The 72,089-nt window shown below is 33.7% G+C and overlaps 2 protein-coding genes across 2 annotated transcripts; both read left to right on the forward strand.

Annotated features, from left to right (window-relative positions):
* The first annotated feature begins 22,809 nt into the window (after positions 1–22,809).
* On the forward strand, positions 22,810–23,741 carry LOC131181682 (protein ARABIDOPSIS THALIANA ANTHER 7-like). Its single transcript, XM_058150528.1, has 2 exons — positions 22,810–23,264; positions 23,345–23,741. The coding sequence occupies exons 1-2, from the start codon at positions 22,915–22,917 to the stop codon at positions 23,352–23,354; spliced, it is 360 nt and encodes a 119-aa protein (XP_058006511.1). The 5' UTR covers positions 22,810–22,914; the 3' UTR covers positions 23,355–23,741.
* Positions 23,742–27,288: 3,547 nt separating this feature from the next.
* Positions 27,289–28,011, forward strand: LOC131181683 (protein ARABIDOPSIS THALIANA ANTHER 7-like). Its single transcript, XM_058150529.1, has 2 exons — positions 27,289–27,726; positions 27,807–28,011. The coding sequence occupies exons 1-2, from the start codon at positions 27,377–27,379 to the stop codon at positions 27,814–27,816; spliced, it is 360 nt and encodes a 119-aa protein (XP_058006512.1). The 5' UTR covers positions 27,289–27,376; the 3' UTR covers positions 27,817–28,011.
* The last annotated feature ends 44,078 nt before the right edge of the window (positions 28,012–72,089 follow it).

Here is a 72,089-nt window from a genome sequence, read left to right on the forward strand (position 1 = left end):
TTGGCCATAACTTGAGCTACAAAACTCCAAATGGAGTGATTCAAAAAAGGAAATTCAACTAGACAAAATAAGGAACAACTTTCATGTTTACCATTTCTTCAAATTCCCACTGTAAAAATATCAAATGGAACAATAAAAATGAAGCACCAAATCTGAAAATTTTGTTCAATTAGCATTAAGCTTAGAAATGGTATTGGCAACCAATACCAACAAGTTTTAAATACAAAATGTGGTATGTTTGGGGTGTTAAAACCAATACACCTATTTTCTATCCAAAAATCAACATTTTTGTTGACCAATGAGGTGAATAGTGACACCAAAACCAAAAATTGGCAATTTTGCCAAAATGACCTAAGCTTTGAGAAAGTGACCAAAACTAACAAGTTTTAAATACAAAATGTGGTATGTTGGGAGTATTAAAACCAATGTACCTATTGTTTATGCAAAAGTCAACATTTTAGTTGACTAATGAAATGAATAGTGACATGAAACTTGAAATTTAAAAATTGTGAAACTTAAAAATGCAAAATGCCCTAGTAGGCCTAATGTGATTGGTTTGGATAGTTTGGCATGCCAATAGGGTATTGTTTTAGCAGTACTGCGAAAGGAAAGGCTTTATGCCTGTATTCATGGCTTTATGCCCGTATCCATGGCTTTTATGCCCGTATTCATGGCTTTTATGCCGATTATGTGATATCATGGCTTTTTAGCCATACTGACTGCATACATGGTTGACGTTCTGCGTCCCATGGTATGACGGCCCGAGGCACCGCGGTGTCCAGTGCCAACGACCCGTTATCCAGTCCAGTCGTCCAGTATAGGTTACTTGGGCATGGAAAAGTATAACTGTGATTGCACTGATTATTAAAGAAAATACAAAAATTAAGTATCAGGAATGATTACAAAAATACAAAGAAGCTCAAGATCATGAAGAAAATAATTAATGAAATGCATGAAGATGTTAATATCATAAAACATGATTAGCCTCGACTAAATAATAAGTTAGTAATTATTCATTTCTTATGAACACAATAGCAAGGAAATTATTATTTTTATTTGCATATTATATTTTCTTGTATTATTTGCACCACTAAGCTTTATGCTTAGCGCGTCGCTTTTGCAACGCGTAGGTACTGAAGATTTGGATAGGGGGCCCGGTAGACCACAGATTGGGTAAGGCCATTCACAGTTCTGCATAGTGTTCGTGTCACCTCACCATCCACAGTGCATTGGTAGGACACTAGGTCCCATTTTGTATTTTGAGATTTTTTGTAAATTTTGTAATTAAACTCTTATTTTATCATGTGTATTTGAAACAAATGTAATATAATTTTGTATTAATGTAAGTACTTGTAATTTGTGATTATAAATCACATGTGAGAATTTATTTATGATTTGAGTCTAATGATGATGTGAAATGAATGAAGGACAAATAGAGGAATTGTTAAGAAATTGTTGTAAATTGATGTGATGCAAATGGATCAAATGAGATGAATAATTGAGAAATGAATGGTTGAAAAATGTTGAGATTATAACAAATGGAGTTGAGATGATTGAATATGAATATAGGAAGTGTTTTTCACAGGTTCCGAAGAACGGTTTTCTCCATTTTTAGCCCGTACTCTGCCGGATTTTCTATAAAATTTTCGGAACCTCAAATAAATTATAATTTCGACAAAAGGCTTAAATAAATTATATTTCACAAGTTATATTAAAAAGGAAGAATAAAAATGAATTAAGATAAAATAGAGTGCTCGGCACACTGAGTGGCATAACTTGCTCGGCTACACTGTAGTCGGGTAAGGGGTGTCACATTTAGTGGTATCAGAGCGCGGTTTAGGCGTTTCTGGACCTAGATAGACTGCATATCATGCATTGCATTCATAAGAGTCGAGGTGACACTATTGCAGATCTGTATTTCCTGTTTATTTTAGGTTAAGGTATGGAATAAGAGAGTGAAGAGACAATCAGATAGCGAATGGAGATGAGAAGGAGACTATATTTAAGATGGAAAAGGATGAGTATAGAACTGTTTGAAGATAGGATTGAGACTAAGGAGAAAGTGAAGTATGATAACACGAAAAGGTAGAGAAGTAAGGAGGTAGCAGTTCGTCGACTGCTTATTTCAGGTAAATTTCGAGGACGAAATTTAAATTAGAGGGGAAGAGTTGTAACACCCTCCCGGTAACCACTCCGTACATCCTACTGTTCCGGTGACCAGTGTCGGTCCGGACAACTAGAATATCCGAAAAAATATTTAAACTAAAGTCAGGAACCATAATTAACTCAACTATTAATAAGAAAAATTTAGTAAAAATTTTAGAAATAAAATACAACTAAGTCAAATGAGCCGTTGCCCTAGCGAGGGGTAACCCAGAGGAAAGTTGCGGTTCTCGCAACGAGGAGCCCTAGACCCGGGGGAAAATTATAAAATAATTTTTGGGACTCCAGAGAAGGGTCATTGAGGTTCCTATGGCATTAGAATGCCAAGAAAATATTTAGAAAAATTTTTCAATCGGTACAGACAATTTTGACCCGTTAAGCCAAACGAAGGGCATTTCGGTCATTTCGCCTTTAGAGGTGATTTTTGGTCGACTTGTCCAGTTAAGTAAATAATTATTATGACTCAAAATATGAATAAATATTGCTAAAAATTAAATTGAAATGTGGTAGAAAAGAAAAGAAAAGAAAAATCAAAAATTAAGCAAATTATGACATATTATGATGTCACTCACTTACTTCCAACCAATCACAATTAAACAACCTATTAATTAATAAATAAAAAGAGATAAATATGGCCAAAAACAAAAGAAATCAGCAGCGCTTCTTCTCCTTAGAAAAACGTTTTACACCCCCTTCCCTCTTCCTCCATTGAATCTCAACCAAAGCTCCATTTTCACCCTTATTTCACCACAAAATCTCCTAAGTCCCTTCACTAAAAACTTGTCCCTACCTCTTGGGAAGTGTTTGGCAGCAAAGAAGAAGAAAGAAAGTGAAGATTGGGACTTGGAAAAATCTGCCTACAAGAGGTTAAAGTGAGGTTAGTGCACATATGTATTTAAAACTCCTTAATTCCATGTTAGAGATGTGTAATAGGTAAGAAATTGTGAAATAAATGAACTAAACTCATGTGTGTGAAGCCCATGGATTTCGGCTGCCCCTAAGGAAGGAACAAGATTGAGTGTTTGGATGGACTTGGAGTGCACTAGAGATTATGTTTAAAGTGTATGAACATAAGGATAATGAAGTAGTTGGTTAATTAAGGTAAATTGTGTAAATTTTGAATTTAAGCTAGGGTTTTGGGAGTGAAAATTTGATTTGGCTTATGGAATGATTAGTGGAAATTCTAATGGTCAATTAGTGACCATTTAAGGCAAGTAGATCATAATTTGAAGTGAGCTAATGCATGGTAAACTGAAATGGGAAGGCTGCCAAGAGACAGCAGAAATGAGGCTGTGAGTCCAGCATATTTGGACTGCCATATCCTTGGCTGTGCAGGTCCAATTGGTGTTTGGCCAATTGGACATGAAACTAGGCTTATAATGGCACATTTTTTCTGAAGAAACCATGCCCAAAAGACCAAAGCAAGAGGACCAAAACTTGGCCCCAATCCGGATACCCTGCAAACAGCCCCTGCAGAAATGACCAAATGAACAGTAACTGTTCATTTGGCCATAACTCACTGTAGATATGGTCAATTGATCTGAAATTTTTACAGCAACAAGATAATATATAGACAAACAACTTTCATGAAGGACACCAATCTAAATTATGCCATTAACCTAATCAAATCATTGAGCAAAGTGAAGTTTACTGTACTGAGATTTCCAGAATTTTCATTTGAGCAGTAATGTTTGGATGGCTATAACTCTCTCTAGAAAACTCGGATTTAGGCGATTCTTGAACCGATGAAAACCTAAGGCATAGTAGAACATTTCATATGAAGAAAGTTAGGCCAAATTATGAACTTAACTTGATCAAATTACTGACCAAAGTTGGACCAAAATCTGCCAAAACCCAAAAGTGCAGCATGAACAGTGCACGTGAACAGTAAACTTATTTTGGCCATAACTTGAGCTACAAAACTCCAAATGGAGTGATTCAAAAAAGGAAATTCAACTAGACAAAATAAGGAACAACTTTCATGTTTACCATTTCTTCAAATTCCCACTGTAAAAATATCAAATGGAACAATAAAGATGAAGCACCAAATCTGAAAATTTTGTTCAATTAGCATTAAGCTTAGAAATGGTATTGGCAACCAATACCAACAAGTTTTAAATACAAAATGTGGTATGTTTGGGGTGTTAAAACCAATACACCTATTTTCTATCCAAAAATCAATATTTTGTTGACCAATGAGGTGAATAGTGACACAAAACCAAAAATTGGCAATTTTGCCAAAATGACCTAAGCTTTGAGAAAGTGACCAAAACTAACAAGTTTTAAATACAAAATGTGGTATGTTGGGAGTATTAAAACCAATGTACCTATTGTTTATGCAAAAGTCAATATTTTAGTTGACTAATGAAATGAATAGTGACATGAAACTTGAAATTTAAAAATTGTGAAACTTAAAAATGCAAAATGCCCTAGTAGGCCTAATGTGATTGGTTTGGATAGTTTGGCATGCCAATAGGGTATTGTTTTAGCAGTACTGCGAAAGGAAAGGCTTTATGCCTGTATTCATGGCTTTATGCCCGTATCCATGGCTTTTATGCCCGTATTCATGGCTTTTATGCCGATTATGTGATATCATGGCTTTTTAGCCATACTGACTGCATACATGGTTGACGTTCTGCGTCCCATGGTATGACGGCTCGAGGCACCGCGGTGTCCAGTGCCAACGACCCGTTATCCAGTCCAGTCGTCCAGTATAGGTTACTTGGGCATGGAAAAGTATAACTGTGATTGCACTGATTATTAAAGAAAATACGAAAATTAAGTATCAGGAATGATTACAAAAATACAAAGAAGCTCAAGATCATGAAGAAAATAATTAATGAAATGCATGAAGATGTTAATATCATAAAACATGATTAGCCTCGACTAAATAATAAGTTAGTAATTATTCATTTCTTATGAACACAATAGCAAGGAAATTATTATTTTTATTTGCATATTATATTTTCTTGTATTATTTGCACCGCTAAGCTTTATGCTTAGCGCGTCGCTTTTGCAACGCGTAGGTACTGAAGATTTGGACAGGGGGCCCGGTAGACCACAGATTGGGTAAGGCCATTCACAGTTCTGCATAGTGTTCGTGTCACCTCACCATCCACAGTGCATTGGTAGGACACTAGGTCCCATTTTGTATTTTGAGATTTTTTGTAAATTTTGTAATTAAACTCTTATTTTATCATGTGTATTTGAAACAAATGTAATATAATTTTGTATTAATGTAAGTACTTATAATTTGTGATTATAAATCACATATGAGAATTTATTTATGATTTGAGTCTAATGATGATGTGAAATGAATGAAGGACAAATAGAGGAATTGTTAAGAAATTGTTGTAAATTGATGTGATGCAAATGGATCAAATGAGATGAATGATTGAGAAATGAATGGTTGAAAAATGTTGAGATTATAACAAATGGAGTTGAGATGATTGAATATGAATATAGGAAGTGTTTTTCACAGGTTCCGAAGAACGGTTTTCTCCATTTTTAGCCGGTACTCTGCCGGATTTTCTATAAAATTTTCGGAACCTCAAATAAATTATAATTTCGACAAAAGGCTTAAATAAATTATATTTCACAAGTTATATTAAAAAGGAAGAATAAAAATGAATTAAGATAAAATAGAGTGCTCGGCACACTGAGTGGCATAACTTGCTCGGCTACACTGTAGTCGGGTAAGGGGTGTCACAATTTAAATGTTAATTATGTTAGTGGAGCACTATGGATTATTTAAACTCATTAAGTGGATAGAATTTCCACTAACCAAGTCACCTTCTTCAACCTTTGAAACCCATTGCCGAATTCAAATTTCTCTCTCCAAACTTCCATAGCCAACTTTCATGCAAAGCTTAATCTCTCCCCTTTCATGCCATAAATCCAACAAGTCCCTTCATGAAAGTTTATCCTCACATCAAGAACAATCCTTGGGCAGCCATTAGGAGAGGAAATAGTGGAGTTGTCAAGGGCAGCAAGGGTCACACATATGAGGTAAGTGCAAAGAACCCCCACCCTTCCTTCTTTAAAGTTGATGAGCTTCATGAGGTGAGTTGAATTCTCTTGAAATTTAAGAGAAATGATAAGTCTACACTCCTTCTAATTTCTGGTAGCCTTGAGGAGAGCTAGGTTTAGATGGTTTTGAATGATCAAACTTGCTGAATGATGCTTGAGAGTGAATATAGACATGTATATAGGTTGAATTGTATGTATAATTGAAATTGAAAAATTATTAGGGTTTTAATGTTAAATTAGGGCTGTTTAATTATGATGAAATTTTGATGATGACTTGATGAAATTGAGACTATTTAATGAGTATTAGAAGTGCCATGTATGCTTATTTGGAGTTTGGAAGAAGGAGGATTGCCAAATTGGAAGTGCAAATTGTGTGCAGGTTGTGTGATTGATGAATGCAGTGTATAAATTAGGTTATAAGTGTAAAGTTGTGACTCCAATTGGTATGAGACCAATTGGAGGTGAAACTAGGCACAAAATGTGCCAACTTTCATTGAGAAAGCATACCAAAATTCTACTTGCAAGGTGACATAAAAAAATGACCAATTCGGATTAGGTGCAATTGAAACCTGAAAACTGACCAATTGGGTAGCAGTTAGTGTTTAGGCCATAACTCACTCAAAACATGTCCAATTGACCTGAAATTTTAACCATGAATAGTTAAGATCCATACCTACAAGTCTTATGAAGACACCAAAGCCCAGAAATGACCATAAGTAAGTCAAACAGCTTGCACAAGTTCGGGTCCAAAAACTGGCCGAACCAAAGTTGACCAAATTGACCTAAAATGACCAAATTTGATGCCATTTGACCAGCAACAGTAAAATGACCATAACTTGGTCTACATAACTCGGATTGACCTAAAATTTTGCCCCGCGTTCCATAAGACATAGATCTACAAGTTTGTAGTTTTGACCGAAACCCGAAATGTAACACCCCTAAGTTCGGTAGTGCGTTCTACTGCTCCGGTGACCAGTGCTGTCCGGACGGCTAGGAAGCCTAGGACTACACTTCAATATGGATGAGGAGACATAAATAATGAAATACAAGAAAAACAAAGGAAAAATCATAGCAAAGAAATGTAACCGAATAAGCGAGCCGAAAAACCTAGCGATGGGTGACCGCACCGGGAAGTCACGGCGTGGACCGTTATTGGCCCCTGGATCATGGGAACCACGAAAAAATTTTTAGGACATAAATAGACCCTTATTGAAGTATAAATCTCATTAGAAAGATTAAAGAAAAATTAAATAATTAGTACAAAGAAAAGTGAGAAATCGAAAAACAGACAAAACCGTGTCTAGAAAAATCGGAATGCCACGAGCAGGGCATTATGGTCATTTGACATCCCGAAGTGTCTTTTGACCTAAATGTCGATTAAAAATAAATAATATTACACTTAGAAAATGAAATGAAAAATTAATTTGGTGGTACATAAAGTAAATAGCCAAAAATGGAGTGAAAAATGTGTAAATAACACATTTAAGCATTATTATATAATTAAATGAGTAAGTGGACCACTAAAGGATTAAACTAAACATAAAATGTGGCTGATGTAAGTCCACTATACCCATCAGAATGTTCATCTTCCTCATTTCATAAACATTGCCGAATTGAAGAAAATGGGAACCACCATGGCCATTTTTCATGCAAGCTCATCTAACCACTCATTTCACTTCTAATCACTTGAGTTCCTTCATCAAAAATGGTCTACACATCACAAGGAAAATATGGATACCAAATTTGAGAAGTTTGGTGAAGGTTTAGCAAGTTACAATCAAAGGTAAGTTTACATTTTTGAGAATTCCTTTGCTAAACTTTATGTTCATGTTATGGGTGTTAGTTTTGTGAAGGAAATTTTAAAGTTTAAATAGTTATTGAGATAGCCATTTTTGGATAGCCATGGGGTCACGCATTTAATGATTTATTATGCATATAATTGATGAGAAATAATGTTGATCATGGTGATTTAATATCCTAGTGAATTATTTCACATATATATGGTGATTTATGCACTTGGATGGGAATTGGTAAATTGTAGGGCACTTTGATGTTGAAGGACAATTTTCGGCAGCTTGGGAACACTTGAGTAAATGTATGTATTCATGGAAGTGTAGGCAGAATATTTACCTAGAAGGATTGATGGATATGTATGTAGATTGATATTGTAAAGTGTATGTAAGATTTGTAATGGTTAGGTGTGTATGTAATGGTACTTAGAATTTGTAAATGTGAATTATATTTGGTGTGTTGAGGGTAATTGTAATCTGCCCAAAGTAATGTTAATGTAAAGTAGAATATGCTTTTGGTAATGTACCAAAACAGATTGGTAGGGAAGTGAACAAATTGCAAGGTAAATGTGTGTGATTGATGTGTGTTAAGCAAAGTAACCAAGGGCAGTGTACATTTTAGCTAATAAGTTTAAATGTGTAACCTCAATTGGTATGAGACCAATTGGAGGTGGAACTAGGCACAAAATGTGCCAACTTTCATTGAGAAAACATACCAAAATTCTGCTTGCAAGGTGACCTAAGAAAATGACCAATTCGGATTAGGTGCAATTAGGACCTGAAAAATGACCAATTGGGCAGCAGTGAGTGTTTAGGCCATAACTCACTCAAAACAGGTCCAATTGACCTGAAATTTTAACCATGAATAGTTAAGACCCATACCTACAAGTCTTATGAAGACACCAAAGCCTAGAAATGACCATAAGCAAGTCAAACAACTTGCACAAGTTCGGGTCCAAAAACTGGCCGAACCAAAGTTGACCAAATTGACCAAAAAATGACCTAATTTGATGCCATTTGACGAGCAATAGTGTAATGACCATAACATGGTCTACTTAACTCGGATTGACCTAAAATTTTGCACCGCGGTCCATAAGACCTAGATCTACAAGTTTGTAGTTTTGACCGAAGCCCGAAAACCGAGGAAACTAGGCCGTCCGGCTAGGTCAAACCAGTATCCCGGAATCTGACAAATTGCAATAAAATGCAAGGAAACGCAGTATACATAGAAACGAGTTTGGTAAAACGTACCAAACCTAAAACCCTATCGAATGTGACATATTAACGACACTAAAACCTAATTTACCTAAAAGCATAGCGAGGGTCGGTATATTAGGTGATTAAGTGAATAATTGAGTTGATTGCATTATTTACCAAACACCATCGATAGAGACGGTTTAAGTTAATCTTGAAACACTTCAAATTGTGTTTCTCGATTAACAAGGACTCAAAGCAAAGGAAGGAAACACCGAGTCGGACCGAGAGGGCGATCATCAGAGGTTTGTGCACAACGGCTATTTCTTTTGAAATTTTCAATTGAAATGAATTATGACTATTGTACATTATTGTTTTAAATTGTGTTTGTGCACAACAACTATTTCTTTTGAATTTTTCAATTGAAATAAATATTGACTATTTGTATGTTATTGTTTTAAATCGTGGAAATGTGTTTGATGGACACTTATTGATTGAAAAACATTGTGAATGGTTTGAAACTGTGAAAAATTGTTTGAATGATATTGATGGATACTTATTGATTGAAAAGCACTGTAAATGGTTTTTGTGGAAATTGAAGTGAATTTCGAATTGTGTTGCCATTTTGTGAATGAAATTATAACTTTGGAAATTTATTGGATTCTTCGGATCATTTGAATAAAATGTTTGGAATTGTTTTGATTCACAATTGGCATGACACTGTTACTATGTTCCTCCTCCATTAATGGGGTGAGTGTGATTATTCCTCCCTCTTTGACTTATCAGTCTGGGGTGAGTATGATTATGTTCCTCCCTCTTTGACTTGATCCCGAGGTGAGTGTGGATGAGTTCTCATTATATAGCTAGCTTCCTCCCTCATTGATTTCGATTATTGGGGTGAGTATGTCTTGTCGTGGTGTACAACACGGCATGTACGAAAAAAATTGTGTCATGGCTTAAATTGTGATATTGATTGGCAACACTGGATTCTTCAGTTATTTGATCGAATTGTGTTATTGATTTGCAAAACGATATTCTTCAGTTATTTGATCGAATTGTGTTATCGATTTGCAAAACGATATTCTTCAGTTATTTGATCGAATTGTGTTATCGATTTACAAAACGATATTATTCAGTTATTTGATCGAAATGTGTTATTGATTTACAAAACGATATTATTCAGTTATTTGATCGAATTGTGTTATTGATTTGCAAAACGATATTATTCAGTTATTTGATCAAATTGTGTCATTGATTGGAAAAACTGTGTTATTCAGTAATTTGATCAAATTGTGTATGAATTGGCAATATGGTATTCTTAAGCTATTTGACTAAATTGTGCTATTATGAATTTTGATAATTTGTGAATTGGAGTTTAAATTCCTTATGACATTCATTGTCTTGAATTTAACTATGGTTTTAAGTATCTACTATTGATATGATTTATGAATTGTGATTTAAAATTGTATTTGGTTAATGTTGTGCACCACTGAGACATTGTCTCAGCGATAGCTTTTTATTGCTGTCGCAGGTAGAGAGATAGACAGGGCAGCAGACTAGGCTGCTAGTACATCCAATGAGGATTACAGTATAACGAGTATACCAATATTTTGCATTTTATCTTGTAATGTATATTCCTTTGTATGTATATTTTGTTGTTGGTTTTGAGCATTGTAAATCCAAATTGTACATTTGACTTGTAAAATAATTATGAGTGGTTTTGGCTTGTACAAATTGTATTATATTTCTCATATCTCAATCTTTGAAAAACCACTGTGGATTTGACTTGATAAATTGTTGTGTTGAGAAATGTATTGGAGTTGAGATTTGGAAAATAATTGAAGTGCTTCTTACAGGTTTTCTGAAGAACTGTTTTATCCAAAACACAGATGGCATTCTGCCAAAATTTTTACAGAAATTCCAAATAATTCAAATGTGTTAGTTCTATCACTTCATATCAAAAAGGTTTTTAACACCTGTAAATAGTGCTCACCACTGTAAAAGAAGTAAGAAAAGTTTTTAAAATCCCTTGTAGTATATTTAATGGGTTATCAGTAGACGGAGTTGGTAATTCATTAGGTATACTACGGGATCATGTTATGCCTTACAAAGGGGTAGGGTGTGACACGAAAACCGAGGGAACTAGGTCGTCCGGCTAGGTCAAACTAGTATACCGGAATACAGCAATTTGCAATAAAATGCACTAAATAAGGAAATGAAATTGGTAACGAGTACCAACCCTAAAACACTATCGAATGTGACATATTAGTGACACTAAAACCTAAATTACCTAGAACACATCGAGGGTCGATATATTAGGTGATTAAGCAAATAATAGATTTCAGTGAACTACTTATCAAGCATTATCGATAGAGACAATTTAATTTAGTACTAAAACACTTTAAATTGTGTTTCTCAGTTTGTAAAGACTCAGGGAAAGGGAAGGAAACACTGAGTCCAGACCAGGAGACAGTCATCAGAGGTTTGTGCACAACTAGTTTTTAACTGATTTTGTTTTGAATATTTCATATGATTAAATGACATATTTTTCTTATGTATTATGTTTAACAAGCATTGGATTTAATTCAATGATTATTGAAATTGTTATAGTATGTATGAATTTAGCTTTGTGAAATGGTATTTCCACAAGTATTAAGCATTGTTATGGATTGAATAAATTATGTTTTGGAAAATTGTGCTAGAACATGTTTTGAATTGTGATGGTAATTTTCATGGAAAATGCAAATTTATGATTTGAATTGTGATGAGCATAAAAATTATTGGATATTGGAATTGAATTTGAATCGAATTATATTGTGATTTATGCTCACTAAAAGGATTGTGATATTATTTTATATCTCACTATAGATGCTTGACTAGGTTATTACCCGTCTCTCTCATTTGTTGAGAAGACAATGGAGTTAGTTGTGTTTTGATTACCATGGTACGTGCACAGGCTTAGATTTTTCTCTGATTTGAGGTTAGATCTAAGTTTTTTTATCATTATGGCCCTTGCGGAAGATTCATTATTGTGATGGTACTGTGCACGATGATTCGACCTCCCCGACCATAGGGAGTTAGAATCTGATTCGACCTCCCCGACCATAGGGAGTTAGAATCACATCGAAGATGGCCCTATCGGATTAGTCTTGCATAGTTAGTGAGATAAAGAATGATTTGTGAGATCTGACATGGTTTTGAGCTACAGCGTGGTTTTGAGATACAACATGGTTTTGAGATAAGGATTGATTTTTGAGATACATAATGATTTTGAGATCTGAGAATGACTTTTGAATGGTAAAGAATTGTGATTTCAATTATGGTTTATGTATAATTGATTTTGTTGGAATTACTTAAATGGTTAGTCATGATTTGATAAATTGAATTTTGTGATCAAAGTCATTTATACAAATGATTTACATTATTGGCAATGAATATTTTGAGTTTTGGAATTTGATGAGTATTCAGATTTCCAAATTATTACTGAAAATTTTGTCAATGTATATTGTACTATGTTTTAAATTATAGTTGTGTACCACTGAGTTCACCACTCAGCGATAGCTTTGTATGCTGTCGCAGGTAAGAAGAGCATAGAGCAGTGAGTAAGTTTCTTTGAAGACACTTTCAGACCATCTCGGGTATATTATAGGTATACCCATGTACATAGGTCTGATGTATGCATGTAATAATATGTATGTAAATTATTTGAGCAGTTGTAAATTAAAATTGTACATTGAAGTTGTAAAGTGAATTATGAGTTATTTTGACTTGTAAAATTTGTATTATATTTCTTTTATCTCATCCTTTGAAAATACTGAAAAATTGTTGTAGATTGAGTTGAGAAAAATATTGTGTTGATTTTTGTTGGAGTTGAGATTTGGAAAAATATTGAAGTGCTTTTTACAGGTTTTCTGAAGAACTGTTTTATCCAAAATACAGATGGCACTCTGCCAAAATTTTTACAAAAATTCCAAATAAGTCAAATGTGTTAGTTCTATCACTTCAGTTCACAAAAGTTTTTAACACCTGTAAATAGTGCTCACCACTGTGAAAGAAGTTAGAAAAGTTTTTAAAATCCCTTGTAGTGTATTTAATGGGTTATTAGTAGACGGAGTTGATAATTCATTAGGTATACTATGGGATCATGTCATGCCTTACAGAGGGGTAGGGTGTGACAGACTTCTGGTTGAATGAGATTGCATTCCTTGGACACATAGTGTCAGCTGATGGGATTAGAGTGGATCCCAAGAAAATAAAAGCAGTAATGGAATGGAAGCCTCCCAGGAATACAAGCGAGTCGAGAAGTTTCTTGGGGCTAGTGAGTATTACGGAGATTTGTGAAGGATTTTCCTTAATATTGCTCCAATGACCAAGATATTACACAAGAATGTCAGATTTGACTGGAATGACAAGTGTCAGACCAGGTTTGAGAAGTTGAAGGCAAAGTTGACAGAGGCACCGGTGTGCACTGACCGATGTCGAGAAAGGACTTTGTGGTCTACTGTGATGCCTCTCATAATGGGTTAGGGTGTGTATTGATGCAAGAGGGAAAGGTGGTCGCTTATGCTTCCAGACAGCTAAGGCCACATGAACAGAATTACCCTACCCATGATCTAGAGCTTGCAGCAATTATCTTTGCACTGAAGATATGGAGGCATTACTTGTATGGTGAAAAGTGCTACATTTACACAGATCACAAAAGTCTGAAATATTTGCCAACTCAGAAGGAGCTCAACCTTAGACAGAGGCGATGGATTGAGTTCCTGAAGGACTATGATTGTGTGATTGACTATCATCTTGGGAAGGCAAATGTTGTTGCTGATGCTTTGAGCAGAAAATCCATCATAGCTTTGAGATCATTGAATGCCCGTCTATCTTTGGTTCGAGATGGAGCTATTTTGGCTGAGTTGCAAGTGAGGCCAAGCCTGTTATAGCAGATTTTAGATGGGCAGAAGGTAGATGAGAAGCTAAAAGCTATTATGAGAAAAATCCTAGAAGGGAAAGAAACTGACTATGAAGTGAAAATAGATGGGTGTCTCTACTACAAAGGAAGAGTATGTGTACCAGATAATGGGGAATTGAAGGCTAGTATTCTGAAAGAGGCACACACTAGTGTATATGCTATGCACCCAGGAAGTACAAAGATGTATCATGATCTAAAGCTTCAGTATTGGTGGCCTGGTATGAAGAAAGACATAGCTGACTATGTGACTAAATGCTTGACATATGATCAAGTTAAGGCAGAATATCAAGTTCCATCGGGTTTGCTACAGCCTATACGCATACCTGAATGGAAATGGGATCGGGTCACCATGGATTTTGTAAGTGGTCTACCTCTCACCCAGAAGAAACATGATGCAGTATGGGTGATAGTTGATAGATTGACTAAGTCAGCACACTTTCTGCCAGTTAGGACTGACTACTCACTGGAAAAGTTAGCAGAATTGTATACCAGTGAGATAGTTAGACTGCATGGAATTCCACTTTCCATCATATCTGATCGAGACCCAAGGTTCACATCGAGATTTTGGAAGAAGTTGCATGAGTCCTTGGGTACACAACTCCACTTCAGCACAGCTTTCCATCCTCAGACGGATGGGCAATCCGAAAGAGTAATCCAGGTAAATAATTGAAACCAATGGAATTGATACAAATATTGAATTGAAATGATAAAAATAACATGAAATATATGTCAGGTCCTTGAGGATATGCTGAGGAGTTGTGTCATTGAGTTTGAGGGAAGTTGGGATAGATACCTCCCCGCGTAATTTGCATACAACAATAGCTACCAAGCTAGTATCCAAATGGCCCCGTATGAAGCACTGTATGGGAGAAAATGTAGAACTCCAGTGTGCTGGACTGAATTGGGCGAAGACAAACTAGTAGGGCCAGACCTGGTGAAACAGACTGAGAAAAAAGTAAAACTAATCAAAGCCAATCTGAAGGTTGCCTCAGACAGACAGAAATCTTATGCCGACCTGAAGAGAAAAGAAATAGAATACGTGGTTGACGATAAAGTGTTCCTCAAGGTGTCACCGTGGAAGAAGGTACTGAGGTTTGGAAGAAAAGGTAAGTTAAGCCCTAGGTTCATTGGCCCATATGAAATCATTGAACGTGTGGGTCCAGTGGCCTATAGGCTAGCTTTACCACCAGAGCTGGACAAGATCCACAATGTGTTCCACGTGTCTATGCTATGAAGGTACCGCTCAGATCCTTCACATGTCATCTCCAGGGAAGAAATTGAAATACAACCGGATTTGACATATGAAGAAGAACCTCTACGGATCCTGGCTCGTGAAGTAAAAGAATTGAGAAATAAGCAAATTCCACTAGTGAAAGTGCTTTGGAGGCACCACAACACCGAGGAGGCAACTTGGGAAAGTGAAGAGACGATGAGGCAACAGTTCCCTCAACTGTTTTCATCAGGTAAATTTCAAAGACGAAATTTAATTTAGAGGGGAAGACTTGTAACACCCTCCCGGTAGCAACTCCGTACATTCTACTGTTCTGGTGACCGGTGTCAGTCCGGACAGCTAGAACGTTCGGAAAAATATTTAAACTAAAGTGAGGAACCATAATTAACTCAAATATTAATAAGAAAAATTTAGGAAAAATTTTAGAAATAAAATACGACCAAGTTAAACGAGCCGGTGCCCTAGCGATGGGTAACCCAGAGGGAAGTTGCGATTCTCGCAACTAGGAGCCCTAGACCCGGGGAAAAATTATAAAATAATTTTTGGGACTCCAGAGAAGGGTCATTGAGGTTCCTATGGCATTAGAATGCCAAGAAAATATTTAAAAAAATTTTTCAATCAGTACAGACAATTTTGACCCATTAAGCCAAACGGAGGGCATTTTGGTCATTTCGCCTTCAGAGGTGATTTTTGGCCGACTTGTCCAGTTGAGTAAATAATTATTATAACATAAAATATGAATAAACATTACTAAGAATTAAATTGAAAATGAGTAGTGATGAAAAGAAAAGAAAAATCAAAAAAAGGCTCATTTATGACATAATGTGATGTCATTTAAAAAGCTACCACCAATCATATGTAAACAACCAATTAACTAACTAATACAAGAGATAAATGAAGACCAAAGAATTAAAAAAAAACAGCAGCCATCTTCTTCCTCCCATACCAGCCGAAACATGCCCTAGACCAACCTCCATTGATTTTTCAATCAAAGCTTAATTTCCCTCTTTATTTCACTACTAAACCCTAAACACCTTTCATTAAAACTTGTCCATACCTCTTGGGGAAGTGTTTGGCAGCCAAGAAAAGTAAAGGAAGTGAAGTTCAAGCTTGGAAAAATCTGCCCTACAAGAGGTTAGTGCACATATACACCTAAAGCTCTTTATTTCTATGTTAGAGACTTGAAATAAGTAAGAATTTGTAACTAAAATGAATAAAAACTATGTGTATGCATGCCATGAATTTCAGCAGCCCTAAGGAAGGAATGAGTTTGATTGTTTTAATGGACTTAGAATGAATTGGAGATTATGTTTAAGGTGTATATACACATATATAATGAATGAAAGTGTTTAACTAGGTGTATGGGTGAATGGAAATGGGAAATTAGGGTTTTGGGAGTGAAAATTTGGACTTGGCTTATGAAATTGTTAAAGAACATTCTAATGATCAATTAGTGACCATTTGAGGTAATTTGACCATAATTTGGACTGAAATATAGCATGGAAAACTGAAATGTGTATGCTGCCTAGTGAGTGCAGCAGGGTGGCTGTGATTCCAGCCCACTTAGACAGCCATAACTTTGGCTGTGTAGGTTCAATTGGTGTTTGGCCAATTGGACATGAAACTAGACATATAATGGCACAATTTTTCTGAAGAAACCATGCCCAAAAGACCAAAGCAAGTGGACCAAAAGTTGGCCCCAATCCGGATACCCTGCAAGCAGATTCTGCAAAATAACTAACTGTTCATTTGACCATAACTCACTGTAAAATGGTCCATTTGACCTGAAATTTTTACAGCAACAAGATAAGATATAGAAAAACAACTTTTATGAAGAAACCTACCCCAAATTATGACCAGAACCTATCCAACAAAGCACTCACAGTCACTGTTCATTGTACTATAGATTTAGTAAATTCTGCAGTTTTCCAATCCGGCCAGCTGTGGTTTTTGGACCATATCTGGAGCTACAAAACTCCAAATGGAGTGATTCAAAAAAAGAAATTCAACTAGACAAAATAAGGAACAACTTTCATGTTTACCATTTCCTCAAATTTCCACTGTAACAGTCCCTAATTGAACAGTAAATTTATGGTACAAAAACTGAAAATTCTGCCCCTTAGTGCTAAGTTTGGAAATGGATTTGGTGATTAATTCCAACAAGTTTTAAATGCAAAATGTGGTACATTGGAAGTGTTAAAACCAATACACCTATTTTCTATCCAAAAGTCAATATTTTTGTTGACTAATGAAGTGAATAGTGACACCCAAAAATTGAAATTCACAAATTGACGAATTTTAAAGTATCAAATGCCCTAGTATACCTAACAAGATTGATTTGGATAGTTTGGCATGCCAATAGGGTTCAGTTAGCAGTACTGCACATGGCATTATGTCATTTTGTGATTTTATGGCTTTTAGCCATTTTGATATTGTGTTGAGACTTGGCCTCGTGCCTAATATTATTTGACTTTGTTAGCTCGCTCACACACCGGAGATACATATGTGACCGATGGTGTGACGGCCCGAGGTACTTGATACCCAGTGCCAGTTTACCCGTTTATCCAGTCCAGTCGTATAGTATAGGTTACTTGGGCAACCAAATGAATGAAAATGGACAAAGTTAAAGAAATAAATGAATATAACAAATACAAAACAAATAAGACATATACATTCAATACATATTTATTTTCTGCTATTTTCTTTTATTTTATTATTGCACCACAAAGCATCATTGCTTAGCGCGTTGCTTTTGCCACGCATAGGTTCTGGAGATACCGATCGTGAGCCCAGTAGACCGCAGACTGGGTGAGTCCATCCTGCAGTTCTGAACAGTGTCCGTGTCACCTCACCATCTACAGTGCATTGGTAGGACACTAGGCTTTATTTTGGTATTTTGTAATTGATTTTTATTTTCCTTTGTGTAAATGAAACTTATGTAATGTATTTTGATTTTCATGTAAATAATGAAAATTGTGTTTGTGAATGGAAAAGTGAATATCTATCTGTGACTTGTACATGACTATTACATGAGCTGAATGATTGAGAAACGAAATTGAAAAATATTGAGATTTTGATATTGGAGTTTGAGATGATTGAATATGAATATTGGAAGTGTTTTTCACAGGTTCCGAAGAATTATTTTCTCCATTTTTAGCCGGTACTCTGCCGGATTTTCTATAAAATTTTCGAAATCTCAAATAAATTATAATTTCGATAAATGGCTCAAATATATTATATTTCACAAGTTACATTCAAAACCATGATAAAAATTAATTAAGGTATAATAGAGTGTGCCGGTACACCGTGTGACATTGCTTACTCGGGTATACTGTACATGGGTAAGGGGTGTCACAATATCAATGCTCTTCCAATCAAGTGCCAGATGCATCTCAGCTTCCCCATTTCTATCAGAAAGGATTGCTCCAAGTAAATCACTCCATTATCTACTTCTTTACAAATATTCTAGCTAAGAAATTGACTAATTCTTTTTCCTGTCTGGTTTGCAGAGTTCAGTAAACTGATGAACTAAAGACCTCTTGATGGAGACTGTAGTATGAAACTGATAAGATGGATAAAGCATCCAAAGAAAACTTATTATTGTTAATCTAGATTATAAAGACAAAAGAACAAGTGTTATATTTTGTAATTATGTTAACAGCCTTGATTTCTACCATACTCTTTAGGAAATGCAAAATGAATTTTCAAACCCTCTTATTCCATGGATCTTTATTGCTGGAGAAGACATAAGCAATAAACAGTAGTTTATCAAGGTGTTAGAGACACCATAACTTGGTTTTATTCCAGGTGTAACATCCCTTACCCGTCTATAGCGTAGCCGAGCAAGATATGTCACACAGTGTGCCAGAACACCATATTTTATCTCATTTATATATTTCTCATTTCTTAATTTATTTATTTAGGATCACTATGTGAAATATATGAAATTAATATCATTTATATCATTTATTAAAATTTTAAATTTATTAACTAATTACAAAACCATCAAAATATTTTACAAATCGATCCTAAATAAATATAGCCTTATATATATATATATATAGACACTGAGTAGGGATAGCTCAATGGGCTAACATCCTACCCAAATCCCTTCAATGGGGGTAGCCACGATTTACAAACCACCGATTCAGATTTAATGAAATCATGAACTTAAATCAAACTGTCATGAAATGTTTTGAAAGTTAGTTTCTGAACCATCAGTTCTGGTTTGAGCCCCGATTTAAAAGGATTTGAATAGTAGCTCCAAAAATAACGATTCAAGATGATTTAGAGGGCAGTTTGGAGGCGGTTTAAGGGAGGTTTAGAAAAAAAATTAGAAGAAAGTTTTATTAAATTAGAATTAAGTTATATTTGTAAAAATATTTTAGTTTTTCTTAAAAATCTTTCAATCAAAATAAGATAAAAAAAGAATTAAATTAATTTATCTTTAAGACAAATTTAATAAGAAAATATTTGAACTTGATTTAAAAAATTAGAAATGAAATTAATTTTTTTAAAAAAATTAAAAAAGTGCATGAAATTAATTTTGCCTATGTTTTCTCTTAAGATTTTAAGGAATCAAAATTTCAAGTTCTATTACTTGTCATTTTTTGAAAAATTATATGATAATTTGATAATTAAAAAAATATAAAAGAGAAAAAATTAAAATGGGGGTATTGAAAATTTTATTGAGGATATAAAATAATAACAGAGTAATTGAGATAGCCTTAAAAATTTCAGTAAGTATAAAATATTAAATTAGATAAATTTATTTTATAAACAGCAATTAAAAAAAACTTATTGAAAATATTAATTAAAAGTAGGCCTCAACAGTTTTTAATTTGAATCAAAAAATTAAATCAAACCTAAATAATTTAATTTAATCAATTTAACTTTTCAGTTCTTTCGGTGTGATTTGATTATTATTTTAAATATTTTTTATTATTCAATTTGGTCTTATTATTTTCATCAAAAATCATAGAAAAAATCGAACAGAACCACTATACTACGCCGTTTAGAATATCTACATAATACAAGGCACCCCTCCCTTTTAACCTTTCTTTTCCTGTCAGACCAAACCAAACACCACCGATCTACACCACCAACCCCCCCACCCCGCGGGGGCCCCCAAATCTTGTTGCTCCTTCCCTCTCCGCTACTGTTGCTTCTTCACCTCTCTCTCTCTCTCTCTCTCTCTCTCTCCCCTCTTTTCTTCTTCTTCTTCTTATTTTAATCTTCTAACCTTGAGTATTGAGATTTGATAATACTTCTTTTGCCTTGCGACTCGCAAGGTGGCCTCCGAATTGGGTATCTTCTGCTGCTGCAATTCCTTCTCTAATCTATGCAGCTAGCTACCTCGCTACTAGCAAGGAGGCCTCGTAGTCTTTGTTTCTGTTGCTATTACTATTCCCTTGCTCTCGAAATCTTCGGTTAGATTTGAGGCATTTAGGGGTTTGCGATTGAGTTTTGTTTGTGTTGAAACCCAGTTGGCTTTGTTGATTTTTTTTTTAATTATTATTGATTAATTGGATTTGATAGGTTTTTGATCGTTGATTATGAGAAAATTTGAGTAACTATTACGCCTGCATATGGGTATGAATGTTTGATTTGTTTCTTTTTTATAATATTAAGTGTTGATTCTCATAACTTTTTGATCTTTCATTGTTTGATTAGATTCTTTTTAATTAATTGTTATTGGTTTATGGGTATGAATAATGTTGAGTTTCTTACCTTCTTTGAGTTTCCATTGCAAGGAATTTAATAATGGAATCTGTGTACGACATGTACTGTTGTTTTCAGATTTTTTAATTGCATTGTGGGTGCAAACTGCGAAGCATTATTCGTGCTTATTGCAACTTATAATTTTCTTATAATGAATTTTAAATATTTCAAAACCTAGGGAATAAATGGTTTTTGTGCAGATGAAAGACTAATCATGGCGAAGACTCATCATGAGTTGACAGATAAATTGAACAACAAATTGATAGAATTAACCGAACCGATTTATTTTGATTTGATTTAATTAATTAAAATCGATATGATTTTGACAATAAAAAATAGCATATTAGTTTTTGAATTTTTCAAATTCGATTAAGTTGGAAACCAAACTGACCATTTGATTTGCCTAATTAGAGGATATCAACAATTAATTTAAAATTAAATTAAATTTATTTTAATTATAATAACTTCAAAATAACTAAATAATCCTAAAAAACTAAATAATTTTTTAAATATCCTAATTTTTTTTTCCCAAATGGACTAAGGTAGAACAAGATGTGTGGTTTATGTCTCAAGACTCCACATTTTGGTTTAATTCTCAAGCTCACTTGCATGAACCTTTTAAAAAATTTTGAAAAACTGAACAAATAGATCAGATTTCATAGCTTTCAAGGGGCCTATAGAGAAAATTCCTAATTAGATGCAAATTCTGCTATTTACTATAAACTAATAACTTATTAGAATCAAACTGATATTGGATCTCGTTATTTATCAGAAATACCAATTTCAAGTTAAAAATAGTCATTCATATTGAAAAATGATACTTTGAATATTGCTAATGGTGTTTAATAGGTCAAATAAGGAGAAATCTTTTTTCCAAAATTTCAAAGAAGTATTGATGTCCTTTTAGGACTCCTTTGTCCTCAAATTTAACTAGCCTGAGCCTTAATTGTTAACACTCTCAATAGAAAAGGAAAGGAAATGCAAAAGATTTTCTTGCTGAATTCGCAAGACTCAGGTCGCTAACTTAATGATAAAAGAATGGCAATGAGCTTTTAGGTGAGCAGTACTAGAGTCATCTTCAAGATTGTGAGCAATCGTAGTCGGTTTGTACCAAAAAAATTTGAATGGTTTAGCTTTGCATGAACATTTTAAAAATTTTTAACAATTGATAAATCACATCGGAATCAGATTACTATAATTCTTAGTACCACTGAGCTAAATTCATTGGTTAGACAATCTGCTCTTTAATTAAACAGAGCAAAAAAGCTTTCAACTTATTGAAATTCCCATTTAACATTGAGTAGGTGCATGCGTGGGGTAAAAAAGAATTAATGCTTGAAAATAAGGTTAACAGGTTGTGAGAAGAAAAAGGACATTTTAAGTTTTGCATGCAGAACTAATGGAACATCAACACGGAAAAAGCTTTTCAAATGTGTGGCGCAGAAGAACTCCCTTAAGTATTTGCAGGGACTCATTCCAAATGCATTACATTAACCTGCAATGCACAGATAGATAAATGTTGTCACGCCAACTGTATTTCTTGCCCCAACTATATCCTTCTCACGGTTAACGAAAAATCCATTCATGATTTACCAGTGCAGATAGTTTAAACAAGCAAAGTTGTATTTTATGTAACACAAGTAATGAGCTTTTCAGAAATAAGCAATAATATATAAAGCATGATAATTACATTTTGTTTACCAACTGTGAGCCAACTAACTGCTTTCTTGTTCACAAATAAGAATTGTTCAAGTTTCATTTTTAAGGCCAAACACACAAAAATTCATCTTGTCATGAGTTGAAAATTTTTGCTTAGTCCATAGATGACTCGCCTTGTGGCATTTCTAATTGTCATTCTCTTAGTTTCAAGATCAATCATGCCTCAGATGCCACAAGATTTCATTGATTGTTTGAATGTGCTAGTATACTTCAGCTCATGCATAGGATTTATCAATGGACGACTGCAAGAACCAACATGGAATTGTTGTATGGGAGTACAAGAACTCAATAGGTTAGCAACGCAGAATAATGATATGCAGAGGATTAGTCAATGTATTGAACTTGATGCAAGATTAGGAGATCCACCTTTCCTTCTTGCCAATATCAATGCTCTTCCAATCAAGTGCCAAACGCATCTCAGCTTCCCCATTTCTATCATAAAGGATTGCTCCAAGTAAATCACTCCATTACCTACTTCTTTACAAATATTCTAGCTAAGAAATTGACTAATTCTTTTTCCTGTCTGGTTTGTAGAGTTCAGTAAACTGATGAACTAAGCCGAAGACCTCTTGATGGAGACTGTAGTATGAAACTGATAAGATGGATAAAGCATTCAAAGAAACTTATTATTGTTAATCTATATTAGAAAGACAAAAGAACAAGTGTTATATTTTGTAATTACGTTAACAGCCTTGATTTATACCATACTCATTAGGAAATGCAAAATGAGTTTTCAGACCCTCGTATTCCATGGTTCTTTACTGCTGGAGAAGACAGAAGCAATAAAAAGTAGTTTATCAAGGTGTTAGAGACACCATAACTTGGTTATATTCCAAGTGTGACACCTCTTACCCGTCTACAGTATAGCCAAACAAGACATGCCACACAGTATGCTGGAACACCATATTTTATCTCATTTACATATTTTTCATTTCTTCATTTATTTATTTAGGATCACTATGTGAAATTTATGAAATTAATATCATTTATATCATTTATTAAAATTTTAAATTTATTGACTAATTACAAAATCATCAAAATATTTTATAAATCGATCCTTAAATATTATAAATATTTACAAATGAGCCTTTATATTTGTAAAATTCTACACACACACACACACACACACACACATATATATATATATTTTTGACACTGAGTAGGGATAGCTCAGTGGGCTAACATCCTACCCAAATCCCTTCAATGGGGGTAGCCACGATTTACGAACTGCCGATTCAGATTTAATGAAATCATGAACTTGAACCAAACTGTCACGAAATGTTTTGCAAGGCAGTTTTCTGAACCGTCGGTTTTGATTTGAGCCCCGATTTAAAAGGGTTTGAATAGTGGCTCAAAAAATAACCATTCAAGATGATTTGGAGGGCAGTTTGGAAGCGGTTCAAGGGAGGTTTAGAAAAAAAATTAGAGCAAAGTTTTATTAATTTAGAATTAAGTTATATTTATAAAAATATTTTAGTTTTTCTTAAAAATCTTTCAATCAAAATAAGATAAAAAAAATTAACTTAATTTATCTTTAAGAAAAATTTAATAAGAAATATTTAAACTTGATTTAAAAAATTAGAAATGAAATTAATTTTTTTTAAAAATTTTAAAAAGTGCATGAACTTAATTTTGCCTATGTTTTCTCTTAAGATTTTAAGAAATCAAAATTTCAAGTTCTATTACTTGTCATTTTTTTAATAATTATATGATAATTAAAAAAATATAAAAGAGAAAAAAATTAAAATAGAGGGCATTGGTAATTTTATTGAAGATATAAAATAATAACAGAGTAATTGATATAACATTAAAAATTTCAATAAGTGTATAAAATATTAAAGTAGATAAATTTATTTTATAAATAGCAATTAAAAAAAAATTTATTAAATATATTAATTAGAGGTAAGCCTAAACAGTTTTCAATTTAAATAAAAAAAAAATCAAACCTAAATAATTTAATTTACTCGATTTAATTTTTCAGTTTTTACGATGTGATTTGATTTTTATTTTTAATATTTTTTGTTATTCAATTTGCTCTTATTATTTTCATAAAAAATCATAGAAAAAACGAACCGAACCACTATAATACGTCGTTTAAAATGTCTATATAATACAAGGCACCCCTCCCTTTCAACCTTTCTTTCCCTGTCTGGGCGAACCACCAACCCCCCCCCCCCCCCACCCCCCAATCTCGTTGCTCCTTCCCTCTACTCTGCTGTTGCTTCTTCATCTCTCTCTCTTTCTCTCTCTCTCTACCCCCCCTCTCTTCTTCTTCTTCTTCTTCTTCTTATTTTAATCTTCTAACCTTGAGTATTGAGATTTGATGATACTTCTTTTGCCTTGCGACTCGCAAGGTGGCCTCCGAATTGGGTATCTTCTGCTGCTGCAATTCCTTCTCTAATCTATGTTGCTAGCTACCTCGCGACTAGCAAGGAGGCCTCGTATTCTTTGTTTCTGTTGCTATTGCTATTCCCTTGCTCTCGAAATCTTCGGTTAGATTTGAGGCATTTAGGGGTTTGTGGTTGAGTTTTGTTTGTGTTGAAACCCAGTTGGCTTTGTTGATTTTTTTTTTAATTATTATTGATTAATTGGATTTGATAGGTTTTTGATCGTTGATTGTGAGAAAATTTGAGTAACTATTACGCCTGCATATGGGTATGAATGTTTGATTTGTTTCTTTTTTATAATATCAAGTGTTGATTCTCATAACTTTTTGATCTTTCAATGTTTGATTAGATTCTTTTTAATTGATTGTTATTGGTTTATGGGTATGAATAATGTTGAGTTTCTTACCTTCTTTGAGTTTCCATTGCAAGGAATTTAATAATGGAAATAGTTGAGAGTTTTCTGTGTACGACATTTACTATTGTTTTCAGATTTTTTAATTGCATTTTGGGTGCGAACTGCGAAGCATTATTCGTGCTTATTGCAACTTATAATTTTCTTATAATGAATTTTAAATATTTCAAAACCTATGGAATAAATGGTTTTTGTGCAGATGAAGACTAATCGTGGCGAAGACTCATCATGAGTTGACAGACAAATTGAACAACAAATTGATAGAATTAACCGAACCGATTTATTTTGATTTGATTTAATTAATTAAAATCGATTTTGACTAAAAAAAACCAGACTGACCATTTGCTTTGCCTAATTAGAGGATATCAACAATTAATTTAAAATTAAATTAAATTTATTTTAATTATAATAACTTCAAAATAACTAAATAATCCTAAACAACTAAATAATTTTTTAAATATCCTAATTTTTTTTGCCCAAATGGACCAAGGTAGAACAAGATGTGAGGTTTATGTCTCAAAACTCCACATTTTAATTTAATTCCCAAGCTCACTTGCATGAACCTTTTAAAAAATTTTGAAAAACAGAACAAATAGATCAGATTTCATAGCTTTCAAGGGGCTTATAGGGAAAATTCCTAATTAGATGCAAATTCTGCTATTTACCAGAAACTAATAACTTATTAGAATCAAACTGATATTAGATCTCGTTATTTATCAGAAATACCAATCTCAAGTTAAAAATAGTTATTGATATTGAAAAATGATACTTTGAAGATTGCAAATGGTGTTTAATAGGTCAAATAAGGAGAAATCTTTTTTTCCAAAATTTCAAAGAAGTATTGATGTCCTTTCTGGACTCCTTTGTCCTCAAATTTAACTAGCATGAGCCTTAATTGTTAACACTCTCAATAGAAAAGGGAAGGAAATGCAAAAGATTTTCTTGCTGATCTCGCAAGACTCAGGTCGCTTAATGATAAAAGAATAGCAATAAGCTTTTAGGTGAGCAGTACTGGAGTCATCTTCAAGATTGTGAGCAATCGTAGTCGGTTTGTACCAAAAAAATTTGAATGGTTTAGCTTTGCATGAACATTTTAAAAATTTTTAACAATTGATAAATCACATCGGAATCAGATTAATATAATTCTTAGTACCACTGAGCTAAATTCATTGGTTAGACAATCTGCTCTTTAATTGAACAGAGTACAAAGCTTTCAACTTATTGAAATTCCCATTTAACATTGAGTAGGTGCATGCGTGGGGGAAAAAAAAATTAATGCTTGAAAATAAGGTTAACAGGTTGCGAGAAGAAAAGGACATTTTAAGTTTTGCATGCAGAACTAATGGAACATCAACACGGAAAAAGCTTTTCAAATGTGTGGCGCAGAAGAACTCCCTCAAGTATTTGCAAGGACTCATTCCAAATGCATTACATTAACCTGCAATGCACAGATAGATAAATGTTGTCACGCCAACTGTATTTCTTGCCCCAACTATACCCTTCTCACGGTTAACGAAAAATCCATTCATGATTTACCAATGCAGATAGTTTAAACAAGCAAAGTTGTATTTTATGTAACACAAGTAATGAGCTTTTCAGAAATAAGCAATAATATATAAAGCATGATAATTACATTTTGTTTTACCAACTGTAAGCCAACTAACTGCTTTTTTGTTCACAAATAAGAATTGTTTAAGTTTCATTTTTAAGGCCAAACACACAAAAATTCATCTTGTCATGAGTTGAAAATTTTTGCTTAGTCCATAGATGACTCGCCTTGTGGCATTTCTAATTGTCATTCTCTTAGTTTCAAGATCAGTCATGCCTCAGATGCCACAGGATTTCATTGATTGTTTGAATGTGCTAGTATATTTCAGCTCATGCATAGGATTTATCAATGGACGACTGCAAGAACCAACATGGAATTGTTGTATGGGAGTACAAGAACTCAATAGGTTAGCAAGGCAGAATCATGATACGCAAAGGATCTGTCAATGCATTGAACTTTTTGCAAGATTAGGAGATCCACCTTTCCTTGTTGCCAATATCAATGCTCTTCCAATCAAGTGCCAGACGCATCTCAGCTTCCCCATTTCTATCAGAAAGGATTGCTCCAAGTAAATGACTCCATTATCTACTTCTTTACAAATATTCTAGCTAAGAAATTGACTAATTCTTTTTCCTGTCTGGTTTGCAGAGTTCAGTAAACTGATGAACTAAGCCGAAGACCTCTTGATGGAGACTGTAGTATGAAACTGATAAGATGGATAAAGCATCCAAATAAAACTTATTATTGTTAATCTATATTAGAAAGACAAAAGAACAAGTGTTATATTTTGTAATTACGTTAACAGCCTTGATTTATACCATACTCATTAGGAAATGCAAAATGAATTTTCAGACCCTCGTATTCCATGGTTCTTTACTGCTGGAGAAGACAGAAGCAATAAAAAGTAGTTTTATCAAGGTGTTAGAGACACCATAACTTGGTTATATTCCAAGTGTGACACCTCTTACCCGTCTACAGTGTAGCCAAGCAAGACATGCCACACAGTGTGCTGGAACACCATATTTTATCTCATTTACATATTTCTCATTTCTTCATTTATTTATTTAGGATCACTATATGAAATTTATAAAATTAATATCATTTATATCATTTATTAAAATTTTAAATTTATTGACTAATTACAAAATCATCAAAATATTTTATAAATCGATCCTTAAATATTATAAATATTTACAAATGAGCCTTTATATTTGTAAAATTCTACACACACACACACACACGCATATATATATATATATATATATATATATATATATATATATATATATATATATTTTTGACACTGAGTAAGGATAGTTCAGTGGGCTAACATCCTACCCAAATCCCTTCAATGGGGGTAGTCATGATTTACGAACCGCCGATTCAGATTAATGAAATCATAAACTTGAACAAACTGTCACGAAATGTTTTGCAAGGCAGTTTCTGAACCGTCGGTTCTAATTTGAGCCCCGATTTAAAAGGGTTTGAATTGTGGCTCAAAAAATAACGATTCAAGATGATTTGGAGGGCAGTTTGGAGGCGGTTCAAGGGAGGTTTAGAAAAAAATTAGAGCAAAGTTTTATTAATTTAGAATTAAGTTATATTTATAAAAATATTTTAGTTTTTCTTAAAAATCTTTCAATCAAAATAAGATAAAAAAATTAAATTAATTTATCTTTAAGAAAAATTTAATAAGAAAATAATTGAACTTGATTTAAAAAATTAGAAATAAAATTAATTTTTTTAAAAAATTAAAAAAAGTGCATGAACTTAATTTTTCCCATGTGTTCTCTTAAGATTTTAAGGAATCAAAATTTCAAGTTCTATTACTTGTCATTTTTTAAAAAATTATATGAAATTTGATAACTAAAAAAATATAAAAAAGAAAAAAAATTAAAAGAGAGGGTATTGAAAATTTTATTGAATATATAAAATAATAACAGAGTAATTGATATAGCATTGAAAATTTCAGTAAGTGTATAAAATATTAAAGTAGATAAATTTATTTTATAAACAGCAATTAAAAAAAAACTTATTGAATATATTAATTAGAGGCAGGCTTGACCAGTTTTTAATTTGAATCAAAAAATTAAATCAAACCTAAATAATTTAGTTTAATCGATTTGATTTTTCAATTTTTACTATGTAATTTGATTATTATTTTTAATATTTTTTATTAATCAATTTGGTCTAATTATTTTCATCAAAAATCACCAGAAAATCAAATATATATATATATATATATATATATATATATATATTTTTTTTTTTTTTTTTTTTTTGACACTGAGTAGGGATAGTTCAGTGGGCTAACATCCTACCCAAATCCCTTCAATGGGGGTAGTCACGATTTACGAACCGCCGATTCATATTAATGAAATCATGAACTTGAACCAAACTGTCACGAAATGTTTTGCAAGGCAGTTTCTGAACCGTCGGTTCTGATTTGAGCCCCGATTTAAAAGGGTTTGAATTGTGACTCAAAAAATAACGATTCAAGATGATTTGGAGAGCAGTTTGGAGGCGGTTCAAGGGAGGTTTAGAAAAAAAATTAGCGCAAAGTTTTATTAATTTAGAATTAAGTTATATTTATAAAAATATTTTAGTTTTTCTTAAAAATCTTTCAATCAAAATAAGATAAAAAAAATTAAATTAATTTATCTTTAAAAAAAATTTAATAAGAAAATAATTGAACTTGATTTAAAAAATTAGCAATGAAATTAATTTTTTTAAAAAATTAAAAAAAGTGTATGAACTTAATTTTGCCCATGTGTTCTCTTAAGATTTTAAGGAATCAAAATTTCAAGTTCTATTACTTGTCATTTTTTAAAAAATTATATGAAATTTGATAACTAAAAAAATATAAAAAAGAAAAAAAATTAAAAGAGAGGGTATTGAAAATTTTATTGAATATATAAAATAATAACAGAGTAATTGATATAGCATTGAAAATTTCAGTAAGTGTATAAAATATTAAAGTAGATAAATTTATTTTATAAAGAGCAATTAAAAAAAACTTATTGAATATATTAATTAGAGACAGGCTTGACCAGTTTTTAATTTGAATCGAAAAATTAAACCAAACCTAAATAATTTAATTTAATCAATTTGATATTTCAATTTTTACGATATAATTTGATTATTATTTTTAATATTTTTTTATTAACCAATTTAGTTTGATTATTTTCATCAAAAATCACCAGAAAATCAAACCGAATCATTATAATACGTCGTTTAGAATGTCTATATAATGCAAGGCACCCCACCCTTTTAACCTTTCTTTCCTTGTCTGACCAAACCAAACCACCACTCCCCTACCCACCCCCCAAAATCTCGTTGCACCTTCCTTCTCCGCCGCTGTTGCTTCTCTCTCTCTCTCTCTCTCTCTCTCCCCTCTCTTCTTCTTCTTCTTATTTTAATCTTCTAACCTTGAGTATTGAGATTTGATAATACTTCTTTTGCCTTGCGACTCGCAAGGTGGCCTCCGAATTGGGTATCTTCTGCTGCTGCAATTCCTTCTCTAATCTATGTTGCTAGCTACCTCGCAACTAGCAAGGAGGCCTCGTAGTCTTTCTTTCTGTTGCTATTACTATTCCTTTGCTCTCGAAATCTTCGGTTAGATTTGAGGCATTTACGGGTTTGTGGTTGAATTTTGTTTGTATTGAAACCCAGTTGGCTTTGTTGATTTTTTTTTAATTATTATTGATTAATTGGATTTGATAGGTTTTTGATTGTTGATTATGAGAAAATTTGAGTAACATTTACGCCCGCATATGGGTATGAATGTTTGATTTGTTTCTTTTTTATAATATTAAGTGTTGATTCTCATAACTTTTTGATCTTTCATTGTTTGATTAGATTCTTTTTAATTAATTGTCATTGGTTTATGGGTATGAATAATGTTGAGTTTCTTGCCTTCTTCGAGTTTCCATTGCAAGGAATTTAATAACGGAAATAGTTGAGAGTTTTCTGTGTACGACATTTACTATTGTTTTCAGATTTTTTAATTGCATTTTGGGTGCGAACTGCGAAGCTTTATTCGTGCTTATTGCAACTTATAATTTTCTTATAATGAATTTTAAATATTTCAAAACCTAGGGAATAAATGGTTTTTGTGCAGATGAAGACTAATCATGGCGAAGACTCATCATGAGTTGACAGAAAAATTGAACAACAAATTGAAAGAATTAACCGAACCGATTTATTTTGATTTGATTTAATTAATTAAAATCGATATGGTTTTGACTATAAAAAATAGCATTTTCGTTTTTGGTTTTTTCAAATTCAATTAGATTGGAAACTAGACTGACCGTTTTTTTTGCCTAATTAGAGGATATCAACAATTAATTTAAAATTAAATTAAATTTATTTTAATTATAATAACTTCAAAATAACTAAATAATCCTAAACAACTAAATAGTTTTTTAAATATCCTAATTTTTTTTGCCCAAATGGACCAAAGTAGAACAAGATGTGTGGTTTATGTTTCAAGACTCTACATTTTGGGTTTAATTCTCAAGCTCATTTGCATGAACCTTTTAAAAAAATTTGAGAAACTGAACAAATAGATCATATTTCATAGCTTTCAAGGGGCCTATAGAGAAAATTCCTAATTAGATGCAAATTTTGCTATTTACCAAAAACTAATAACTTATTAGAATCAAACTGATATTGAAACTCGTTATTTATCAAAAATACCAATCTCAAGTTAAAAGTAGTCATTGATATTGAAAACTGATACTTTTAAGATTGCTAATGGTGTTTAATAGGTCAAATAAGGAGAAATCTTTTTTCCAAAATTTCAAAGAAGTATTGATGTACCTTCAGGACTCCTCTGTCCTCAAATTTAACTAGCCTGAACCTTAATTGTTAACACTCTCAATAGAAAATGGAAGGAAATGCAAAAGATTTTCTTGCTGAACACGCAAGACTTAGGTCGCTTATTTAATGATAAAAGAATAGCAATGAGCTTTTAGGTGAGCAGTACTAGAGTCATCTTCAAGATTATGGGCAATCGTAGTCGGTTTGTACCAAAAAAATTTGAATGGTTTAGCTTTGCATGAACATTTTAAAATTTTTTAACAATTGATAAATCACATCGGAATCAGATTAATATAATTCTTAGTACCACCGAGCTAAATTCATTAGTTAGACAATCTGCTCTTTAATTGAACAGAGTACAAAGCTTTCAACTTATTGAAATTCTCATTTAACATTGAGTAGGTGCATGCGTGGGGGAAAAAAGAATTAATGCTTGAAAATAAGGTTAATAGGTTGTGAGAAGAAAACGACATTTTAAGTTTTGCGTGCAGAACTAATGGAACATCAACACGGAAAAAGCTTTTCAAATGTGTGGTGCAGAAGAACTCCCTCAAGTATTTGCAGGGACTCATTCCAAATGCATTACATTAGCCTGCAATGCACAGATAGATAAATGTTGTCACGCCAACTCTATTTCTTGCCCCAACTACACCCTTCTCATGATTAACGAAAAATCCATTCATGATTTACCAATGCAAATAGTTTAAACAAGCAAATTTGTATTTTATGTAACACAAGTAATAAGCTTTTCAGAAATAAGCAATAATATATAAAGCATGATAATTACATTTTATTTTACCAACTGTGAGCCAACTAACTGCTTTTTTGTTCACAAATAAGAATTGTTCAAGTTTCATTTTTAAGGCCAAACACACAAAAATTCATCTTGTCATGAGTTGAAAATTTTTGCTTAGTCCATAAATGACTCGCCTTGTGGCATATCTAATTGTTATTCTCTTAGGTTCAAGATCAGTCATGCCTCAGATGCCACAGGATTTCATTGATTGTTGTGTTAGTATACTTCAGCTCATGCATAGGATTTATCAATGGACGACTGCAAGAACCAACATGGAATTGTTGTATGGTAGTACAGGAACTCAATAGGTTAGCAATGCAGAATCATGATACGCAGAGGATCTGTCAATGTATTGAACTTGTTGCAAGATTAGGAGATCCACCTTTTTTTCTTGCCAATATCAATGCTCTTCCAATCAAGTGCCAGATGCATCTCAGCTTCCCCATTTCTATCAGAAAGGATTGCTCCAAGTAAATCACTCCATTATTTACTTCTTTACAATTATTCTAGCTAAGAAATTGACTAATTCTTTTTCTTGTCTGGTTTGCAAAGTTCAGTAAACTGATGAACTAAGCCGAAGACCTCTTGATGGAGACTGTAGTATGAAACTGATAAGATGGATAAAGCATCCAAAGAAAACTTATTATTGTTAATCTATATTAGAAAGACAGAAGAACAAGTGTTATATTTTGTAATTACGTTTAACAACCTTGATTTCTACCATACTCATTAGGAAATGCAAAATGAATTTTCAGACCCTCGTATTCCATGGTTCTTTACTGCTGGAGAAGACAGAAGCAATAAACAGTAGTTTATCAAGGTGTTAGAGACACCATAACTTGGTTATATTTCAAGTGTGACACCCCTTACCCGTTTACAGTGTAGTCGAGCAAGATAAGTCACACAGTGTTATGGAACACCATATTTTATCTCATTTATATATTTCTTGTTTCTTAATTTATTTATTTAGGATCACTATGTGAAATTTATGAAATTAATAACATTTATATCATTTATTAAAATTTTAAATTTATTGGAGGTTTCTAAAATTTTACAGAAAATCTGGCAGAGTGCTGGCTAAAAATGAAGAAAACAGTTCTTCGAAACCTGTAGAAAACACTTCCAATAATTTTCTCAACCCACAATTTCAAATAATCATCATTTCTCAATAAATTTCTCATCAAATTCTCAATAATTCCTCAATTTGTCATTCATTTATTCATTTCATATCAAAATCATACTCAGATTATGAATAAATACTCAAATTTTATCTATAAATATAAATTTACAGATAATCACATTAATACAAAATTTCATTGCAGAAATTTTAAATATACATAATAAAATAAAAGTTTAATTATAAAGTTTACAAAAATTACAAAATACAAAATGGGACCTAGTGTCCTACCATTGCATTGTAGCCTGAGAGGTAACTCTGACTCTATGCAGAGCTGTGGCCTCACCTAGTTTGTGGTCTGCTGGGCTCTCTATCAGTCTCTTCAGAACCTACGCGTGGCAAAAGCAACACGTTAAGCAATACTATTTAGTGGTGCCAATAATAAAATAAAAAGAACTAAAATGAAATAAGCATACAGAGTGTATGCAGATTTTCCGTACGAACAATTTCTGGTACTTATTTGTAGTATTATTAATTTGTTACTGTTTATATCAATTATTTAATTAAATTTATCAACTTCCATTTTTGGTTGCCCAAGTAACTTATACTGGATGACTGGACTGGATAAACGAGTAAATTGGCACTGAGTACTAAGTACCTCGGGCTGTCACACCATCGGTCACAAGGTGTCTCCCGGTGTACAACAGAACAACTAATGAGCTGTAATAAATATTAGGCACAAGGCCAAGTATCACAATAATATCAGAATTGCTAAAAGTCATAAAATCACCGAATGACTTCTTAAGCCATAAATCACATAATGACGTGATGCCATATGCAATACTGTTATCCAAACTCTATTGGCATGCCAACCTATCCAACCCAATCTTACTAGGTCTATTAGGGCATATTGCAAAATTATTAATTAAATTTTTGTGTTTAACATGTAAGATTACTATTCATTTTACCATTTAAGTCAAAATATTAACTTTCACATACATAATAGTTATATGAGTTCTAATCACATGAAATTACCACATTTTGGTTTCCAAAAGTGTTGGCATTAGTTGCCAATCAATACTTCAAACCAATAGGAAATAAATAAAAAATTTCAATTTTAGGTGCTAGAGTTCACTGTTCCATTAGGCTATTCTACAGTGAGAATTTAGCCAAATGTTCCAAATCAAAGTTGTTATTTATTGTGTATTCTTAAATTCCCTTTTTGAATCACTCCATTTCGAGTTTTCTAGCTCAAGTTATGGCCATTTGACCATAACTGGTCGGATGGACTTTTACCCAGAATTTCTGGGCAATTCTGGTTTTGCCAGATTTGTTAGCTCAAATTTGGTTAGCAATTTCATTTGGTTAAGTTCAGAATTGGAGATTGTGTTCTACATGAAAGTTGTTCTAAATTGTCTAAGCTTTTTATTGATATAAATTTCAGGTCAATTGGACTTTTCTGCATTGAGTTATGATCAAATGAATAAATACTGTTTATTTGGTCATTTTGCCCAGGTAGAATGTGTATTACCCGGATTTGGTAAATTTTTAGGTCAGTCTATTGTGATTTTCTGGGCAGGGTTCCTTCATCAAAGTTGTACCATTATGTATCTAATTTCTTATACAATTAGCCTTGCACCAATTGAACCCACACAACTCAAGTTATAGCTGCCCAAACATACTGGACTCACATTCAGCCCTGCAGGTCACCCAAGGCAGCATGCTCAATCTCAAATCCAAAGCCCCAATTCACTTTAATTCCTCATCAAACATAGCCAAATGGTCAATAATTGACCATTAGGACTTCCATTCATCAATACATGAATAAAACGGTGACACCCCTTACCCGACTATAGTGTAGCCGAGCAAGTTATGCTACTCAGTGTGCCGGAGCACCAATTCATAGTTCTATTACAATTTATCCCTTTTAAATCATTTGTTTACAATTTTTGATAAATCTAAATTTTTACGCAATTTTTATAGAAAATCCGGCAGAGTGCCGGCTGTAAATTGGAAAAACAGTTCTTCTGAACCTGTTTAAAAACACTTCCAATAATTTCCAATCATTCACAAGCTCCATTTGTATCACATCAATTTACAACAATTTCTTAACAATTCCTCTATTTGTCATTCATTCATTTCACATCATCATTAGACTCAAATCATAAATAAATTCTCATATGTTATTTATAATCACAAATTACAAGTACTTACATTAATACAAAATTATATTACATTTGTTTCAAATACACATGATAAAATAAGAGTTTAATTACAAAATTTACAAAAATCATAAAATACAAAATGGGACCTAGTGTCCTACCAATGCACTGTAGTCTGTGAGGTGACATGGATACTATGCAGAACTGTGAACGGCCTTACCCAATCTGTGGTCTACTGGGCCCTCTGTCCAAATCTTGATACCTACAGCGTTGCAGCGGCGCTAAGCATAAAGCTTAGTGGTGCCAATAATACAAGAAAATATAACATGCAAATAAAAATAATAATTTCCTAGCTATTGTGTTCATAAGAAATGAATAATTACTAACTTATTGTTTAGTCGAGGGCTAATTATGTTTTATGATATTAACTTCTTCATGCATTTTGTTAATTATTTTCTTCATGATCTTGAGCTTCTTTGTATTTTATTGTAATCATTCCTGATATTTAATTTTCGTATTTTCTTTAATAATCAGTTCAATTACAGTTATACTTTTCCATGCCCAAGTAACCTATACAAATTGACCGGACTGGATAAATGGGTAAACTAGCACTGGGTACCAGGTACCTCGGGCCGTCACACCATCGGTCACAATGTGTCTCCCGGTGTGCAAATAGAATGGCTAATAAGCCATAAGAGCAATAAGGCATAAAGTCAAGTAAAACATCATAATCAGTATAGCCATAGGCTATCACATCACAGAATGGCAATGAAGCCATACATCATACGCAGTACTGCTATCAAAACCCTATTGGCATGCCAACCTATCCAAACCAATCACATTAGGCCTACTAGGGCATTTTGCACTTTTAAGTTTCACAATTTTTGAATTTCAAGTTTGAATATTGCTATTCATTTCATTAGTCAACTAAAATGTTGACTTTTGCATAGACAATAGGTACATTGGTTTTAATACTCCCAACATACCACATTTTGCATACAAAATTTGTTGGTATTAGTTGCCAATACCATTTATAAGTTTAAAGTTAATTGAGCAGAATTTTCAGTTTTTATACCTTATCTTTACTGTTCCATTAGTCATTTTTGCAGTGGGAATTTGGCAAAATGATCAACACGAAAGTTGTTCCTTATTTTGTCTAGTTTAATTTCCTTTTTTGAATCACTCCATTTGGAGTTTTGTAGCTCAAGTTATGGTCCAAAAACCACAATTGGCTGGATTGGAATTTTTCTGGACTGACCATATCTACGGTCTGATGAGCAGTGACTGCAACTCCCTTGTTGGATAGGTTCTGGTCATAATTTGGGGTAGGTTTCTTCATGAAAGTTGTTGGTCTATATCTTATCTTGTTGCTGGTAAAATTTCAGGTCAATTGGACCTTTCTACATTGAGTTATCACTGTTCATTTGGTCATTCTGCAGAAACAATCTGCAGGTCACCCGGATTTGAGCAAGCTTTTGGTCCACTTGGTTTGGTTTTATGGGCATGGTTTCTTCACCAAATTTGTGCCATTATGTGTCTAGTTTCATGTCCACTTGGCCTTGTACCAATTGAACCCATAAAATTCAAGATATGGCTGCCCAAACCTACTGGAGTCATGTCCAATTCTGCAGGTCACCATGGGCAGCCACACCAACTGCAATTCCCACTAATCAAACCACCTCATTTCTTGTTTACACATAACCAAATGGTCACTAATTGACCATTAAAACTCAATTTCATCATTACATAAACAAAATCTCAAATTTGTGCCCAAACCCTAACTCTACCATTTCAATTCTCCATATACATGCAATCAATGAATCAAAGTATCTAATTTATGTTCAATGGTAGCCATGTACAACTATAACTCAATCTAATCAATGAAACCCTAATGTATCCTAAGGCTGCCAAAATTGGTGGAATTTATTCATGCAAACTTGTTTCAATTCTCTTAATTTCACCCTCATTTCATACTCCACATGATATATATATACAAAGTTTTAAGGATGAATTAGCACTAACCTTTTTGAAACCAACCTTGAGCTTGTTATTCTTCAAGATTTCTCCTGGAACCATAATAATCATAATCAATTATAACTTCACTTTCCTAAATTAAATGTCACACCCTACCCCTCTGTAAGGCATAACATGATCCCGTAGTATACCTAATGAATTACCAACTTCGTCTACTGATAACCCATTAAATACACTACAAGGGATTTTAAAAGCTTTTCTTACTTCTTTTACAGTGGTGAGCACTATTTACAGGTGTTAAAGACTTTGGTGAACTGAAGTGAAATAACTAACTCATTTGGTTTATTTGGAATTTCTGTAAAAATTTTGGCAGAGTGCCATCTATATTTTGGACAAAATAGTTCTTCAGAAAACCTGTAAAAAGCACTTCAATAATGTTCCAAATCTCAACTCCAATATATTTCTCAACACAACAATTTATCAACTCAATTCCATAGAAATTTTTCAAAGTCTGAGATAAGGAAATATAATACAATTTTCACAAGTCAAATAACTCATAATTAATTTACAACTTCAAGGTACAATTTGAATTTACAACTGCTCAAAACCAAAAACAAAATGTACATACAGTGTCATACATTACAGTACAAAATGCAAAATACTGGTATACTCATTATACCAGGTAATCCCTCACTGGATGTATATGCAGCCTAGTCTGCTGCCCTGTCTGTCTCTCTACCTGCGACAGCAATAAAAAGCTATCGCTGAGACAATGTCTCAGTGGTGCACAACATTAACCAAATACAATTTAAATCACAATTCATAAATCATGTAAATAGTGGATACTTAAGACCATAGTCAAATTTAAGACAATAAAGGTCAATAAGAATTTAAACTCCATTTCTTAGTATCACAATAGATTTTCATAAGTCAGGTCATGTTTGAATTCAAAAGACAGTATATGTCAATGAGAGTTTAAATCCATTTCACAATCTCACAATACAAATCAATAAATCACACACAGCTTAATCATGATCCATAGTTCAATTCGTCCCAAAAGCAGATGGCTAATGAGGTATTCAATTCGTCCCAAAAGTCGATGACTAATGAGGAATAACATGGCTAGCTAGCAAAAATATGAGTACTCATCCAATTCGTCCTCAACAGGCACACACCTCAACACTTCAGCCAGAGAGGATATTCAATTCGTCCCACTAGACAAGCTAATGAGGAATACAATCAATATACATGATAGCTGTGGTTTCAAACCATTTCTAATGCTTTTCAATCAATAAGTATCCATCAATGTCATTCAAACAATTTTTCACAGTTTCAAACCATTCATAATATTTTTCAATCAATAAGTGTCCATCAAACTCATTTCCACAATTTAAAACAATAATATACAAATAGTCAATATTTATTTCAATTGAAAATAATTCAAAAGAAACAGTTGTTGTGCACAAACCTCTGATATTTGTCTCCTGGTCCTGACTTAGTATTTCTTTCCCTTTTGCTGAGTCCTTGTTAACTGAGAAACACAATTTGAAGTGTTTCAGTGCTAAATTAAATTGTCTCTATTGATGGTGTTTGGTAAATAATGCACTGAACTCAATTATTCACTTAATCACCTAATATACCGACCCTCGTTGCGTTTTAGGTAAATTAGGTTTTAATGTCGTTAATATGTCACATTCGATAGGGTTTTAGGTTTGGTACGTTTTACCAAAGTCATTTCCTTGTTTAGTGCATTTTAATGCAAATTGCTGGATTCCGGGACACTGGTTTGACCTAGCCCGACGATCTAGTTCCCTCGGTTTTCGGGTCTCGGTCGAAACTACAAACTTGTAGATCTAAGTCTTATGGACCGCGGTGCAAAATTTTAGGTCAATCCGAGTTAAGTAGACCAAGTTATGGTCATTACACTATTGCTGGTCAAATGGTATCAATTTAGGTCAATTTTAGGTCAATTTGGTCAACTCTGGTTCGGCCAGTTTTTGGACCCGAACTTGTGCAAGCTTTTTGACTTGCTTATGGTCATTTCTGGGCTTTGGTGTCTTCATAAGACTTGTAGGTATGGGTCTTAACTATTCATGGTTAAAATTTCAGGTCAATTGGACCTGTTTTGAGTGAGTTATGGCCTAAACACTCACTGTTGCCCAATTGGTCATTTTTCAGGTCCTAATTGCACCTAATCCGAATTGGTCATTTTCTTAGGTCACCTTGCAAGCAGAATTTTGGTATGTTTTCTCAATGAAAGTTGACACATTTTGTGCCTAGTTTCACCTCCAATTGGTCTCATACCAATTGAGGTTACACATTTAAAGTTATAGGTCTATTTGCACACTGCCCTCTATATGTCTTTCAAACCCCATTTCAAACACACATTTAACTTGCTCTACTTTAAATCCCCATACCTAATTCTGATTTTATACCATTCCATATTCATTTATCACTTCTTACTATGGTCAATTTGGACAGAATACAAACATTCTCAATACATCAAATACAACCCTAAACCACAAAGTCCAAATTTAGCAATATATGTACATAAATACACCTAATCATTACATATAATCTCCTCTACTAATTTACATATACATTCATCAATTCTTCTATGTCAACATTCTGCCAACACTTCCATCAATACATACAATTATTCAAGGGTTCCCAAGCTGCCGAAAACCTTCTTCAACACCACATTGCCCTACAATTCATCAATTCTCATCCAAGTGCCAAAATCACCATATAAACACGAAGTAATTCACTAGGTTATTAAATCATCATGATCAACACCATTTCTCATCAATTATATGCACAAATATCTCATCAAAAACATGACTCCATGGCTGTCCAAAATGAAAACAACAATAACTCTTCAAACTCAAAATTTTCCTTCACAAAACCAACACCCATAACATGCACACAAAACTTAACAAAGCTATCTTCAAAATTATGAACTTACCTTATGCTTGGAGCTTGTTAAACCTTGCTTAAACTTCTCAAATTTAGTATCAAACTCTTCCTTGTGATGAGTAGACAAAGTTTCATGAAGGAACCTAAGAGATTGGAGTTGAAAATGGAGAGTTAAGAGAGCTTGCATGAAAAATGGCCATGGTGGTTTCCATTTTCTTCAATTCGGCAACTTTGAATCCAAATGAGGAAGATGAAGTTTCTGTTGGTTTAGTGGAAGTACAGCTGCCCCTCTTTGTTTTATTTTATTCCCTTAGTGGTCCACTCATTTAAATTATATCATAAAATAAGTTTAAATGTGTTATTTACACATTTTTCACCCCACTTTTGGCTATTTGTATTAGGTACCCCTCTTTTAATTTTTCATTTCATTTTCTAAATGTAATATTATTTATTTTTAATGGACATTTAGGTCAAAAGACACTTCGGGATGTCAAATGACCATAATGCCCCTGTTCGGGTGGCATTCCCGATTTTTCGGTAACACCGTATTTTGTCTGTTTTTTGATTTCTCACTTTTCTTTGTGCTAATTATTTAATTTTTCTTTAATCTTTCTAATGAGATTTATACTTCAATAAGGGTCTATTTATGTCCTAAAAATGTTTTCCAGGGTTCCCCGCAGTCCAGGGCTAGTCAACGGTCCACGCCGTGACTTCCCAGTGCGGTCACCCATCGTTAGGTTTCCCGGCTCATTTAACTTGATCACATTTCTTTGCTATCATTTTTCCTTTGTTTTTCTTGTACTTTCTTTTCTTGTATTTCATTATTTTATGTTTCCTCACTCATATCGAAGTACGATTCTAGGCATCCTAGCTGTCCGGACAGCACTGGTCACTGGAGCAGCAGAACGCACTACCAAACTTTGGGGTGTTACATTAAATATCCAATAAAAATTCAACAGCATTTCCCCTTAAATTGGACTAAACTCCTATCATAAATCTTAAATCCACAACCACCCATTAATACCCAATCTGGCAGCTTATGCATTCAAATTTATAAATAATGATCTAACCGTTAGATAAATCCCAAATTTTAACCATATATTCAAGACATCCCTATACAATATCAGTAAAAATTTTAGCATCAAATAATCTCTATATCATGAGATATCAAAACATTCATTCAACCCTTCAAAATCTGAATTTTTGCAGAAATCAGTCTTACTCAGACAGCTCAAGCAAAACAATTTATATCTCATAAACCACAAGTCTAAAATTCACCAAATTTTAACCCAGCAGCCTCAACATCCCAAATATGATTTGTACCAAATTTCATAATTTTATAAGCATCCTAACTATTTATTTTTCTCAAATTTCAGTAGCCAAAATTCAGAATTCAACCTACAGACAGCCTGTGTTCAACAATATATTTCTCCAAATCCAACCGTTGACCAATCACCAAATTTTAACCATAACTTCCACACATACATACCTCAAACATATCCAAAAATCAGCCGTAGATGTTGGGCCAAACTCACCTGGACGGAAGAGAAACATGCTGCCCTTCTGAACCCCTATTTCTGCTACTGTTCATCTCCTTCTCCTTCTTCCTTTCTTTCTTTCTTTTCCTTTTCTCTCTCTTTCTCTCTTGATTCAGCCCGTATGAAGAAGGAAACTGCTGGTTTCTTTTGTTTTTATCTCATTTTTGCTTCATTTTTGTCCCTTTTATTTATTTTGTCAAGTGGTGATTGGGTGGGAGTGCTTAGTGACATAAGCATGAGGTCAAAATTATAATTTTAATTCATTTTCTTTTCTTTTCTTCTCTACTCATTTCCAATTTAATTTTTAGCAATATTTATTCATATTTTAGATCATAATAATTATTTGCTTAACTGGACAAGTCGGCCAAAAATCATCTCTGAAGACGAAATGACCAAAATGCCCTCCGTTTGGCTTAACGGGCCAAAATTGTCTATACCGATTGAAAAAATTTTCCAAATATTTTCTTGGCATTCTAATGCCATAGGAACCTCAATGACCATTCGCTGGAGTCCCAAAAATTATTTTATGAACTTTTCCCTGGGTCTAGGGCTCCTAGTTGCGAGAACCGCAACTTCCCACTAGGTTACCCATCGCTAGGGCACCGGCTCATTTAACTTGGTTGTATTTTATTTCTAAATTTTTTTTTCTAAATTTTTCTTATTAATATTTGAGTTAATTATAGTTCCTCACTTTAGTTTAAATATATATTATTTATTTATTTATTTATTTTGACGTTTTAGCTGTCCGGACTGACACTGGTCACCGGAACAATAGACTGTACGGACTAGCTAAAATAATGATGTTACAAAAACCTTAGGTTTTCCCCAAACTCTAACTCCACAATTCCAATTTACTCAAACAACATACAATCAAGTGTTCTAATAATCAAATTCATGTTCAATGGAATCAATTCATAACTATATGTCACTTGAATCATTGAAACTCTATGGTATCTTAAGGCTACCGAAATTTGAAGGATTTCAAACATGCACAATTTGTTTAATTCCTCTCAAATTCACACTCAATTTACACTCTTAATGATGTATACACAAAACTTTAGAGGTTTAATTGACACTAACCTTGTTGTGTGCCAACCAAAGCTTGACAAACTCCTTTATTTTCACTTCTTTTTGTTGCCCAAGTATTGCTCTAATGGTGATAACCAATATTTGTGAAGGGAAGATGGGGTTTTATGGTGGAATGAAGGGAGAAATCAAGCTTACAAGGAAGCTTTCATGGAAGTTGAGAGAGGTGAGGGAAAGGGCTGCCGAAACTTGGAGAAGAAGAGCAGAAAGTTTGTTAAATTTTTAACTCATTTTTTTCCTTTTTAATTGGTTTAAGAGTGCTTGTTAAAATGTGATTGGTGGAGGCCTTTTTGATGACATCATTATGATGTCATAATTTAAGTTTGCATTTAATTTCTTTTCTTTTCTTTCCTACCCATTTTCAATTCATTTTTTAGCAATATTTATTTATATTTTATGTCATATAAATTATTTATTTAACTGGAAAAGTTGGCTAAAAATCATCTCTGAAGACGAAATGACTAAAATGCCCTCCGTTTGGCTTATTGAGCCAAAATCATCTGTACCGATCTAAAAATTTTTCTTAGCATTCTAATGCCATTGAAATCTTAATGACTCTTCTATGGAGTCCCAAAAATTATTTCATGAATTTTCTCTCGGTTTAGGGCTTCTAGCTGTGAAGACAGTAAGTTCCGCTGGGTCACCCATCACTAGGGCACCGGGTCATTCAAATTGATTGTATTTTACTTCTAAAATTTTTCCTTAATTTTTCTTACTATTATTTGAATTATTTATGACTCCTCACTCTAGTTTAGATATAGTTCCAGACATTCTGACTGTCCGAACCGACACTGATCACCGGAACAGTAGAATGTATGGAATGACTACAGTGAGGGTGTTACAACTCTTCCCCTCTAATTTAAATTTCGTCCTCGAAATTTACCTGATGCAAACAGTTGAGGGAACTATTGCCTCATCATCTCTTCGCTTTCCCAAGTTGCCTCCTCAGTGTTTTGGTGCCTCTAAAGTATTTTCACCAGTGGAACTTGCTTGTTCCTCAGTTCTTTCACATTCCGAGCCAAGATCCGTACAGGTTTTTCTTCATATGTCAAGTCCGGTTGAATTTCAATCTCTTCCATGGAGATGACATGTGAAGGGTCTGATCTGTATCTTCTCAGCATAGGTACATGAAACACATTGTGGATCTTGTCCAGCTCTGGTGATAAAGCTAGCCTGTAGGCCACTGGTCCCACACGTTCAATGACTTCATATGGGCCAATAAACCTAGGGCTCAACTTACCCTTTCTTCCAAACCTCATTACCTTCTTCCACGGTGACACCTCGAGAAACACTTTATCGTTAACTGTATATTCTATCTCTTTTCTCTTCAAGTCGGCATAGGATATTTGTCTGTCTGAGGCAATCTTCAAATTAGCTTTTATTAGTTTAACCTTCTCCTCAGTTTGTTTCACCAGGTCTGGTCCTACCAGTTTGTCTTCGCCCAACTCAGTCCAACACACTGGAGTTCTACATTTCCTTCCATACAATGCCTCATACGGAGCCATTTGGATGCTAGCTTGATAGCTATTGTTGTATGCAAATTCTGCCAATGGGAGATATCTATCACAACTTCCCTCAAACTAGATGACATAACTCCTCAGCATATCCTCAAGGACCTGGATTGCTCTTTCTGATTAACCATCCGTCTAAGGATGAAAAGCTGTGCTAAAGTGGAGTTGTGTGCCCAAGGATTCTTGCAATTTCTTCTAAAATCTCGATGTAAACCTTGGGTCTCGATCAGATATGATGGAAAGTGGGATTCCATGCAATCTAACTATCTCACTGATATACAATTCTGCTAGCTTCTCCAGTGAGTAGTCAGTCCTAACTGGCAGAAAGTGTACTGATTGCGTCAATCTATCCACTATCACCATATTGCATCATGTTTCTTCTAGGTGAGAGGTAAACCACTTACAAACTACATAGTGACCCAGTCCCATTTCCATTCAAGTATGCTTATGGGCTGTAGAAAACCCGATGACACTTGATGTTCTGCCTTGACTTGCTGACATGTCAGGCATTTAGTCACATAATCAGCTATATTCTTCTTTATACCAGGCCACCAATAGTAAGGCTTCAGGTCATGATACATTTTGGTGCTTCTTGGGTGCATAGCATAAACATTGGTGTGTGCCTTTTTCAGAATACTAGTATTCAATTCCCCATCATCTGGTACACACACTCTTCCTTTATAGTATAGACACCCATCTGCTTTCACCTCATCATCAGTTTTCTTTCCTTTGGAGATTTTAGCCACAATAGTTATCAATTTATCATCTGCCTTCTGCCCATCTTGTATCTATTGTAATAGGTTTAACTTCACTTGCAACTTAGCCAAATAGCTCCATCTTGAGCCAAGGATAAATGGGCATTTAGTGATCCCAAAGCTGTGATGGACTTTCTGCTCAAGGCATCAGTAACTACATTTGCCTTCCCAGGATAATAATCAATCACACAGTCATAATCCTTCAAGAACTCAATCCATCGCCTCTGTCTTGTTAGTAGTATGCCCTAGAGCATATCATTTAGTATGTATCTTGTACATATTTTATTAATAAAAGGCATTTTCACTTTTTCATTTATATAATATATTTATGTGTAATAGAAAAAGTCCATTAATATTTTGTTAGAAATTCTATTCTTAAGTTGTTAAGAATATGAGTGGCAGTATTTCTAGCACAAAGTATCATAAATTGGTTCATAATCGAGGATGCTTCACAATAAGGACATGACTTATCCAGAAAGATTGTAATCATGTTTGTTCCCTATGTATTTATATGAGATATAGATAAGATGGAATGGTGAGTCTCATGCCATATAACAAACATGGTAGGCACTTATGCATGATAAGTAGGTCGAACCAGTGACATTTATGACAAGCACATGAAGTTTACTCTTGTCAATGTATTATCATAAATCATATTAGTGCATATAATTTTTAGACCTGAGATAGCACAGTTATCTTGTATATAGGTAGTTTGAGTTTGATACTGTTTTCATACTTGTACTGTGTATAGGTATATGGGCATGTGTTGGCTCCTACTAGTTATATATGGAGGTAGGTGTTGATCAAGATAAAATCTGTTACCCTAAGTAAATAGGGATAAAATCCTATGTTCATTTAATAGTTCTTGATGTTTCAAGTTCCTGGCCAGAGCAGATAGATTTATTCAGAAAAGAGTTTCTAATGAGAAAATCTTTTTAATCAAGAATTGGAATTAAAAGAGAACATAATATTCATAGCAAATGGGGTTTGACATAAACCATAACTCCAGCTTGAATTGGGATTTTATAACAGAGAGATTCTAGTGCATGGTAATATATGATTATAGGTTCATTTAAGGTAAACCTTATTACGAATTGGGTGGCTATAGCATGCTATGCTAGGTATTAACCATGGTCTATGAGGTGCATAAAATGATTTAGAAAAATCATTTATGGTAAGAAAGAGTTCTGATGATATTAAGAGTTGATATCATGTCTCATTGCCAATTAGTGATGAGCCTAGTAAGTCACACACATACACAAGTAATCACCAAATTAAAATATGATTTAATTAATTAATTAAAGAGTTTAATTGATTAATTAAATAGGTTTGGTTTGCGATTACATTGTAAAGTCCCTAGCATGACTTGAAATCAAATCTAAGTTATTGGATGTATAGTATAAGTTAAATTTATATTTAAAGTGTTTAAATATGAATTTAATTAGTAAGAAATTGATTAATAGAGATTAATTAATTAATTTATATTTGATATAAATTGATTAAAAGAAGAGAAATAATTATTTTGGGTTGAGAACTCAAAATTAAGACACAAGGGTAATTTGGTCATTTCACAGGGTGACATGTGGCACCATGAGATGGTGACACATGGCACTACACATAAGCTTGCCATATGTCTTTTAATCATGTAAGATGATCAAATTCAAGATTAAATATAGGTTTAACACTTGGCACAATGTGATTGGGTCAATTAAACCTAGAGCCAATTAGAAGGTGACATGTGGCAAGGGTTTTAAGTAGTGACCTAGCTATTTAAGGGAAAGGATGAAAAAGAAAAACAAAATCTGCTATTGCTTTCATTTGTGCCACCACCTTTGAGACCCCTTCCTCTCTTCTTCTTCATCTCTCACCAATTCAAAGACAATTGCCAACATTCTCTTGAATTAAAAATACTAGAAATCATTTTTAGTGTCCTGTATACATCTGTAATCTCTCAAAAAGCAAAACCTAATTTTCTAATTAATTGGAAAGGGCTTGAGAAGTTATTCAAGGGGTTACCATTGGTGATCTTAGTGTGGACAAGCTAGAGAGACAACATTTGGTATCCTAGGTGCATCCCAAAGGTGCCAAACACACTGTTGTGCATCAAAAAGGTCAGTGCACTTGTTTTTGGTCTAATCTAGGGTTCTAATGAATTAATCTATTAATTCTAAAATCTTAAATGGCAAATGTAGATCCAAAATCATATTAAAAGAGTTTTAATATGCTGTTTATCATTGAAATCAAATAGATAAAAATGAATCTTGCATGATGCATGTGACCCTAGATGAAAATTTTTAAAATTTAATGATCTAAACTTATGTTTTTCATGCTTCTGCTCCTTCAATTGGCATCAGAGCCACTATATTTGCCATTTAGATTGTTGATTATATGATTTAATTGTGTGATTTGATCATGAGATGGTTGATTCATTGCTGGTTGCAAAGCAAAGGTAGCGGTATGCTTGGTTGTGCCCATGGTGCGCAAGGTATGATGGATATTGAATGTGCAATTGTTGTATGATCTAAGGTCTATTTTATGTCTAATTAAATTGTTTAATTAGAATTATAATCACACAATTAAATTTGTTTGAATGAAATTCAAATCTGAATTTTTAAAATTGTTTGAATGAGATTCAAATCTGAATTTTTAAATTTGGTTGAATGTGATTCAAATATGAATTTTTAAATTTGGTTGAATGTGATTCAAATCTGAATTTTTTAAATTTGTTTGAATGTGATTCAAATCTGAATTTTTAAATTTGTTTGAATGTGATTCAAATCTGAATTTTTAAGTTGAATATGAGATATTCAATTTAATTTAAGTATGTATGTTTTATTTAATTGTTAAATAGTGATATGTATGATGGATGATCGTGGACAATAAAAGACCAAAGTGATTGGATATATTTCTTTTATGTTTCTTTGGGTTGTAAATTAATTAATTTATGTTAATTTATTTTGGGCATGTATTATAAAGTTTGTAATATTTTTGGCTTGTAATTTCATTTATTTAGTTCTTGTAAATTTGCCTTGGTATTTCCAAGGATTACTATGTAATTGGATTGCAAGAAGATCAAGGAGGTCAAGAGTATTACTGGGACCAGTGGGAGAAATTCAAGATCAAGTGTTGATTATGTACTCCTTCAGCAACTCTTGTAATATGAATGAATAAAATGCACCTAGGAATGCTCTGATTCAATTCTTGGTGGCTCAGAATTGAATCCCTTAGAAAGTCCATGATCATACCATATTTATTTATAATCCATGAATGCATGAGATGTATGGGAATGTATGCAAGTATATGATATATACATGCTAATTGGATAATGTGCAAAGTGAGACCTTAATAGTAATTAGGATGACCACAAAATCTTCTAAACAAATGATTAAGTTGGATATGGTATAATTAAAATAATTATAACATGGGCCCTCCATTGAGGCAATTATTTTTAGAAATTTTAAATACTTGCATATGATGCAATTAATTTAAAAGATTTTCTTAAGAATAATTGTTAAGCATGAGATGTTGTAAATATGAAAATGATTTGGTGGCCAATATTGGATGTACCTGAGGACATTAAAATTATTTGCATAATTACTGGCTCAATGGGATCAACTTAACTAATGCAAGATAAGTCAATAATGGGTGTACCTGAGATTTTGAGCATTAGGGGCTAGGTAAAGGATTGAACCTCACATGAGATGTGATGGGCAAGGAGTTGCTCACTTATAGTTTATTATAATTCCAATAATGGATGTACCTAAGGATGATCAATAAGATTATAAGAATTCAATCACCCACTAGAAATCCATCCAACTAGGATTTCCGTTTTCTATTTTGGAAGTGTAGGATACGCTAAGTTAGTGGGAGGACCAATTTGATTAAAAGACCATAATCATTTTGGTTAAATACATAATACATTTACTAATTAATCTGGTTATTTTCTGCAGTTAATTTTCTGATAAGAATGAGCACACCACAACCACCGCCATCCAATATCCTTGTAAGTATACTTGATTGCAATAGGTTGACAGGACCTAATCTATCTGATTAGCTAAGAAATTTGAAACTTGTCCTGAACCTTGAACATATAGGATATGTTCTAGACTCAAATGTTCCTGGTCTCTTACCTCCAGAGGCCACTCAAGAGGAACATGAAACTTTGGACAAGTGGAAGGAGCATGATATGAGAGCTAAGTGTTACATGCTTACTTCTATGAGTAATGAGTTACAGAAGCAACATGAGAACATGCAGAGTGCAAGTGAGATCCACCTTCACCTACAAGAGTTATGTGGTGAGCACAGCAGGAATGCTAGGTATGAGATATCTAGATAGCTATTCTGCATGAAGATGTCTGAGGGACAGAATGTTGGGGATTATGTCCATAAGATGATTCAGCTAATTGAGCAATTGGAACATCTTGACTTTAACATGGATTTCCAACTGCAAATGGATTTCATCCTTTAGTCCCTTCCTGAGTCGTTTGGGAATTTTGTGACAAATTTCTATATGACTAAGCAGGAATGTACCTTGGTTGGTTTACTCAACATGCTGGTTATTGTCCAAAAGAATATGCCAGGCAATAAAGGAAAAGAGGTATCTTTGATTGCATCTTCTTCAGTTAGAAAGTCCAACAAGAAGAAAGGCAATAAGAAAAAAAAAACCTCAGATTCCTGGTCCTTCCAAGAAAATAACTAAACAGAAAGGGAAGACTAAAGCTGATGGAGGCAAAGGAAAGTGTTTCTACTGCCAGAAGGATGGACACAGGAATAGGAACTGCCCAGAGTATAGCAATATAAAAGAATGCAATGCCATGATGAAAATCAACTCAAGTTCAAAATATGTCATGTTGCAGAAGATAGGATTGCAAAGCTGGAGAAAATGATGATTTTATCCTCATTGGGTTTTGGACCTACTCCAACTTGTGAATCCTTCCTTCAAGGCAAAATGACTTGATCATCCTCTGTTGGACAAGGACTAAGAGCTGAAAATATTTTGGAGCTAATACATAGTGATATATGTGGTCCATTTAAAGAAATGGCTAGAGGTGGTTTTCATTATTTTATTACCTTTACAGATGATAAATCAAGGTTTGGGTATTTGTATTTGATAAAATACAAACATGAATCCTTTGAAAAGTTCAAAGAATTTAAATCTGAAGTAGAAAATCAAACAGGAAATAGTATTAAAGCTTTTCGATCAGATCGTGAAGGTGAATACTTGAGTACTGAATTTAATGAATACTTGAAAGAGCATGGCATTGTTTCCCAGCTGACTCCTCCAGGAACACCATAGCTGAATGGTATATGAAAGGAGAAATCATACCCTATTAGATATGGTACATAGTATGATGAGCTATACTGATATGCTAATATTCTTTTTGGGGATTTGCATTAGAATTAGCTTTGCATATTCTGAATAGGATTCCATCTAAATAAGTATCTTCCACACCTTATGAGATATGGCATGGAAGAAAACCAAGTCTTAAGTATGTTAAGATTTGGGGTTATTCAGCTTATATTAAAAAGCTGAACACTGATAAATTAGAAACCAGATCAGAAAAGGATCGATTTGTTGCATATCCAAAAGATAGTTTTGGATATTATTTTATTTGCCTACATTACAAAAGGTTGTGGTAAGTAGAGATGCCATATTTCTTAAACAACAGTTTGTTCAAGAAGGAGGTAAAGGAAGGTAAATAGAGTTATAATTGAAAAATTCTGACCAACCAATAGATCAGATGTATATGGATCCATCTAGTCAACCTACACCTATTGATGAAACATCTATAGCTGTTCCTCGTAGAACAACCAGAGTATCTCACCCACTAGTGAGATATGGTTTCCTTTATGAAGAGGAACAAGAGTTGTCTACTCATGAAGAAGTAGATCATGGAGATGATCCACTTACCTATGAAGAAGTTATATCAGATATAGACTCTTCAAAATGGATTGATGCTATGAAATCTGAGATTGATTACATGTATAAGAATCAAGTTTGGGATCTTGTTGACCCACCTAAAGGTATTGAACCTATAGGGAACAAATGGATTTTCAAGAAGAAAATTGGTTCTGATGGAAAGGTAGAGACCTATAAAGCAAGGCTAGTAGCAAAAGAGTTTCGCTAAAGACAAGGAATCGACTATGAGGAGATTTTCTCGCCTGTTGCCATGCTTAAATCAATTAGGATTCTATTAGCAATAGCTACATACTATGATTATTAGATTTGGCGGATGGATGTCAAAACAGCTTTTCTCAATGGATACATTAAAGAAAACATTTTCATGGAACAATCTAGGGGTTTTGAATCCTAAGATGGTTCCAAAGTGCGCAAGCTAAAGTGATCCATTTATGGATTAAAACAAGCTTCGAGGAGATGGAACATCCATTTTGACAAAGCCATTAAGTCATTTGGTTTTATAAAAAATGAGAATGAGCCATGTGTATATAAGAAGGTTAGCGATAGTGCTATTACTTTTCTTGTCTTATATGTGGATAATATTCTATTGATAGGTAATGACACAGGTATGTTGACAACTGTAAAGGTATGGCTGTCAAATACATTCTCCACGAAAGAGTTAGGGGATGCAGTCTATATTCTTGGGATTCGCATCTATAGAGATAGAGTAAAAAGAATAATTGGTTTATCCCAAAGTCTATACTTGAAAAAGGTGTTAAAGAGGTTTAACATGCTTGATTCCAAGAGAGGATTGTTACCAGTGAGACATGGTATCCACCTTTTTAAAGAGATGTCTCCAAAGACACCTGAAGAAAGAGATAAAATGGCCAGGATTCCATATGCTTCGGCGATTGGAAGTTTGATGTATGCAATATTATGTACTAGGCCGGATATCGCATATGCTATTAGTTTGACTAGCAAGTATCAATCCAATCCAGGTTTGGAACACTGGATAGCTGTCAAGAATATCCTTAAGTACTTGAGAAGAACTAAGGATTTATTCTTGATACATGGAGGTGGTGACTTGCAATTGGATGGTTATACTAATTCTGATTTCCAATCAGATATCGATGATAGAAAGTCTACCTCTGGGTATGTGTTCATTTGTAATGGAGGTGCAATCAGTAGATCCAATGTCACACCCTACCCCTCTGTAAGGCATAATATGATCCCGTAGTATACCTAATGAATTACCAACTTCGTCTACTAATAACTCATTAAATATACTATAAGGAATTTTAAAACTTTTCTTACTTCTTTTTATAGTGGTGAGCACTATTTACAGGTGTTTAAAAAAATTTTTTTGAACTGAAGTAAAACAACTAACATATTTTAAGAATTAATAATTTCTGTAAAAATTTTTACGGAGTACCATCTGTATTTTGAACAAAACAGTTCTTCAGAAAACCTGTAAAAAGCACTTCAAATAGATTTATCAATCTCGACTCCAACAGTTAAACAACACAATATATTTCTCAAGTCAAATCCACAATAATTTTTCAAAGAATGAGATAAAAGAAATATAATACAAATTTTACAAGTCAAAATAACTCATAATTTATTTTACAACTTCAATGTACAATTTTAATTTATAACTGCTCAAAATCAAGAACACTATATACATACAATGAACATACATTACAATATAAAATGCAGAATATGGTATACTCAATATACCCGATGATCTCTCAGTGTAGTACTAGTAGCCTAGTCTGCTGCCCTGTCAGTCTGTCTACCTGCGACAGCAATGAAAAGCTATCGCTGAGTAAAATTTACTCAGTGGTGCACAATAACAATTTGAAATGCGATACATAAATCTTTTATTGACAATTCACAAATCAAATAGTTCACAATTCCATTTCACAATTTACAAAGTTCATATAACATAAATTTGATCAAATAATTGAGTAAGATAGTTTTGTCAATCAATAACACAATTTAGTCCATGACACAATTTTTTTCGCACATGCCGTGTTGTACACCATGACAAGACACACTCACCCCAATAATCGAAATCAATGAGGGAGGAAGCTAGCTGAATAATGAGTACTCATCCACACTCACCTCAGACTGGCAAGTCAAAGAGCCACACTCACCCTAGACTGATAAGTCAAAGAGGGAGGAATATATCACACTCATCCCATAAATGGAGGAGGAACATAGTAACAGTGTCATGCCAAGTGTGAATCAAAACAATTTCAAATCACAATATTTTATACGAACCAAAAATCACATTTTATCTCAAAATTTCTATTTGCAAAGTTGGCAACACAATAATTTCCAAATAATATTCCCAAAACCAAAGCAATAAAAAATTATTCATAACTCATTTCTCCAAATAAATTTGCTAGTAAAAGCAGTGAATATAAAAGTATTGTGCACGGACACAATTTAAAACTATAATGTTCAATTAAATTTTTAAGTAGAAAATAAGAAGTCAAAATTATTGTGCACAAACATAATTTAAAACAATGACATAGAAATAATCATAATTTATTTCAATTGAAAAATTCAAAAGAAATAACTATTGTGCACAAACACAATTTAAAACAATAACACACAAATAATTATAATTTATTTCAATTGAAAATTTCAAAAGGAATAGCTATTGTGCACAAACACAATTTAAAACAATAACATATAAATAATCGTAATTTATTTCAATTGAAAAATTGAAAAGAAATACTTATTGTGAACAAATATCTGATAACTGTCTCTTGGCTCTGACTCAGTGTTTCCTTCCCTTCCCTGAGTCTTTGCTAACTGAGAAAAATAATTTGAGATGTTTCAGTACTCATTTAAACTGTTTCTAACGATAATGCTTGATAATTAATTCACTAAATTCTATTATTTGCTTAGTCAACCCAATATGTTGACCCTCGATGCATTCTAGGTAAATTAGGTTTTAATGTTACTAATATGTCACATTCAATAGTCTTTTAGGGTTGGTACATGTTACCAAACTCATTTCCATGTATCTTGCATTTTCTTGAAATTTATTGGATTCCGGGATACTAGTTTGACCTAACCGAACTACCTAGTTCCCTAGGTTTTCGGGTTTCGGTCAAAACTACAAACTTGTAGATCTATGTCTTATTGCACGCGGGACAAAATTTCAGGTCATTCTGAGCTATGTAGACCAAGTTATGGTCATCTTACTATTGCTGGTCAAATTGCATCAAAATTAGTCACTTTAGTTCATTTTAGGTCAATTTTTGTTCGGCCAGTTTTTGGACCCGAACTTGTGCAAGCTGTTTGACTTGCTTATGGTCATTTCTGGGCTTTGGTGTCTTCATAAGACTTGTAGATATGGGTCTTAACTATTAATGGTCAAAATTTCAGGTCAATTGGACCTGTTTTGAGTGAGTTATGGCCTAAACACTAACTGCTGCCCAAATGGTCAATTTTCAGGCCTTATTTGCACTTAATCCGGATTTGATCATTTTTCAAGCTACCTTGCAAGTAGAATTTTGGCAAGCTTCCTTCACGAAAGTTGGCACATTTTGTGCCTAGTTTCACCTCCAATTGGTCTCATACCAATTGGAGCCACACACTTAAAGTTCTAGGCTCAAAACACAAACTGCCTTATTGCATTTCCTTCATACACATCAAAGATCACTTTTAACACTTACCAAACTCAACATTCAAGCCAATTCTGGTTTGTACCATAACCTAAACATAATTCACAGCATATTGTTGCTCATTTTGGCAGCTTACAATTACATTCAATGTGCACCATTTAGTACAGAATTTTTCAAACCCAATTTACAACAATTCAATCACCTAACCATAACACTTTTACATGTCCAACCTCATACCATCATATATATACCCAAGCTGCCATAACCACTATCATAATTCAACATTATTATTCCATAAACCAAGCATGAATTCCAGCATTCTTCAAGAGTTAACAAACTGCCACATTTGTAAAGCCTCCCTAATTGCCTTCAAACTCAAAATTTCACTTGTCCACCATTACATATATATGAAGTTAACTTACCAAAACTTTAAATCACATTAGTCAAAGTTAATTCTCCACAATATATGTAATAATATTTCATTTAGTGTACAATTCCATGGCTGTCCATTTAGACAATCACGCATAGAATTTCAAATTCAACAAAAATTTCCAATTCAAGTGCTCAATTTAACATACACCAATAATTAACCTACTAAACTTTGATTTACTTTAATCAACACTAATACCCATTAATTGCATGTGAAAATAATTCAAGTTCTTTAATTACCATGGCTACCTAAACTAGTGCATAATAACAATTCACCAAAGCCTCAAAATTTCTTCATCAATTCAATCATCTCAAGCTTCCCATAAACTTTGCTTAAGAAATAAATCAATTTAAGCACTTACCTATTGTTGGGGCTTGTTAAATCTTCACCAAACTCCCTTGAATTTAGTATCTACTTCTTCCTTGTGATGTGGGGATCAAAATTAATTAAGACAAGTAAAGAAAATTCAGCTTGAAAATGGGTGGAGTGTGGCATGCATTTAGGCGGCCATGGGAGGATTTTGGGAGCTCTTGAATTCGGCAATGGTGAGGAATGAAAGTTGAAGATGAGTTTTCAGATTTGTTAGTGGATTCACACCTGCCCATTTAATGGTTGTTTAATCCCATAGTGCTCCACTCATGCCAAGATAATGATTTAATATGTTTTAAAGTTTTATTACTCAATTTACACTCCATTTTTGCTATTTACATTAGGTACCCCTAATTTAATGTTTCATTATATTTTCAAAGTGTAATATCATGTATTTTCAATGGAAATTTAGGTCAAAAGACAACTCAGGATATCAAATGACCACAATGCCCCTGTTCGGGTTACATTCCCGATTTTTCGGTAACACCGGGTTTTGTCTGTTTTTCGATTTTTCACTTTTTTTTGTACTAATTAATTAATTTTCATTTAATATTTCTTATGGTATTTATACTTCAATAGTGGTCTATTTAAGTCCTAAAAATATTTTTCAGGGTTCCCCGCGGTCCAGGGCTAGTCAACGGTCCACGCCGTGACTTCCCGGTGCGGTCACCCATCGCTAGGGTTCTCGGCTCGCTTAACTTGGTTACATTTCTTTGCTATTATTTTTTCTTTGTTTTTCTTGTATTTTCTTTTCTTGTATTTCATTATTTAATGTCTTCTCACTCATATCGAAGTGTAGTTCTAGGCATCCTAGCTGTCCGGACAACACTGGTCACCGGAACAGTAGAACGCACTACCGAACAAAGGGGTGTTACATCAAAAATCATATTAAAAGAGTTTTAATATGCTATTTATCATTGAAATCAAATAGATAAAAATGAATCTTACATGATGCACGTGACCCTAGAAGAAAAATTTTTGAATTTAATGATCTAAACTTATGTTTTTCATGCTTCCGCTCCTTCATGTCTAAGGTTGAGCTCCTTCTAAGTTGGCAAGTATTTTAGACTTTTGTAGTCTGTGTAAATGTAGCACTTTTCACCATATAAGTAGTACCTCCATATCTTCAGTGCGAAGATAATTGCTGCAAGTTCCAGATCATGGGTAGGGTAGTTTTGTTCATGTGGCCTCAGTTGCCTGGAAGCATAGGCGATCACCTTCCCCTCTTGCATCAATACACACCCTAACCCATTATGCGAGGCATCACTATTGACCACAAAGTCCTTTCCTAACACTAGCTGTGTTAACACTGGTGCCTTTGTCAACATAGCTTTCAGCTTTTCAAAACTGGCTTGACACTTGTCGTTCCAGTCAAATCTAACATTCTTGTGTAACAACTTGTTCATTGGAGCTGCTATTAAAGAGAACCCCTTCACAAATCTTCTGTAACATCCGGCTAGCCCCAAGAAACTTCTGACCTTAGTTGTATTTCTAGGAGACTTCCATTCCATCATTGCTTCTATCTTCTAGGGATCTACTCTAATCCCATCAGCTGACACTATGTGTCCAAGGAAGGCAATCTCACTTAACTAGAAGTCACACTTGGATAGCTTAGCATATAGCTTCTTTTCTCTGAGGGTTTGCAGAACAATCCTCAAATGTTCATCATGTTTTTCCTTGGTTTTAGAATACACCAAAATATCATCAATAAAGACCACTATGAACTGATCTAGATATGGATGGAAGATACGGTTCATAAGGTCCATGAATGCTACTGGTGCATTTGTTATGCCAAAGGGCATCACTAGAAACTCATAATGCCCATACCGGGTCTTAAATGCAGTCTTTGGTACATCTACATCCTTTACCCTCAGCTGATGATACCCTAATCTGAGATCAATTTTGGAAAATACTCCTGCTCCCTTCAATTGATCAAACAGATCATCAATTCTAGGCAACAGATACTTGTTCTTCATAGTCACTTTATTTAACTGTTGGTAATCAATGCATAGCCTCAAAGTCCCATCCTTCTTCTTTATAAATAGCACTGGAGCTCCCCATGGTGACACATTGGGGTGTATAAACCCCTTGTCCAGTAACTCCTGCAACTGGATTTTCAGCTCCTTCAATTCTGTGGGTGCCATCATATAAGGAGTAATGGAAATTGTAGCTGTACCCGGTAGTATCTCAATGGAAAATTTAACTTTCCTTTCTAGTGGTAACCCATGCAATTCTTCAGGAAACATATCTGGGAAGTCTCTTACTGTATGTATATCACACAGGTTTGGCTTAGCCTATCTAGTATCAACCACGTGTGCTAGGTAGGCTTCATAGCCCTTTTTCATCATTTTTCTTGCAACTGTGGCTGAGATGACATTGATAGGAAATCTGTCCTTTCACCCACAACTGTGATCTCATTATCTTCAGGAGTTTTCAAGGAAATTCTCTTCAGTTTACAGTCAGCCATTACCTGATGACTTGACAACCAGTCCATTTCCAAAATCACGTTAAACTTGTGGAAAGGCAATTCAATCAGGTTTGCCGAGAATTCATACCCCTGAATCCTTAATAAGCAACCTTTGTACACTTTATTCACCACCACACTGTGGCCTAATGGATTAGTGACTAGAATGTCTTGGTCACTCTCCTCTACTAGTATCCCCCTTTCTACTGGTAGCTTGATGCAGAAATATGAACGGGTAGATCTTGGATCCACCAATGCATGTACAGAGATGTTGAAAAGGAAAAACATACCCCTGATGACATCTGGGGCATCTTGCTCCTCCTGAGCTCTCATGACATAAGCCCTGGGAGGTACTTTGACCTCTGGCCTCTCGGCTGTCTCAGATGCAGGTCTCTGTGATGGATCAGCTGCCTCAGATTTACCAGGCCTTCTACCGCTTTGAGGTGCAGGGGTAGGCTTGTTTGCTTGTGCTAGAGCAACTGTAGCAGTTCTGTGTGGACAGTTTCTTAGTTGATGCTCTGTAGACTCACACCTTAGGCAAACACACATCATTCTCTAACACTCCCCCTTATGCCACTTCAGGCAGTGTGGACAGGCAGAAGATGCTAGGGCTGGTCCCCTGAACACCGTTCCTGGAGAGTTGCCCACTGATGGTGTGGACTGGCCTCTTCTAGGTGTGAACTGTGGCCTGGGCCCCTAGGATTGACCCTGACCTTGAGGCTGACCTGAATTCTGAGCAGGTAGACCTCTAAATTTCTACCCAGGTGCAGAGGATGAACTGGACTGACCTAGACCCCTCTCCTGCTATCTCTCCCTTCTATTTTGCTCATTTATTCTGACTTTCTCAACTTTTAAAGCAGCTTCCACTAATTTGGTGAAGTCTATAATTCCCAAGGCAGTGATCATTATTTTGATGTTGTCATTTAGCCCCTCTTCAAACCTTCTGCATCTTTCTGCTTCTGTGGAGACTATCTCTCTCCCATACCTACTCAGTCTCACAAATTCTCGTTCATATTCTACTGCAGTCAGTTGTCTCTGCCTCAAGCTGATAAACTCTCTTCTTCTATCTTCTAGGTACACACTTTCCACATACTTTTTCCTAAACTCAGCGAGGAAGAAATCTCAAGTTACCAGTTTTGGCTGAACTTTACTAGATACAGTGTCCTACCACTTATAGGCGTCATCTTGCAATAGGGACACAACACCCTCTAAGTTTTGCTCTGGGGTGTAATGCAGTTGCTTCAATACCTGGATGGTTCTGTTTAACTAATTTTCAGCTGCCACTGAGTCTTCTTCTCTCTTACCCAAGAAGTCCATAGCTCCAAATTTCCTCAGTTTTTCCAGGTGAGATTTCTGCTGTGGAGGTGGTGGTGGTGGCATAACCCTAGCCATTATGTGCTGAAACATAGCTGGCGGAGGCTGTGCAGGCACTTCTTGTCACACCCTACTCCTTGTAAGATGTAACATGCTCCTGTAGTATACCTAATGAATTACCGTACTTCACTTACCGATAACCCATTAAATATACTATAAGAGATTTTAAAATAATTTTCGTTCATTTTTAAATTGGTGGGTAAAATTTTTTTTCAGATATTAAAAAACCTTTATTTAAAGTCCAAAATAAATCAAATTTTTAGATATTTAAAATCTCTATAATTTTTATAAAAATTTCAGTAGAGTATCGTCTGTATTTTGAGAAAACAGTTCTTCAAAACCTAAAAATGAAGAAACTCCCAATATTATTCTCAATCCCAACTCCATTATTCAATCTCATTTCACAAATCCGCATAAGCAACTCAATACACAGTTTAAATTAAATCAAATATTTAAACATCTCATTATGATAACAAAATTAATATTTACATTCATGAAAGCATTAAAAATTTAATAGTGCAAAACTTTATAAGTATATAAAATCTCAAGATAACTTTACAATAATTTGTATTTGATTACAGTCCAAAAATATATTACAAAAGAGTTGGTATAACTGCTCAAAGGAAATTTCATACATATAATTACAGAATTACATCAAAATCTAATGTACAAGGGTGTACCTATGATATACCTGAAGATAGTCTCACTATGTCTTTTCAGTAATCCTGCTTAGCTACTTTATATTTCCTTTCACCTACGATAACATACAAAGCTATCGCTGAGTAGTGAACTCAGTGGTGCACAAACTAATAATTTAAAACTTAATACAAGTTATGCTTGATAATTCATAACAAATAAAAATTTAAAATTTCTAAATTCTTCAAAATCCATAACATTTAGAAATCAATATTTTTATTTAGGCAAATTATTCATTTGAATAACATTTTGATCAAATAGTAACTATTTATCTTCATTTCTTTTAAATCCCGAAACAATACAACAATATTTTGAATCACTGACCAATTATTTATTTCAACCACAATTTACAAACTATGCATAATTTAAAGGGCGTTGCCAACAATTCACACAGTTGAACCCATGACCTAAAATTCAAATAGATGCCGTGTTGTACACCACGACATTTGAAACTCTCTCAATAACTGAGGCTAAAAGGGAGGAACAAAGACTAGCTAGTATATATGAGTACTCATTCAAACTCTTCCCCAACTAGCAAGCCAGAGAGGAAGGAACTCACCCCATCTAGTGGAGCAGATATCTCACTAGACAAGCTAATGAGAATTCACAACATATATTGCCATGTCAACTGTGGTTTCAAATCATATTCAAAAAAAATTTCTATTTACAAAAGTGTTTACAAACCATTATATTTAATCATCATAAATTCATACTCAAGGTTGGCAACACATTAAACTTAAAATTTACAATCCTTAAAATCATGCAATAAATCCTTAAATGCATAAGAAAATTTATATTTAAATTATACAATTTCATTCAATAAATTAAAATTCTCAATACAACAAAATCATAAGTCATAAAATAACTTGTTTAAATCAATTTAGAAGTGAAAGATAACAAAATAGTTAGTTGTGCACAAACCTTATGCGAGTCGCTTCTTGGCCTTGACTCGATATCTCGGGTTCTTTCCCGGTATTCTTTTCAACTGAAATACACAGTTTCACAGTGTTTCAGTATCACAACTTATCATAAATCCAAAAATAAATTCAAATCTACTTATACCTAGCTAATATATGCTAAACTTAACGTTCTTTAAAATTTGTATTTTGGGGTTACTATTCACGATACTATTCAAGTCAATTTGTTGACTTTCTAAGGCTTAATAGGTATGAGAATTCTAATTTCACCCACATACTACATTTTGGTTACCTAATTTTTTGGTTTTAGTTGTTTTCTCAAATTTTAAGTCTTTTAGGTGAAATTACAAATTTTCAGTTTTGGTGTCCTGTTTTGCACTGTTCCATTGATCATGTTGCTGTTAGAATTTGGCTAAGTTTTCTTCATAGAAATCGTTCCTTATTATCTTAACTTTATTTTCCTTTTTGAATCACTCCATTTGGAGTTTTGTAGCTCAAGTTATAGCCATTTGAACATGACTGCCGGATTGGTCTAACCCAAATTTTCTGGGCAACTAATTTAGTTCTAGCAGTTTTAGGTCATTAATTTTGGGTGGCTAAATGACTTGGTTAAGGGCATAATTTGGGTTTGTTTCTTCATGAAAGTTGTAGTATTATGTCATACCTTTCTAATAATGCCACAAAAATAAGGTCATTTGGACCTGCCTAGCCCAAGTTATGGCCAAATGAACAAACACTGTTCATTTGGTCATTTTTGTGCAGGTCAGTGTGCCCTAATCTGGATTTAGCCAATTTGTTCACTATGCTATGGTCACTTTCTGGGAATAATTCCTAAATAAAAAATGTGCTATTTTGTGTCTAGTTTCATTCCTAATTAGCCTCACACCAATTGGGTTAGTAAATTTTCAGTTTTGGTCCCTAAAAGGGACCTTGGTCATGCTGTCTGCAGAATGACCATATCCAATCCGAATTCAAACTTAATTCCAACACTTCCAACACACCACAATTGGTCATACATGACCATTTCTCAACTCTAGCAAGGTCAAACACATCATTTAACTAATTCTCACATTTTTTCTCCCAAAACCATAGGTGCCAAACCCTAATTTTCATGCAATTCAAATATAATGCATTCCAATCACCAATTCATAGTTTACATATATAATTCAACTTAAACAACCATTCAAATACACCAAATTCATTCATTCTCTACTACTGGCTGAATTTTTATTTGGTCTACCATGCTTGATTTTGTTTTAATTTTTCCACAATTTCTAGATTAACTCATGCATATAAACATAATTCTAAAGAAAATTCTAGTGGTTAATTACTAACCTTGAATGAAGCTTCTCCAACTTCTTACTTTCTAAATTTTCTCCTCTTCTTTCTTCTTCAATCTTCTTCTTAAGGCTCAATAACAATTTTTCTTTAAGGAAAGTAAGGGATTTAGGGTTGAATTTATGGTTTAGAAAGCTTGAAGTTTAGCTTTCATGGTGGAAATTAGAGAGAGAGACAAGAGAGAGAGAGATGGGGCAGCCAAGGGAAGGAAGAAGACTCAAATTGATTTTTCTTTTAATTAGTTATTTTTATGTATTTATCTCAACAATTGACTTAGTCAAAAATATAATTAAATTGAAATTACTTTTTGATGTCATACATGATGTCATCTTGATGAGGTCATAATTCAATTTTCATTTTCTTTTCTTTTCTCTTTATTATTCCATGGTTCTTTAATTAAATTTCTGATTCCAAAATTTTCTTTTCTCTGATTTCATTGGATAGTTAGGTCAGGAGTCAGCTCTAGGGTAAATTGACCAAATTGCCCCTCGCTGGTTTGATCCAGTTTGCTAGTTATTCAATATTTCTTTCGGATCCCTGACCTAATTATTTGACCTGCTTAACAAGTCTTTTTCGTGACTTTCTCTTTTCCACTGTGTTCACAATAGTCCTAAGGACCGCCACGTCACATTTTACAGTTTGAAATTTGAGTTTAAATCGACTTCGCAGTCCTTCCCAAGAAGGTCACCCATCATTGTGACTCTCGGCTCATTTAACATTTTATGTTCTGTTTTTCTTATTTTTACTTTTCTATCTGGCAATCACTATTTATTTTTGATCAGGGCTTTTTTAGGTGTCTTAAATATAGTTCTAGTCCTCTTAATTTTCCGGACCGATACCGATCACCAGAACAGTAACATATACCAGGCTGTACAAATAGGGGCGTTACACCTCTGGTGCTAGTGGAGCAGGTTCTCCCTTGCCTCTAGTCTCAGCTACAAGTGGAGCATGACTCTCCACTTCCTCATCTAATTCTCTCTGTGACATGGGGTCCATATCCTAATCAAAATAAGAAAAACAGAAAGATCTGCATTAGTGTCACCTCAACTCTTACAAATGCAATGCATGGTATGGACTTTATCTAGACCCAGAAACGCACTAAACCGTGCTCTGATACCACTAAATGTGACACCCCTTACCCGTTTACAGTGTAGCCGAGCAAGATATGCCACACAGTGTGCTGGAACACCATATTTTATCTCATTTATATATTTCTCATTTCTTAATTTATTTATTTAGGATCATCATGTGAAATTTATGAAATTGATATCATTTATATCATTTATTAAAATTTTAAATTTATTGGAGGCTCTAAAAATTTTATAGAAAATCCGACAAATTGCCAGCTAAAAATGGAGAAAACAGTTCTTCGGAACCTGTAGAAAATACTCCCAATAATTTTCTCAACCCACAACTCCAAATAATCATCATTTCTCAATAAATTTCTCATCAAATTCTCAATAATTTCTCAATTTGTCATTCATTCATTCATTTCATATCAAAATCATACTCAGATTATGAATAAATACTCAAATTTTATCTATAAACACAAATTTATAGACAATCACATTAATACAAAATTTCATTACAGAAGTTTTAAATATACATAATAAAATAAAAGTTTAATTACAAAGTTTACAAAAATTACAAAATACAAAATGGGACCTATTGTCCTATTAATGCACTGTAGCCTGAGAGGTGACTCTGATCTATGCAGATCTGTGGCCTCACCCAGTTTGTGGTCTGCTAGGCTCTCTATCAGTCTCTCTAGAATCTACGCATCGCAAAAATAATGCGCTAAGCAATACTACTTAGTGGTGCCAATAATAAAATAAAAAGAACTAAAATGAAATAATCATGTAGAGTGTATGCAGGTTTTCCATACGGACAATTTTTGGTACTTATTTGTAGTATTATTAATTTGTTACTGTTTATATCAATTATTTAATTAAATTTATCAACTTCCATTTTTGGTTGTCCAAGTTACCTATACTGGATGACTGGACTAGATAAATGGGTAAATTGGCACTGGGTACTAAATACCTCGGGCTGTCACACCATCGGTCACAAGGTGTCTGCCGATGTGCAACAGAACAGCTAATGAGCTGTAATAAATATTAGGCACAATGCCAAGTATCACAATAATATCAGAATGGCTAAAAGCCATAAAATCACCGAATGGCCACTTAAGCCATAAATCACATAATGGCATGATGCCATATGCAGTACTGCTATCCGAACCCTATTAGCATGCCAACCTATCCAACCCAATCTTACTAGGTCTACTAGGGCATATTACAAAATTCTTGATTAAATTTTTGTGTTTAACATGTAAGATTACTATTTATTTTACCATTTAAGTCAAAATATTGACTTCCATATACATAATAGTTATATGAGTTCTAATCACATGAAATTACCACATTTTGGTTCCCAAAAGTGTTAGCATTAATTTCCAATCAATACTTCAAACCAATAGAAAATAAATAAAAAATTTCAGTTTTGGGTGCTAGAGTTCACTATTTTATTAGTCCATTCTACAGTTAGAATTTGGCCAAATGCTCTTAATCAAAGTTGTTATTTATTATGTATTCTTTAATTCCCTTTTTGAATCACTCCATTTTGAGTTTTCTAGCTCAAGTTATGGCCATTTGACAATAACTGGTTGGATGGACTTTTACCCAGAATTTCTAGGCAATTCTGGTTCTGCCAGATTTGGTAGCTCAATTTTGGTTAGCAATTTCATTTGGTTAAGTTTAGAATTGGAGTTTGTATTCTATATGAAAGTTGTTCTAAATTGTCTAAGCTTTTCATTGATATAAATTTCAGGTCAATTGGACCTTTCTACACTGAGTTATGACTAAATGAATAAACACTGTTTATTTGGTCATTTTGCCCAGGCAGAATGTGTATTACCCACATTTGATAAATTTTTAGGTCAGTCTATTGTGGTTTTCTGGGTAGGGTTCCTTCATAAAAGTTGCCATTATGTATCTAATTTCATTTTCAATTGGCCTTGCACCAATTGAACCCACACAACTCAAGTTATAGCTGCCCAAACATGCTGGACTCACATCCAGCCCTGCAGGTCACCCAAGGCAGCACACCTAATCTCAAATCCAAAGCCCCAATTCACTTTAATTCCTCATCAAACACAGCCAAATGGTTAATAATTGACCATTAGGATTTCCATTCATCAATATATGAACAAAACCCTAGGTTTTCCCCAAACCTTAACTCCACAATTCCAATTTACTCAAACAACATACAATCAAGTGTTCTAATCATCAAATTCATGTTCAATGGCATCAATTCACAACTATATGTCACTTGAATCATTGAAACCCTATGGTATCTTAAGGCTGCCAAAATTTGAAGGATTTCAAACATGCACAATTTGTTTAATTCCTCTCAAATTCACACTCAATTTACACTCCTAATGATGTATACATAAAATTTTAAAGGTTTAATTGATACTAACCTTGTTGTGTGCCAACCAAAGCTTGACAAACTCCTTTATTTTCACTTCTTTTTGTTGCCCAAGTATTGCTCTAATGGTGATGACCAATTTTTGTGAACGGAAGATGGGGTTTTATGGTGGAATGAATGGAGAAATCAAGCTTACAAGGAAGCATTGATGGAGGTTGAGAGAGGTGAGGGAAAGGGCTGCCGAAACTTGGAGAAGAAGAGTAGAAAGTTTGTTAAATTTTTAACTCATTTTTTTCCTTTTTAATTGGTTTAAGAGTGCTTGTTAAAATGTAATTGGTGGAGGCCTTTTTGATGACATAATTATGATGTCATAATTCAAGTTTGCATTCAATTTCTTTTCTTTTCTTTCCTACCCATTTTTAATTCAATTTTTAGCAATATTTATTCATATTTTATGTGATATAAATTATTTATTTAATTGGACAATTTGGCAAAAAATCATCTCTGAAGACGAAATGATCAAAATGCCCTTCGTTTGGCTTATTGAGCCAAAATATCTGTACAGATCTAAAAATTTTTCTAAGCATTTTCTTAGCATTCTAATGCTATCAAAACCTCAATGACTCTTCTCTGGAGTCCCAAAAATTATTTCATGAATTTTCTCATGGGTTTAGGGCTTCTAGTTATGAAGACAGTAAGTTCCCGCTGAGTCACCCATCGCTAGGGCACCGGCTCATTTAAGTTGATTGTATTTTACTTCTAAAATTTCTTACTATTATTTGAATTATTTATGACTCCTCACTCTAGTCTAGACATAGTTCTAGACATTCTAGCTGTCTGGACCAACACCAGTAACCGAAACAGTAGAATGTACGGAATGACTACAATAAGGGTGTTACACTAAGACTCTACCAGTGCTTGAAAGTTCAAAGAAATTATAACTACTGCATAATCAAATAAACACAGCTTCTATTTTCTTCAACCGAACATGTTAAAAAAGCGTTTAACATGCTAAATTTCCCATTTAAAAATGGCTAGGTGGTGTAATAATGAAGACGTTCCCTATCCTATGGCCATAAATAAGCCCCTTCTTAAAGCAAACTCTCCCTTAATAATACAATTGCCAGGGAAAATATCATCTAACTTGATCTAAAAGGAATATGCAGAACACAAAAGAAATTAAAATTTTCAAGCAATAATTCTGTAGTTGTCTTTCATAGTTATATTTATATCTTGTAATTACCTCAAAGGAACACAATTAGGCTATTGTTAATAGTATTCCAACAAATTATTAGGAATTCATAGAACATAATAATTGCATTGAATGAAGCCAACTAAAACATCCCTTGTCATTACTGATAAAAATGGATAGCTAGAATCTTCTTGGGGACTCCTAAATTTGTATGCAACACATGCATAACATCTCTTCGATAAGAACTGGCAATGGATGGTGTCACAAGGAGTTTTGCGGTCACTGGATGATTCTCACAGAAGTGAAAAGTAAGGAGTCACCATTTTAATTTTGAGGAAAATTAAAGAAAATCGTTTTTATTTTTGGAAAGGTTAGACCACTTCTAAGACAGAAATTCTAGGTTCGGGATCTGTATACGTATGGGGAAGGTGTTAGGCACCCCACATCGTTCCTCAACAAGGGCAAGTAGATTTAATGATGTGCTCTTTATAACTTAAAGCCGATAATTTTGAGGTTAAAATTACGGTGTTGGTTCCCAATGTTTATTATAGGAACACTTAATATTTCACTACTCTGAGTGTCCCAAGTACACAAGTAAATGGGATGACCCTAAAGTGAGTTGAGATTGTGTTTATTTAATTTGTTATGTAAAAAAGTATTATATTAAATTCCCCCCTCTCCGAAATTAGGACTCTAATTCTGAAGAGGTATCATTTGGTCCCTAGAGATTCATAATGAGTAAGGAGGACTCTCGGTTCACTCATCATTTACTTCGTCATTGGTATTCAAAAAATTGAGGGTGATTTTTATACTTGAACCGATACGGGTATAGATTTTCATTCCTTTTAATTAGGACTCTAATTCAAAAGGGATGTGCCAACTAGTACCTAGAGAGTTTTCTTTATTAATGAGGACTCTCAGTTAATAAAGAAAAGTCTCATCATCGGCATAATTGTGACACCCCTTACCCGTCTACAATGTAGCCGAGCAAGACATGTCACACTCAGTGCCGGAGCACCCTATCTTATCTTACTTTATTCCTTTAATAATTTTTTCTCATTATATTTTAATGTCAATTATTTTTCTAAGGAGAAACCAACAGAATTTCCCCTGTTTTATTGTCGTTTCATGTGATTCACTATTCACCTATTTGAAATTTTCAATAACATTTTCAAATAAAGATCTCATCTATACTCATCATTTCTGATAGTGTCCATACATTTCGATTCTTATTCATTACCATGCATATCCATTCATGCTCATTTCATATATCAAAATTCTCAAATTTTATAGTTTACATGATTTACAAACTAATTACATAAATTCATACTTTACATGATATACAAATTCATTACAATTCCATAATTTACATTTCAACATAATAACTAATTATAAATACATAAAATAACTTTTGTGAGCCCTATCTACATGCATTGTTGAGGAGGTGACAACTTGAACACTTCTGACACTTCTGCAGATCTGGACTTCAAAATCCCAGTCTAATATCCACTAGGCTTTATCTTCAGTACCTGCGCGAAGAAAACAATTTATCGCGCTAAGCATGGCTGCTTAGTGAAGCAATAATATAACAAGAAATAATGTATACAAATAAAGAAAGAATCAAGCATTCTAAATATTCAAGTATCAATTTGATTTAAAATGACATTTCTAGTATCAACTATCTTATATGCTAATTCGGTCCTCTTTGGAAGTACTGAGTTTATAGCCTTACAATAATAATATTCAATAAACATTTTAATCTGGGAGTATTGTATTTGAGGTCTCTCTACGATTCTGCAAATTGTATTTTTTTTTTATGTTTCTATTGCTAATCTCTTTTTCGCATTTTATTTAATACTTTCTAATATTTTTAATTGCTAATATGCTTAAATAATTTCAATAATTTACACTGCCCAGGTAACCTATGACAGGCTGACTAAACTGGATAACGGGTCATTGGCACTGGACACCGTGGTGCCTCGAGCCATCATATCGTGGGATGCAGAACGTCAATCACGTATGTAGTCAGTATGGCTAAAAAGCCATGATAATATATAATCGGGCATAAAAGCCATGAGTGCGGGCATGAAGCCATGAATACAGGCATAAAGCTATGAATATAGGCATAAAGCCTTACGCAGTACTGCTAAAACAATATCCTATTGGTATGCCAATCTATCCAATCTGACACACGTGTCTAGGCAATACATGGGCACATAGTACCATTAAATGTTAATATATTCTGTTTTATGACTTCATTATTTCATGACAAATTCCATAATTTTTATATTCATTTGATAATTCATATGATCACAATTCTCATTAATGGTTCTCATGCACCATTGTACTTAAAACATTCTTCTATGTTTTAGGGTCACTCAAATTTAAAAATCACAATTCACTAATCATATTATATATTATCAATCATAATGGCGTCTTTAATTTCTTTTATTATTCCTTATGTTTTTGGGGTTACTATTCACACATTACTATTCACTCAATTTGTTAGCTTTTTCATACATAATATGTATACAAATTATATATACATAATTATGCCACATTTTGAGTTCTAGATTTGTTGGTATTGATTGCCAATACCATTTCAAAGCTTATTTTATGTTATTCAAAATTTTCAGATTTCATGCCTTAAAATTTCTGTTCCATTGATCATTGTTATAGTAAAAATTTGGCAAACTTTTCTTCATCAAAATTGTTTATTTATGTGTCTTCTTTAATTTCCTTTTTGAATCACTCCATTTGGAGTTTTGTAGCTCAAGTTATGGTCAATTTACCATAACTGGCCGAATTGGTCTTTACCCAAATTTTTTGGGCAAATTTGGTTCTGCCAGATTTGATGTCTTAACTTTGGTGGACAATTCCATTAAGTTGTGGTCAAAATTTGGAGTTCTATTCTTCATAAAAGTTGTTCTAAATTGTCTAAGATTTCTATTGATATAAAATTCAGGTCAATTGGATATTCCTACTATGAGTTATGGCCAAATGAACAAACACTATTTATTTGGTCACTTTTACTAGGTCCAGAATTGGTAACCCGGATTTGGCCAATTTTTAGGTCATCCTAAGTTTGTTTTCTGGGTAAGGTTTCTTCACCAAAGTTGTGCCATTATGTGTCTAGTTTCATGCCCAATTGGCCTTGCATCAATTGAACCTACACAACTCATGTTACAGCTACCCAAACTTGCTGGACTCACATGCAGCCCTGCAGGTCCTATGAGGTACCATACCCAACCTTAAATCCAAAGCTACAATTCATTTCAATTCCTCATCAAACATAGCCAAATAGTCACTAATTGACCATTAGGACTTCCATTCACCAACACATGAGAAAAATCCAAAATTTGCCCTAAAGCCTAACTCCAAAATTCCAATTCATGGCATACACATACCAAACTCATACCAATCACTTTATCCATCATCTTACTCATCAATAACATAAATAACCACTAATTTCAGTAAAAACCAACAATTCTTAAGCTTTCTCATGGCTTCCAACATTTAGAGGTTTCATTTACTGATGGTTTTCTTTTGATTTCATGCAATTTCTACATGATTTAGCATGCTTACAAAGATTAAAGAAGGAAGAGAACTTGTTTTATGCACTAACCTTGTGTGAGCAGAATTTTCTCAAGCTTTAACTTCACTTTCTCTTCAATTCTTGGTAGCCAAACACTTCCCCAAGAGGTGTAAACAAGTTTTAATGAAGATAGTTTAGTGTTTTGTGGAGAGAAACCAAGGAAAATTGAAAGTGGAGCAAAGAAATTTCAATGGAGGAGAAAGGAGGGTTCTCGGCTAAGTGAAGAAAAATGAAGAAAATGGCTGTTTTCATCTTGTTTTTATCCCATTTAACTTTCATTTTTATCCCTTTAAAATATTTGGCAATTTCCCATTGGTTGAAAATTTTATTTGGTGGCAATTTTAATTTATGTATTACGACATCATGGCTTATGTAATAATTCAATTTACATTTTATTTTCTTTTCTCATTTTTTTTACTCATTTTTAATTATTTTCTCATCAATATTAATTCATATTTTATGTCATAAATTTCACTTACTAGACTGGACAAGTTGGTAAAAAATCATCTCTGAAAGTGAAATGACCAAAATGCCCTTCGTTTAGATTATTGAGCCAAAACTGTCTGTATCGATCTTAAAAATACTCCTAATCTTTTTTTTGGCATTCTAACACTACCTAGGGTGCCGTAACTCTTCTCTGGCATCCTATAAATTATTTCACGGGATTTTCCTCAGGTTTAGGGCTACTAGTTGTGAAGACAGCAACTTCCCGTTAGGGTCATCCATCATCGGGGCACCGACTCATTTAACTTCGTTGTATTTTATTTCTAAAATTTTTTCTTAATTTTTCTTATTATTATTTGGTCTATTTATGATTCCTTACTCTAGTTTGAATATAGTCCCAGACATTTCAACTGTTCGGACTGATATTAATTATTAAAATAGTAGAATGTACGGACTAGCTAAAGTGA

Source organism: Hevea brasiliensis, chromosome 7 (genome assembly GCF_030052815.1).
Source record: "Hevea brasiliensis isolate MT/VB/25A 57/8 chromosome 7, ASM3005281v1, whole genome shotgun sequence".
Classification (NCBI taxonomy): domain Eukaryota; kingdom Viridiplantae; phylum Streptophyta; class Magnoliopsida; order Malpighiales; family Euphorbiaceae; genus Hevea; species Hevea brasiliensis.

Bases quoted from the DNA above. Each gene is read 5' to 3' on its own strand.
- LOC131181682 (XM_058150528.1), top strand. From the start codon at position 22,915: ATGACTCGCCTTGTGGCATTTCTAATTGTCATTCTCTTAGTTTCAAGA.
- LOC131181683 (XM_058150529.1), top strand. From the start codon at position 27,377: ATGACTCGCCTTGTGGCATTTCTAATTGTCATTCTCTTAGTTTCAAGA.